This window comes from Dendrobates tinctorius, unplaced genomic scaffold (genome assembly GCF_039654945.1).
Source record: "Dendrobates tinctorius isolate UK_male_01 unplaced genomic scaffold, ASM3965494v1 ptg000395l, whole genome shotgun sequence".
Taxonomy (NCBI): domain Eukaryota; kingdom Metazoa; phylum Chordata; class Amphibia; order Anura; family Dendrobatidae; genus Dendrobates; species Dendrobates tinctorius.
The window spans coordinates 1,111,200-1,183,288 of NW_027362061.1; the positions used below are offsets into that span (position 1 = coordinate 1,111,200).

Consider the following 72,089-nt stretch of genomic DNA (forward strand, 5'->3'; position numbering starts at 1 on the left):
CCACCAGAGAATTCACACAGGGGACAAGCCTTTTTCATGTTCAGAATGTGGGAAATATTTTAACAATAAATCAGTTTGTGTTAAGCACCAGAGAACTCACACATGGGAGAAACCTTTTTCCTGTTCAGAATGTGGGAAATGTTTTATCAATAAATCAGAATGTGTTAGTCACCAGAGAATCCACACAGGGGAGAAGCCTTTTTCCTGTTCAGAATGTGGAAAATGTTTTGCACATATGGGTCGCCCTCCCAGGGCTGTGGGGTACTCGGTACCGGGCCGGTATCAGGGGGACGTGTCACAGCAGCGGTGACCCAGACCGTGGACCTGGGCGCCCAAGCAATGGCGGAAGATGTTGTGAATGGTGGAATGTAGTTAGATGAATAGTTCGTGACGCCACCTGTGGTGTTCGGCAAGGGAGGTGTTAAGCCGATGCTGCAGACAGATCCTCTGAGACAGATGGTGTGGTGCAGCAGTGATGGTATAGTCCTCCACAGGCAGGGCTGTTGTCCCAGGGCAGTGTAGATGTGGAGACACTTAGATGGTGTAGTGTTTGGCGCAGGGGATGTAGCAGTGCCAGGCGGACGGACGCAGGAAGGAATGGAGGACACCAGGGCATGTAGTTCCAAAGCTTTACTCACAGTCTGTAGTGCCCGCTTCTGTGCTGTGTCCTCCGGGTCAGGGACTCAGTCAACCTCCAGGCAAGATGGAAAGCTCCCTTCCACACTCTGCCAACTTATGTGCCTTTTCTGAACGTCTCCTCTATAGCGCCTTTAAGTGTGAAGATCTCCTTGTACTGAGTTACACTGGAGTTCCTCCTGACAGATGTTCCCAAGAACTCTACTTGTACGGCAGACAGCTGTAGCCTGCTTTGGGGACTCTCTACTCCTGAGTCCCGGCTCTCTATCCGTGTTGCTGTTGTGCCCCCAAGTCTTAGATGGGAGTGCATTTACAGCCCACTACTCCACCGGTGTCTGCTGCAGAACCATTAGCATTCATACAACCTCGGGGACCGGGCCCCGGCCTTGCGCTTAGAACGTCTAGGCAGGGTCCTTCCTCTAACCCACGTCTTCTGTGTTCCCTTTTACTCCTACGTTCCGTACTTGTCTTTCCCTTCTATGGAAGCTCAGGCTTCGGTTCAATGTCCGGTTCAATGTCCTTCTTCTTTCCTTTCCTTTCCCGTGCCAGCTGGCTCAGGTCACTGAGGCAGCTGCAGCACTCCTTCCTCCATCCCTTCTTCCAGGGATCCCCACTCCTCTACGAGTGGCCTCTCAACCTCCTGTCAGACTGAACCCCGACTGAACCTCAATCCTGGAACTGTTCCGTTCTTTTATATCTAGTCTAAATTCCACCCACCTCCCAGCACATCTAGTGTTCCAAGCAGGGAACCACCAAAGGTGCTCTGCTACTCTCTAAGCAAAGAGCCGCAATGTGGTTATGCTGAACTACTCTATTGTGTGGGATGTGAGTGTTGGAGCGTGGTCAGGAGCTCCCAACTTACCAGGATGGTGGGGCACCACAGCTTAGGAGAACGTGCAGTACCTCTGTGGCGACTGAGCCTCAGGGGCACCACACATAAATCACAGTTTGTTATCCACCAAAGAACCCACACAGGAGAGAAGCCTTTTTCATGTTCAGAATGTGGGAAATGTTTTAACAATAAATCAGTTTGTGTTAAGCACCAGAGAATCCACACAGGGGAGAAATCTTTTTCCTGCTCATAATGTGGGAAATGTTTTAACAATAAATCAGATTGTGTTAAGCACCAGAGAATCCACACAGGGGAGAAACCTTTTTCCTGTTCAGAATGTGGGAAATGTTTTAACAATAAATCAGATTGTGTTAAGCACCAGAGAATCCACACAGGAGAGAAGCCTTTTTCATGTTTAGAATGTGGGAAATGTTTTAGAAGGAAATCAAATTGTGTTCAACACCAGAGAACTCACACAGGGGAGAAGCCTTTTTCCTGTTAATGTGGGAAATATTTTAACCAGAAAGCGCTTCTTGATCTCCATCAGAGCTGTCACACACTTTTTCATTTTCTTAAAGTGGGACATTTTTTACTTGGAAATCAACTGTTAATAAACATCAGAGATGTCACATAGGGGAGAAGCCTTTTATATGTTCATAATGTTGGAATAGTTTTAACCAAAATTGAACCTTCTTAAATGGGTTGTCTCTTGTCATTCCTCATGTTTGCTGACGAAAGGATAAAACTAAACCTTATTAATTGCAAATGTAAATCTATACCCATAATTCACCCCCTGAAGGTTAGTCAACAAGTGACTAATAGAAAAAAACATATACCCCACGTCTCAGTATATAGGGTGAGGTGACGTATACACATTCACTCTCCAAGCCTCTCATTTCTACGGGTTTCATCGTTCTCACCAAAGACGACTCATCAAGAGACTATTTAATATTGGCATATACTCAAGTGACACTAAACAAAAAAAAACTAAAATCATGTATTGTTATCAGAAACAGTCAGAAAACTAGCCACATATTGGCAGATCCCAGACCTCAAACTATATGCTTCTGAAGTTTATAAGCCACTCCAGTGTCAGGAATAGATAGTATGAATTTGAATTTACCAAATGGCTGCAATGAAACAATTTAAAAATTTTAAAGGGGTCTGAATACTTTCCATACCCGCTGTATCAGTAAAAATAACTCATCCTTATAAGGTAAAGTATAAAAGAATTGCGCCATTTTCCGATACCCGTCGCGTCTCCATTTTTCAGGATCTTGGGTTGGGTGAAGGCTTATTTTTGTGTGCCGAGCTGACGTTTTTAATGGAGACCATTTTGGTACAGATACGATCTTTTGGCCATCCGTTATTGTATTTTAATGCAATGTTGCGGCGACCAAAAAAAGTAAATTCTGGTGTTTTGACATTTTTTCTCGTTACGCCATTTAGCGATCGGGTTAATTATTTTTTATATTGATTGGGCATTTCTGAATGCGTCTATAATAAATATGTGTATGTTTGTTTTTTTATTGTTTTATTGTGAAAGGGGGGTGATTAGAACTTTTATTTTTTTTAATATTTTTAAAAACTTTTTTTTTTTTTACTTTTGGCATTGTGAAAACATACAGCATTGTATCTTAATTAACCAGATGACTATTTTTTAGAAAATGAAGAATAATAGAATGTTATCTGTATGTTGGCTTTAAATTTAAGTCTTGATTTCTAGTTGGTCAATAACACAGACTTTTGTTTGTGTAAGCCGGTAATAGTGACTTTTATTGCGTGCTTATCCTTGATCACTGGTGATGTTTGCTGATATGCTAATTATGCCTTGTGTTACTGAGCCAGTTTGTTGAATTCTAAAGCCCCTGTCACACTTAGTGACGCACCAGCAATCCCGACAATGATATGACCTTGTCAGGATCGCTGTTGTGTCGCTACATGATCGCTGGTGAACTGCCAAACACCAAACAGGCAGATCTCACCAGCGATCAGGACCAGTGACGATGCGGGTAACAAGCGCGCGCGTCACTTAGTTACCCGCTGTCTACCTTGGATACCAGCTCCAGCTCACTGATCGATGGTCTCCCGCTGCCACACACAGCGATGCATGCTGGCCAGCCGGAGACCAACGATCAAAAAAAGTCCAGGGCATTCAAGCATGATCAGCGATACCCGGCGGGGGGGGGCGGTCGCTGATACATGTCACACACAGCGAGATCGCTGATGAGATTGTTGTTGCGTCACAAAACTTGTGACTCAACAGCGATCTCACTAGCGATCTCACTGTGTGTGACGGGGGCTTACAGCAGAAAGGGATAAACTATGCAAATAGTTTAAATAATCAATAATGCTATAATAATCTCATCTCCATTCTTACCATTTATGTAAATACTGAATGAGAGACACTTGTTAAGTCTAAAAATAGGTTAAATGCCTCTGTATAAAGAGACTGTGTGACGGACTCAGCTCCTTCTGAGCCCATTTTTTGAGTGGACCCTCTGGGTCATGGCACCCACCCACCAAGGACGAGCTTACCTTGTGAGAATCCACCCCCTATACAGGGAGTGTCAGGGGCAAGACCAAGGGGGTGAGCCACCACGACTGCTGGAACCAGACGGCCGGCTCAGGGGACACTAAGTGCAAGTGTCTGACTACAAAGATGAGCAGGAAGCAAGACAAGACAAGATGTAGGTGCAAGGTATCTTCATTAGGATAACTCAGGATCACATACAGTGCAAAAACGTGAGAAAGCAAACACGGAAAGGTGCGTGCGTGGGCACGCCAAGGTCCATAGCATGGTACGTGCCAGGTGGCATGCCTAGGCATAGGTAACGGCACGATGGCATCGGACTCCGGACTGCTGGCAACGATCGACATCATCAAGGCATCAGGCTGCGGACATCAGCTCCGGACGTCAGGCCGCAGTCATCCAGCTCATGATCTCTGGCAGCGATCGGCAGGTTCCCGGCATCTGGCAGGCAAACCAGGTTTCAGGCAAGGAGGCACGACAGATATCCAGGCATGATGCGTGTTAGGGAACACGCCGAGGTCTGAGGCTAGATGCGTGTGTAGGGGACACGCCAGGGTTCAAGGCTAGGTGCGTGTGTAGGGGACACGCCAGGGTTCAAGACTAGGTGCGTGTGTAGGGGACACGCCAGGGTTCACAAAACCAGACAGGGTGCGTGTGTGGAGACACGCCAAGGCACGAGACAGAGTGCGTGTGTAGAGACACGCCAAGGCACAAGGTACGAGACAGAGTGCGTGTGTAGAGACACGCCAAGGCACGAGGTACAAGACAGAGTCCTGAGCATGCAAAGGGGCACGCCAGGGTCCAGGCTAGGCAGAGGCCTGCGCGTGCAGAGAGGCACGCCAGGGACAGGGTTCAAGGACCAGGTTAGGACCTGTGCGTGCAAGAGGGCACGACAGGGTACATGGCCAAACCTGTGCGTACTATTATAGAAGCACGGGGAGGTATGCCATGGGCAGGCGAGAGCCTGCGCGTGCTTTAGAGAGCACGCAGAGCACAGTGCGGAAACAGCGTGAAGTGCAAGGGAGCACAGAGGGCACGGCTGGGGCACTGGCTAGCTGATCGGGCTGCGGCACTGACAGACGGGCAAGACTCCAGCGAACCCGGCTGAGGCATGGCAGGTGACACAGCTGTCACTGACCGACAAGCACGGCTGAGGCACAAGCAGGCGGGCACGGCTAGGGCGGGCACGGCTGAGGCACAAACAGGAGGCTAGGAAGGCCAGGTGCATGCAAAGAGCATACGAAGAAAAAGAGCAAGGGAAGACAAGACGAGAAACAAGGCAGGGCTTAGGCAGAGTACAGAACCAGGAATGGAAGCAGATCAGAGCAAGAACAGAGCTAGCAGCGGAGCGTAAGCCGAAGCCCAGAGCCGGGCCAAGGGAGAACCTTGGGACTAGCCTACAAATGTGCAAGAGAGCATAATAGGAAAGAGTCTAGCAGCGGAGTGTAGGCGAAGCCCAGAGCCGGGCCAAGGGAGAACCTTGGGACTAGACATGGAAAAGAGAGGAGGAAGGGTGCGTGTGCCAGGGAGCACAACAGAGCACCATAGGAGAGAGCGAGGCAGAGCAAGCAAAGACCATAGGGAGGAACAAGGCAGAGCAAGGCAAGGTACAAAAGAAGGCATAGCGAAAACAAGCAAGGCAGAGAAACAGAAGGACTACAAGTCCAAGCAGGACAAAGATGAACATGGCACAACAGACAAACATAAGACAAAGCACGGGACAAGAGATGGAGTACGAGCACAGAGCGTGTGCAGAGACGCAAGACAGGGCAGAGTGCAAGTGCACAGAATAGAGGGAGCGCCCCACAGACCAAGCAGCCATGCAGGGACACCACACAATACTCAGGCCCTGAGCATAGGAAGGGGCGGCCTGATATAGGGCATAGCACCTCCTCTTCCAGGTCAGGACCAGGGGAGCACTTCCGGGTTCAGATCCACGGATAACAGAGCACAGTCACATGATCAGAGTTCCAGACATGACAAGACGACTGCAGATCCAGTGCTGAAACCTAGACAGGTCACATGATCAGAGTTCCAGACATGACGAGATGATTGCCGAACCAGACAGTGCAGGATCCAGGCAGGAACACATGATCAGGAATCCTAGACAAGACGAGAAGATCACAGAAGGCAGAGCAGAAACGCAGGCATCCTGCAGCTCAGACATGAGGTGAGTGTGCACACTGCTCTAGTGAACATGCAGGACAGCAGACAAGATATGCACATGCACATCGCTCCAGGAGTTCTTAAGACAAAACAGACATGGCAGACATGACAAACATGGCGGACATGACAGACTGAGAGAGAGATACAACCAGAGAGATTCTGCCAAGACATCTATACATCCAAAGTAAAAGAGACAGGACAGCAGCCACAACATCATCACAAGGGACACGGATCTATCATTCTATAGGAAACAACCTAGGGGTTTTCAGCCTTGGTTGGAAGAATACAGATATGCTCCATTGACCATCGCTGAGCCATGGACATGTTTGGAGAAGTCAGGTTGGGATTACCTCCTCTCTGTGTGTGTGCCACAGGTGGAGTAGTCGACCCTGGAAGATGAAGCCAGGTTGTGATCCTCAGATCAACTGACCTTGTATGGACTGTCATCTTCCAACACTTGTCATTACCTCCTCTCTGTATGTGTTCCACAGCTGGGGTAGTGACCCTGGAAGGTCTGATGTCACAGCAGCTATTATCCCGGCGGGTCAGTAGAAGCGTGAGAGTTTGTATTGTGCCCCATCTTGTGTACTGTGCTGGGACTGTTCTATGTGTTATCTGCCTGGTTTGTAGTTCAATAAAGCATTGACCACACTGTTTAACCCTCACCCTGTGTTGTCTGAGTAGTGTTTTGAACATGTTAAAAGGAGAGGGGCAGTTTGGCTGGACGATCCCTGGTCCATGTGGTTTTGTCTAGCGGGCGGTGCTTATAGCATTCCGGCAGTGACAAACATAGAGGTCTGCTAGAGACCTCTGGTTGTCATGCCAACCCATCGGTGACCCATGATCATGTGATGGAGTCACCGATGGGCGGGATTTCCGGCAATCTTGCTGGAAGTGTGCATTAACTGCCGCTGTCAGAGGCTGTTAGGGGCAAATGGCAGCTGTTCAAAACAGCTGACGTGCTGGAAAATATGTGGGCTCACCGCCGTAGCCCACATCAAAGGGAGGAAGTACATTTACGCCCGATGTCGGAAAGGGGATTGTTTTTACAGAGACAGAATTAGTAATCAATCATGTATATGTACAAATAATTACAAAAATACAGCTTCTGATGTTAAATAGTATAGAGTTAAGACAAGTCCTGCGATAGCACTGCTCCTACTCCAACCTCAGAGGCATCAATCTCTACAACAAAGGGGCAGTCTAGATCAGGCTGAATCAATAGCGGGTTAGAAGCAAAACATTCTTTTAAAACAGAAAATGCCTGAAGTGCCTCAGGCTTCCAATTAACCACATCCGCCCCTTTCCGGGTCAAATCCGTGAGTTGTTTAGTGATCTCCGAAAAACCTTTAATAAATTTGTGATAATAGTTGGTGAACACTAAGAATCACTGCAGCACTTTAAGAGACGTGGGTTGTACCCATTCCTTAATGAGTTGGATCTTGGCAGGATCCATGCGAACCCTTTAGCTGAGACAATATACCCCAGGAACTGTACCTCCTCAGCCATAAAAACGCATTTCTCTAGTTTGGCGAATAGAGAATGTTCTCTAAGTCTCTGGAGAACAGAACAAACATGTTGGACGTGCATTATAAGGTCAGCAGAGTAGATCAGGATGTCATCCAAACAAATGACTACATATACTCCACAGATGTCTCTGAAGATATCGTTCACAAAATTCTGAAACACAGCAGGTGCGTTACTGAGCCCGAACGGCATTTTGTGGTACTCAAAGTGGCCAAGGGGTGTGTTAAATGCGGTCTTCCACTCATCTCCCTTTCTTATACGGACAAGATTATATGCTCCACGGAGGTCAAGCTTAGTAAACCAATGGGCTCCCAACAGCTGATTAAAAAGATCAGGGATGAGTGGAAGCGGATACTGTTTTTTTACAGTGATTGCGTTTAACTCACGGTAATCAATGCAAGGTCTGAGGCCACCATCTTTCTTTTCCACAAAAAAGAACCCAGCTCCAACAGGTGAGGTGGACGGTCTAATAAACCCCTTATGTAAACTGTCTGCTATGTAGTCTTTCATGGCCTGATGCTCTGGACCAGAGAGATTAAATATTCTCCCCTTTGGGAGACGAGAATCTGGTATCAAGTCTATGGGGCAATCATACTCTCTGTGAGGGGGTAATTTCTCTGATTCCACTATGGAAAAAACATCCCCATAATCTCTAAATGCATACGGTACAAAGAGAGGTTTGATTTCAACTTGGTTCACCGATAGCGATATACAGTTGTCCTGACAATGTGGGCTCCAGCGCACAATATCACCCAGGTGCCAGTCTATGACCGGATTATGTGTACGCAACCATGGCATACCCAAAATAACTGCGGTGATAAATTATCAATCACAAAAAATGACACATGTTCAGTATGTAGTGTCTCCACTGACATTGCAATTTCTGCAGCAACAAACTATACTCCACCCTGGACAATAGATGTGCCATTAATCGCAGTGGTTTTAATAGGGGCATTAAGCCTTAGCAGTGGTACACCAAGCTTCTTTGCCACCAAGAAATCCATGAAGTTTCCCTCAGAACCACTATCCACATAAGCCTCCAAACACAGAGACTTTTTAAGGTATGACAGAGAGATGGGTAAAAAAAACTTTAGCAGCATCTGCCAGCAGTACTTGGGCCCCTGGGCAGGCATGACCAGAGCTGCCCAGGGGCTGACGTCCCGGGAGTGAAGACTTCTGACATCCAGCGTTTTCCCTGAAGTCTCCAGACTGCAGCATGCTTGTGTAGGAGAATGGGAGTGTTCCTCCAGGCTGTGGAAAGAAGCAGGTAACAGGTGCTTTTACCCAAAAAATCAGCTCAGCCAGCGAGGCAGGAGAGGGAAAAAAAAAGTTCAGAGATAATGCTTTTATATATACGCTGGATATATAAAAACGATTTTGGGCCAGATATAATGTGACGACCGTCTGGTGCGAGTCTGGACTGCAATTGAGACAGCACCCCGAGCAACCCAGAGACCCTTTACCCCTATACAGGGATCTGGAATTACAGCAGAGCCCAGGAGGTAGCTGTCTGTATAAGAGCAGCAGACCAGAGCAGGACGGTCACCAGAAAGGGATAAATTAATGGAACCGAAGTAGTAGTCAGGAGTCCAGGTCTAAACCAGGCGGGCGGCAGAGGTACAAAATCAGCAGGCAGTATCAGAGTCAAAATCCAGGCCAAGGTCAGAGTCAGCAATAGCAAATAACACACTAGTACACTGGGGAAACCAAGACTATATCTGGTGGTCTGCAAGACAGGCCCCAAGGTATTTGAAGGATCAGGCTATCCCTCACAGGCTCACAGTCTCATGACGTCACTTGGACCGCCCCCAGGACCAGGCCAGATGGTGATGCACAAACCCCTTCATGACTGACAGGAGCGGAGCCTGTGCCCACCAGATGCCTGCGCAGGAGCCCCTTCTCTGTCACCACCACCCACGGGCGAACCACGGCGCCTCCTAGTGGTCGAGGCAGGAACAGCCATCCCCGAGTCTGACGGCGACATGACAGTCCGGCGCCTCCCTGTGGCCGAGACCGGAACAGCAGTCCTCGAGTTTGACGGCGACGTGACAGTCCGGTGCCACCCAGTGGCCGAAGCAGGAACAGCAGTCCCTGTGTCTGATGCCGACGTGACAGTCCGGCGCCTCCCAGTGGCCGAGGCAGGAACAGCAGTCCCTGTGTCTGACGGCGATGTGACACAGCCATTGGATTCCTCCAATTCTCTTTCGGAATCCCTTAAAATCTGCCTTTCTGAAATCTAACCTTGACATCTGAGACTTCACAGGTCTTCCTCCTCTAGTTATCCAAAATTCTAATATAGCGTGGTCGCTACCTCCTAGGGTCCCAGCCACTTTTACCTCCTCAACCATTTCCTCCCTGTTTATGAGGATTAGATCCAAGGTAGCAGTTCCCCTTGTTTTCTCCCCTACCTTTTGGAAGATAAAGTTGTCATCAAGAGAGGATAAGAATTTCCTTGACCTGTTAGTTTTGCCTGAGAGAGATTCCCAACAAATGTCTGGATAGTTGAAATCTCCCATGACAACTATGTCATATTTTTTGGAGAACTTGACCATTTGATGCATAAAGAGTTCATCCATATCTTCAGCTTGCACAGGTGGCCTGTAGCAAATGCCTACAATGGTGTCCTTTCCATTGTTCTGTCCTTGTATTCTTACCCAAACAATTTCCACAGAACTCCCAGTCTCTGAAGCTTGGATCTCTGTGCAGATATACGCGTTTCTAACATACAATGCGACACCTCCTCCTCAAGTGTGTTTCTAACAAATAAGTTATATCCTTCTAGCCATGTATTCCTTTCCATATGTCTTGGAGATCGCAGTCATACAGCTGAAGAGTTGTGGACAGTTCTCCAGGCTCAGTTTGATCAATGGCTGTCTCCGCTGAACCTGCATGCAGGGAAGGCCAAGTCCGATAACAGTGCAAACCTGGTGGCGGCCCTACGGCAAGGCAAGCTCACACACGTGCCTTTCATGGCTCATGTCCTCATCCGGGTGGTACAGTGTTTTCTCAGCCACTATTTTGTCCTGGGTGAGCTGCTCCAGAAAGCACGTAAGCTGTGTGCTCATTTCTGCCATTCGCATCCCTCTCCTCATCGACTTGCATTGATACACGGTGGAATTCCACTCTGCACATGTTGCAGTGACTGTGGCAGCAGCAACAAGCCCTGACGCAGTATGTCATGTCGTATAGCCTGGGCCAACGCAGTACGCATGTCACATTTACAGGGTGCACACAGATTAAGGACCTCTGCACCCTTCTGCACTGTTTTGAAATATCTACTGAGATGGTTATCACTGATGGTGCCATCATCAGCATCACTTTTCCGGTCATCTATATGCTGGAGAAGACTTTGAATAGCCTGCGGGAAGAGATGGTGGTCCTAGAAGAAGAGGAGGAAAGGAGGAAGCAGAGGATGTAGAAGGGATGTAGAAGGGATAATATTGTCTCTAAGTTCAAGACTGTCGCCACACAGGTGGGTGTCAAGGGAGGGTGGATTACTGTGATCGAGGGGGGGTGGTGATAGACAAGCTGCTATCTAAAGTACAAGATCTGAGGAACAAATGGAAGAGAAAGAAGTGATGGGCGAGCAACTGTCAGATGAAGAGGATAATACTCCCCTCTCTGTTATTTGTGGTTGGCGGGATGGGATGGAGGAAACGAGCCTCATTGTTACCCAGCCACCAACACAGCATGGGCTTGGACCTCATGGTAGAGCCCGACATATGAGCGCCTTCTTGCTGCACTATCTGCAACATGATCCCCGTATAGTCATGATTAGGAATAACGCTGACTACTGGGTTGCCACTTTATTAGATCCACGTTATAAAACCAAATTTTGCCAGATGATTCCCACCCTAGAAAGGGAACTGTGAATGCTGGAGTATTGAAACACGCTTTTATACAACCTTACGAGAGCTTTTCCCCAAGACATCACTGAAGCACATCGTTCGCATCGCAGCTGTAGACTTCCAACCTCCGGACCATCAATTCTTCAACGCCAAAACATTAGCAGCAGCAGCAGTGGTGGAAGTAGAAGAAGCAATTTCTCTGAGTCCTTAGACCCTTTTTTAGGCCAACGCATGACGTGAGTTACTTGCATACGTATTTTGGCCAAAATATTTACTAAGACCTCTCATATTTTTATATGTGTTTTTTGCATTTTATTTTTCAGGGTGCAGTTGGGCCCATTCGGTCTTGTAAACTGTGGTGTCTGTTCACATGGGATGCATTTGGATAGCACTGGGCAGCCTGCCTGATCTAATAGTATGGGTGTAACTAATAGGCTGTTGGCCTGGATGCTGTGCATTCCCATTGTGTGAACAGCGGAGCATACAAGTCTTCATTGTGCATTAATATACCAAGCAACCGCCCCTCCATACACTGGTAGGTTGTGAGCGGTTGTCTCATCTGTATTCTTGCACCTGTGTTGCCGCCATCCTAACTATATGGGCCCACTCACCCTGATAGTGCGTTTGTTTGGAGGTCTGGGCAGGTAAGCATCTCTGCCTTTTTGCTGTGTTTTTGAACATTTGACATTTGCCTGAATGTTTACATCTACACTTGATTTACGCAAATTATATTTTCTTGTCTTAACTCTATACTATTTAACATTAGAATCTGTGTATTTTTGTAATTATTTGTATGTACACATGATTGATTACCACTTCTGTCTCTGTAAAAACAATCCCCTTTAACCCCTTTCTGACATTGGGTGTAACTGTATGAGGATGTCGGACTCCCTCCTTTTGATGTGGGCCCCGGCGCTGAGCCTACATCTTTTCTGGCACATGATGGGCCAGAAATCCCGCACATCAGTGACCCTGTCACGTGATCGCGGGTCACCGATGGGCTTGCATGACAACCAGAGGTCTCCAGAAGACCTCTATGGTTGTCACTGCTGGATCCTATAAGCGCTGTCCAGTGGTCAGCGCTCATAGCAAGTGAGCAACTCTGCTACACGCAGGTGATCTGATCATTGCCTGTATGTAGCAGAGCCGATCGGATTATAGCAGCTTCTAGCCTCCCATTGAGACTATTGAAGCATGCCTGTGAAGACATGGGGTGGTCAGCCGGCACCCCGATCCGCTGGCTGAAACCACATGGATGAGGGATCATCCCACTGAATGCTCGCTCTCCCTTTAACATGGGCATAACACTACTCAGACAACACACAGTGAGGGTAAAACAGTGTGGGCAATGCTTTATTGAACCACAAAATAGGCAGATAACACATAGAACAGTCCCGGCAAAACACCCAACAGAGTGCACATTACAGAGTCTCACCCTTCCGCTGATTCGCTCACAGGATCGCTAACCCACCTGTGGCACGCACAGAGAGGAGGTAACGACAAGTGTAGGAAGATGACAATCCATTCAGTCCATACAAGGTAAAAGGCCAGTTGATTCGAGGATCACAACCTGGCTTCTCCAAACGTATCCATGGTTCAGTGATGGTCAATGGAGCAGATCTGTATTCCTCCAACTGAGGCTGAAAACCCCTAGGTTGTTTCCTATAGAATAATAGATCCATGTCCCTCGTGATGTAAAAACTATATGAAGTATATAGTTTGAAGTCTGGGATCTGCCAATATGTGACTAGTTTTCTGTTTCGGATAACATGATACATGATTTTAGTTTGTTTTTTGTCTAGTCTCGCTTGAATATACACTCACTGGCCACTTTATTAGGTACACCATGCTAGTAAGGGGTTGGACCCCCTTTTGCCTTCAGAACTGCCTCAATTCTTCGTGGCAGAGATTCAACAAGGTGCTGGAAGCATTCCTCAGAGATTTTGGACCATATTGACATGATGGCATCACACAGTTGGCGCAGATTTGTCGGCTGCACATCCCTGATGCGAATCTCCCGTTCCACCACATCCCAAAGATGCTCTATTGGATTGAGATCTGGTGACTGAGGAGGCCATTTGAGTACAGTAAACTCATTGTCATGTTCAAGAAACCAATCTGAGATGATTCGAGCTTTATGACATGGCGCATTATCCTGCTGAAAGTAGCCATCAGATGTTGGGTACATTGTGGTCATAAAGGGATGGACATGGTCAGCAACAATACTCAGGTAGGCTGTGGCGTTGCAACGATGCTCAATTGGTACCAAGGGGCCCAAAGAGTGCCCAGAAAAAATTCCCCACACCATGACACCACCACCACCAGCCTGAACCGTTGATACAAGGCAGGATGGATCCATGCTTTCATGTTGTTTACGCCAAATTCTGACCCTACCATCCGAATGTCGCAGCAGAAATCGAGACTCATCAGACCAGGCAACGTTTTTCCAATCTTCTACTGTCCAATTTCGATGAGCTTGTGCAAATTGTAGCCTCAGTTTCCTGTTCTTAGCTGAGAGGAGTGGTACCCAGTGTGGTCTTCTGCTGCTGTAGCCCATCTGCCTCAAAGTTCGACGCACTGTGCGTTCAGAGATGCTCTTCTGCCTACCTTGGTTGTAACGGGTGGCAATTTGAGTCACTGTTGCCTTTCTATCAGCTTGAACCAGTCTGCCCATTCTCCTCTGACCTCTGGCATCAACATGGCATTTCCGGCCACAGAACTGCCGCTCACTGGATTTTTTTTCTTTTTCGGACCATTCTCTGTAAACACTAGAGATGGTTGTGCGTGAAAATCCCAGTAGATCAGCAGTTTCTGAAATTCTCAGACCAGCCCTTCTGGCACCAACAATCATGCCACGTTCAAAGGCACTCAAATCACCTTTCTTCCCCATACTGATGCTCGGTTTGAACTGCAGGAGATTGTCTTGACCATGTCTACATGCCTAAATGCACTGAGTTGCCGCCATGTGATTGGCTGATTAGAAATTAAGTCTTAACACACAGTTGGACAGGTGTACCTAATAAAGTGGCCAGTGAGTGTAGATCAATATTAAATAGTCTCCTGATGAGTCGCCTTTGGTGAGGACGATGAAACCCTTAGAAATGAGAGGCTTGGAGAGTGTGCATACATCATCTCACCCTATATACTGAGATGTGGGGTATATGTTTTTTCTATTAGTCACCTACTGACTAACCTTCAGGGGGTGAATTATGGGTATAGTTTTATATTTGGAATTAATAAAGTTTAGTTTTATCCTTTTGTCAGCAAACATGAGGAATGAAAAGAGACAACCCATTTAAGAAGATTTAATTTTGGTTAAAACTATTCCAACATTATGAACATAAAAAAGGCTTCTCCCCTATGTGATGTCTATGATGTTTATTAACAGCTGATTTCCAAGTAAAATATTTCCCACATTAAGAAAATGAAAAAGACTTCTCCCCTGTGTAACTGCTCTGATGTCTAACAAGAAGCGCTTTCCGGTTAAAATATTTCCCACATTCTGAACAGGAAAAAGGCTTCTCCCCTGTGTGAGTTCCCTGGTGAGGTGGCTCAGTGGATAGCACTGCAGCCTTGCAGTGCTGTAGTCCTGGGTTCAACTCCCACCAAGGACAACATCTGCAAGGAGTTTGTATGTTCTCCCCGTGTTTGCGTGGGTTTCCTCATACATTCCAAAGACATACTGATAGGGAATTTACATTGTTATCCCCATTGGGGACAGCGATGATAATGTGTGCAAACTGTAAAGTGCTGCGGAATATGTTAGAGCTATATAAAAAGAAAGATTAGTAGTAGTAAGATTCCATTTCTAGTTAAAACATTTCCCATATTATGTACAGGAAAAAGGCTTCCCCCCTGTGTGGGATCTCAGATGGTGATCAAGATTTATTTTCCATTTAACATGAAAGAGGCTTCTCCCCGTGTGAGTTATTTGGTGTGGAACAAGACTCCCTTTCTGGTTAAAACATTTCCCACATTCTGAACATGAAAAAGGCTTCTCCCCTGGTGAATTCTCTGGTGCTTAACACAATTTGATTTGTTGTTAAAACATTTCCCACATTCTGAACAGGAAAAAGGCTTCTGCCCTGTGTGAGTTATTTGGTGGATAACACAATCTGATTTCAGTGCAAAACATTTCCCACATTCTGAACATGAAAAAGGCTTCTCCCCTGTGTGAGTTCTCTGGTGAGTAACACAATGTGATTTCTGTGTAAAACATTTCCCACATTCTGAACAGGAAAAAGGCTTCTCCCCTGTGTGAGTTCTATGGTGATTAACCAAATCTGATTTCTGTTTAAAACATTTCCCACATTCTGAACAGGAAAAAGGCTTCTCCCCCACATTTCTCGTTAAAACATTTCCCACATTCTGAACATGAAAAACGCTTCTCCCCTGTGTGAGTTCTCTGGTGCCTAACAAGAAACGATTTCCGTTTAAAACATTTCCCACATTCTGAACAGGAAAAAGGCTTCTCCCCTGTGTGAGTTCTCTGGTGAGTAACACAATGTGATTTCTGTGTAAAACATTTCCCACATTCTGAACAGGAAAAAGGCTTCTCCCCTGTGTGAGTTCTATGGTGATTAACCAAATCTGATTTCTGTTTAAAACAATTCCCACATTCTGAACAGGAAAAAGGCTTCTCCCCTGTGTTTGTTCTCTGGTGCCTAACAAGAAACGATTTCCGTTTAAAACATTTCCCACATTCTGAACAGGAAAAAGGCTTCTCCCCTGTGTGAGTTCTCTGGTGAGTAACACAATGTGATTTCTGTGTAAAACATTTCCCACATTCTGAACAGGAAAAAGGCTTCTCCCCTGTGTGAGTTCTATGGTGATTAACCAAATCTGATTTCTGTTTAAAACAATTCCCACATTCTGAACAGGAAAAAGGCTTCCCCCCTGTGTGGGATCTCAGATGGTGATCAAGATTTATTTTCCATTTAACATGAAAGAGGCTTCTCCCCGTGTGAGTTATTTGGTGTGGAACAAGACTCCCTTTCTGGTTAAAACATTTCCCACATTCTGAACATGAAAAAGGCTTCTCCCCTGGTGAATTCTCTGGTGCTTAACACAATTTGATTTGTTGTTAAAACATTTCCCACATTCTGAACAGGAAAAAGGCTTCTGCCCTGTGTGAGTTATTTGGTGGATAACACAATCTGATTTCAGTGCAAAACATTTCCCACATTCTGAACATGAAAAAGGCTTCTCCCCTGTGTGAGTTCTCTGGTGAGTAACACAATGTGATTTCTGTGTAAAACATTTCCCACATTCTGAACAGGAAAAAGGCTTCTCCCCTGTGTGAGTTCTATGGTGATTAACCAAATCTGATTTCTGTTTAAAACATTTCCCACATTCTGAACAGGAAAAAGGCTTCTCCCCTGTGTGAGTTCTCTGGTGAGTAACAAAATGTGATTTCTCATTAAAACATTTCCCACATTCTGAACATGAAAAACGCTTCTCCCCTGTGTGAGTTCTCTGGTGCCTAACAAGAAATGATTTCCGTTTAAAACATTTCCCACATTCTGAACAGGAAAAAGGCTTCTCCCCTGTGTGAGTTCTCTGGTGAGTAACACAATGTGATTTCTGTGTAAAGCATTTCCCACATTCTGAACAGGAAAAAGGCTTCTCCCCTGTGTGAGTTCTATGGTGATTAACCAAATCTGATTTCTGTTTAAAACAATTCCCACATTCTGAACAGGAAAAAGGCTTCTCCCCTGTGTGAGTTCTCTGGTGTGTAACAAAATGAGATTTCTTGTTAAAACATTTCCTACATTCTGAACATGAGAATGACTTCTTTGCTTTAGGAGCAGTTTGTTTTTTATTGCCTCTTTTGTGACTTTGATTTCCCTTAGTAGTCAGTAATGAATCAGAAGATGGGACCTGTTTCATAGGATCAGATGACAGATCTTTGCTGTGAATGGATGATGATATATCTGGAGTAACAGCAATCACTTCAGTTGTATCTTGTAGGATCTCAAGATCATCAGATTTAAAAATTGAAGATGTCAGCTGTCCCTCTGATCTCCTGGTACGGTCATCTGCTAAGATAAAAAAAATTATTATTTATTAATAAAATATCCTTGAGTTTTAAAACTAATTTTAATTAGTGGCGCGTTTTTACCTTACTGAAAACCGCAGCAAAAATTAGGGTCTATACCAACAAGACCAAAATTGGAATAATGGGAAATAATTATAATTTTGCGCTGGTTCCAGATATGCTCTAAGCGACTTGTCTCTATAATATGTTCAAATATTATTAAAACAATGTAAGCAAGAGGGGTTAAATTACCTTATTTCCACAGTATAGGGTGTCGATCGTATAGAGGCGCTGCAATACTCAAATTTTTGAGTGGAAAATATCCATAAACGAGATATGGCACACGATCTAGAAAAGCGGTGCCTTGAAAAATGTATATATGATTGAGTATGATTGCAGCACTATCCTAGCAATATATCGTAGCAATATAAGCAGGGACTGATTTAGGTCATTAGGAGCAGTAGAGGTAAATTACCTTGTTTCCACAATGTGGATCACTAATCATATGAAGATGCTGCAGTGCTCATGTCCTTAAATAGAAATATAAAATATATCACAGGATAAAGGAGGGAACTACTATCATAAAAGCATATAATTAGGCACAATTGCAGCACTGTTCCGATGAAATATCTAAAGACTGAGTGGTATATTCCATTGCAACCTGTGAGCGTTGAGGATGGAATTACCTTAATGCCACAGTTTAGATGCTGTCCATATACCGATGCTGCAGCGCTCGAGTCCTTAAATCATGAATATCCTAGATAAACTGATGCACAGGCTAAAGGGAAAAAAAAGCCGGTGCTGTGAGCCAAATGTCAGTATAGTTGCAGCGCTGTCCCGGCCGGTGACAGACGCTGGGGATTGGCGTCCTGTGGTGCTGTAGAAGGCGCGTATGCACGCGTGTGTTCAGCCACAGGACCTGCAGGACCTGCGTGACGTCTTCAGTCACGTGACTCTTTTGCAATCATGTGATGCACACTCTTCCACAACGATGTGCGTTTAGGATCATTTCCTACGCGTTTGGTAAACATTACCGCTTTCCTTCATCAGGGGTGGTCCTAATATCATGGAGGAGTGTTTATATAGCAGTGATGATTTATTCAAATGCAAATAACTCAATTTAATTATTTAATCCCCTGGGTTTTAATGTATCTAACTCGAAGATCCACCTACTCTCTGCTTGTGACATTTTTTTAATAAAATCTCCATTTCACCAGTGTTGTTTAATTACTTGGATCCCTATTACATCTATTCCACTTTTGGAGCCTTCATGTACTTTAGCAAAATGTTTTCAGAGAGGGTGATCATCATATTTTTTCTTGATGTAAAGAAATCTTTAATTTGGTAACATTTATCCCCTTTCTTTATCTCCGTCGGTAAAACTTTAGAATTGAAGAAAAAAACGGAGATAAAGAAAGGGGATGAATGTTACCAAATTAAAGATTTCATTACATGCTCATCAAAGGGGGCCTGTATTCTATTAGATGTCCTTGAAACAAATTTTATGTGGGCAGAAGAAAGAGACCCATGAACGTGAGAATTAATGAGCACCTGCGTAACATCAAGAAATATGATGATCCACAAACGGAATATTGGTTCTATTGCTACGATATATTGCTAGGATAGTGCTGCAGTCATACTCATACATACAGTTATGGCCAAAAGTATTGACACCCCTGCAATTCTGTCAGATAATACTCAGTTTCTTCCTGAAAATTATTGCAAACACAAATTCTTTGGTATTATTATCTTCATTTAATTTGTCTTAAATGAAAAAAACACAAAAGAGAATGAAGCAAAAAGCAAAAGATTGATCATTTCACACAAAACTCCAAAAATGGGCCAGACAAAAGTATTGGCACCCTCAGCCTAATACTTGGTTGCACAACCTGCAGCCAAATTTCTGCGACCAACCGCTTCCGGTAACCATCAATGAGTTTCTTACAATGCTCTGCTGGAATTTTAGACCATTCTTCTTTAGCAAACTGCTCCAGGTCCCTGATATTTGAAGGGTGCCTTCTCCAAACTGCCATTTTGAGATCTCTCCACAGGTGTTCTATGGGATTCAGGTCTGGACTCATTGCTGGCCACCTTAGAAGTCTCCAGTGCTTTTTCTCAAACCATTTTCTAGTGCTTTTTGAAGTGTGTTTTGCGTCATTGTCCTGCTGGAAGACCGATGACCTCTGAGTGAGACCCAGCTTTCTCACACTGGGCCCTACATTATGCTGCAAAATTTGTTGGTAGTCTTCAGACTTCATATGCCATGCACACGGTCAAGCAGTCCAGTGCCAGAGGCAGCATAGCAACCCCAAAACATCAGGGAACCTTCGCCATGTTTGACTGTAGGGACCGTGTTCTTTTCTTTGAATGCCTCTTTTTTTCTCCTGTAAACTCTATGTTGATGCCTTTGCCCAAAAAGCTCTACTTTTGTCTTATCTGACCAAAGAACATTATTCCAAAACGTTTTAGGCTTTTTCAGGTAAGTTTTGGCAAACTCCAGCCTGGCTTTTTTATGTCTCGGGGTAAGAAGTGGGGTCTTCCTGGGTCTCCTACCATACAGTCCCTTTTCATTCAGACGCCAACGGATAGTACAGGTTGACACTGTTGTACCCTCGGACTGCAGGGCAGCTTGAACTTGTTTGGATGTTAGTTGAGGTTCTTTATCCAACATCCGCACAATCTTGCTTTGAAATCTCTTGTCAATTTTTCTTTTCCGTCCACATCTAGGGAGGTTAGCCACAGTGCCATGGGCTTTAAACTTCTTGATGACACTGCTCATGGTAGACACAGGAACATTCAGGTCTTTGGAGATGGACTTGTAGCCTTGAGATTGCTCATGCTTCCTCACAATTTGGTTTCTCAAGTCCTCAGACAGTTCTTTGGTCTTCTTTCTTTTCTCCATGCTCAATGTGGTACACACAAGGTCACAGGACAGAGGTTGAGTCAACTTTAATCCATGTCACCTGGCTGCAAGTGTGATTTAGTTATTGCCAACACCTGTTAGGTGCCACAGGTAAGTTACAGGTGCTGTTAATTACACAAATTAGAGAAGCATCACATGATTTTTCGAACAGTGCCAATACTTTTGTCCACCCTCTTTTTTATGCTTGGTGTGGAATTATATCCAATTTGGCTTTAGGACAATTCTTTTTGAGTTTTTTCATTTAAGACAAATTAAATGAAGATAATAATACCAAAGAATTTGCATTTGCAATCATTTTCAGGAAGAAACTGAGTATTATCTGACAGAATTGCAGGGGTGTCAATACTTTTGGCCATAACTGTATAGACATTTTTCAAGGCACCGCTTTTCTAGATCGTGTGCCATATCTCGTCTATGGATATTTTCCACTCAAGAATTTGAGTATTGCAGCACCTCTATACGATCGACACCCTACAATGTGGGAAGAAGGTAATTTAACCCCTCTTGCTTATATTGTTAATATTACTTGATCATATTATAGAGACAAGACGCTTAGAGCATATCTGCAACCAGCGCAAAATTATAATTATTTCCCAGCCTTGAGTTTTATATTTTTGAACATTTCTACTTAAACTGTCCATAAAAATGGCAAGCTATGTAAAAATCTTTAATTATTTACCAAGACAATGACAGTTCACAGTCTAATAGAAAACCTTGTTGGATGAACCAGTAGTGTGCGGTGTTCAACTGTTTGTTCATTCTGCCTCCCAAATATCGAATATAAAGAAACCAATCAATGTTATGTAGGCGAAAATAATACCAATTCTCATCTCACAAAAAACATGTCCCCACTCAGGTCCATCATCTGTCAATGGAGAAACAGAGGGAGAAGAAGATTCATCCGATAAGATCTCAGGATTCTAGGAAGCCAACAGCATCATTACCCTCTGCTTTCTCTTACAGGCCCAGCATAATACCTTTCTTCAAGTGATTTTCTATATTCTCAGCACATTCCACGTACGCTGTCATTTGGCTTTATAGTTACAGATCTGGGCAGGTAACGGTCAGCATCTTCTAATACCAAGTGGAACCTCCACGTTGTAAGTTCAATAGAAAAGGGCTTTCAATGCCCAAAGTAAGCTAGTAACATAGTTTTGAAGGCTGAAGGAAGACCTTATGTCCATCTAGTTCAGCCTATTTTTAGTGCAGCTGTTCTGCATTGTTGATCCTGGGGAAGGCAAAAACCCCACAGAGTAGAAGCCAATTTTCTCCATAGGGAAAAAAATTCCTTCCCCTAAGCTGGGTCAACCATCTACCTATAATATTCTGTTATTCGTAACCTTCTATACTGTTACTCACAAGAAAAGCATCCATTCCTTTCTTACATTCATTCAGTGAGTTGGCCATCACCACTTCCTCAGGAAGAGAATTCCAGAGCCTCACTGCTCTTACCGTGAAGAACCCTCTTCTGTGCTGGTGCAGAAATTGTCTTTCCTCCAAACGAACAGAATGCCCCCTTGCTCTTGTCACAGTCCTTGGTACAAACAGTTCATTGGAGAGATCTCTGTATTGCCCTCTGATATACTTGTACATATGTATTAGGTCTCGCCTAAGTCTTCTCTTTTCTAGAGTAAATATGTGGCGCCCCTGAGGGTTCAGTCGCCACAGAGGTACTGCACCTCCTCCTGAGGTGTGGTACCCCACCATCCAGGTAAGGTGGAGACACCTGACCACACTCCAACACCTGCATCCCACACAACATAGTAGTGTAGCAAAGCACCTTTGGTGGCTCCCTGCTTGGAACACGAAGAGTGCTGGGAGGTGGGTGGAGTTTAGTCTGCACCAAAGAGCGGGGAAGATAGGATTCAGGAGCAGTTGGTGAGAGGAGATCCCCTGAGTGGCATGGATTGAAGGAAGTGCTGCAGCAGACCTCAGTGACCTGGGTCTGCTGGCACAGGAAAGAGATATTCAGAAAGCCTAATTCTCCATAAGAAAGATTGTTTTGTATGGAGCGTAAGGAGAAGAGAACTAAGGACTAGGGTTAGAGCAGAGCCCTTCCTCAAGTTCTAAGCGCAAGGCCGGGGTAAGGTCCCCGAGGTTGTATGAATACTAATGGTCCTGCAGCAGACACCGGAGGAATAGAAGTTGTCACCACTTTATTCCCACACAAGACTTGGGGGCACAACAGCAACTTGAGTGAGCTGGGACTTAGTAGCAAGGAGTCCCCGAAGCAGGCTACAGCTGTCTGCCGTACAAGTTGAGTTCAAAGAACATCTAAAAGGAGGAACTCCAGTGTAACTCAGTACTGTGAGTACTTCAAATAGGTGCTAGAAGGGAGACGTTCAGGAAAGGCATATGTTGGCGGAGTGTTGGAACGGAGTGCTTCATCTTGCCTGGAAGTTGGCTGAGCTCCTGACCTGGAGGAAACGGCACGGATGCGGGCACCTGTACGCACAACAGACTGTGAGTAAAGCTTTGGAACTACATGCTCTGGTGTCCTCCGCTTATTCCTGCGCCAACACACTCAGCACTGCTACATCTCTGTGCTTAACACAGCACCATCTACGTCTCTTCCCTATCTCTTCATCTACTGTGCCCTGGGACTACAGCCCTACCTCTGGAGGGCCACAACATCATTGCTGCACCACACCATCTGTCCCAGAGGATCTGTCTGCAGCGTCGGCTTAACATCTCCATTGCTGAGCACCACAGGTGGCGTCACGAATCATCCACTCATAAACTTTAAACATTATCCGAACGCACTTGCAATCTTCCTTTTACAATGGACGCCCAGGGCCATGGACCGGGTCACAGCTGCCGTGACAACTCCCATTGAGATCAACGGGCCCGGTACCGAGTACCCTACGGCCCTGCCCTGCCAACAACAGGGGGCGATCCAAACAGACCTAATTTTGATAACCTTTCTGGGTATTGTAATGAACCAACTCCATTTATCATTTTAGTAGCCCGCCTTTGAACCCTTTCAAGTTCAGTAATGTCTTTCTTGAGCACCGGCATCCAAAATTGCACACAATACTCCAAGTGTGGTCTGACGAGTGATTTGTACAGAGGGAGAATTACGTTTTCATCTCGTGTCCCCAGACCTCTTCTTTTTTTTTTTTAATCAGATAGTTTTTATTAAAAGTTTTAGAAATGACAGGCATGTACAACTTACAACATGTTGTCAAACATTCCCTTCCCCCATAACACCCCCCTCCCTTTGTCCGATGGCATATATACTGGTGCATAGCGAATAAACCCAATTCCATCATACAACAATATCATAGGAGAGATGACGATTAGCAACCGACAGGAGACCACCTCCAGGGCCCACCCATTAATCTAGGAGATTTGAGGCAGCCAGGCCGGGAACCTTCAACCATCCCTCTCAAATTTTCCCAAAAATATGCGGCACACCCCTCCTGAGGTACACAAATTTTTCCCTATATAATATTTGGTTCAACCTATTAATGTATTCTTTTCTTGAGGGGATTTTGGCAGAAATCCAGTGATAAGCTATCAGCTTTCGGGCCACAAATAGCATTCTGGCCACAGCAATTTTAAGGTATTGATCCCCTCCCACCTCATCAACATAGCCCAAAACACAAACCGTGGGGTCCCTGGGAATATCCTGTCCCGTGACCAAGTGTATAAGGCTAAGGACCACGATCCAGAATATTTGCAGGCAAGAGCATGTCCACATCGTATGTAAAATGTCCGCATTATCCATCGTGCACCTGGGGCACCTCGAATCCAACCATAACCCTCTACTGAACAACCATTCGGGAGACCTGTATGTCCTATAGAGGATATATAGCTGAGACAGGCGGCCAGGCTCATTAAGAGATAATCTGGGAATCATCTCTAGAATCGAGTCCCACTGTTCCGCTGATATCGTACCCAGCTGTTGTTCCCACTTTGTCAGTGCACCAATAGGATGCCTTGACAGGACCTGTCCAAGTAAGCCACCATACACCATCGAAATCAGTCCCCTGGTGGACCCCTGCATACCAAGCCTATGGACAATGACGTCACGGTGTACGGTTAGGTCAACTTTTTTGCTCTGCACCATATATGCGTGACGCAGCTGCAAATATTGATAAAACATAGAGCGTTGGAGGGGAAATTCCCGTCCCAATTGCTCAAAAGTTTTAAAGACCCCTCCCTCCACCAGCTGCGACACCCACCATATGCCAATCCGCCTCCAGTGAGCAAAGCCTCTGAGCGTTTTCATGCATGGCAAATGCTGATTGTCCCATATGGGGGAGTACTTTGTAAGACCGCGTATTCCTCTCAGCTGCCTCAGCTTATCCCATACCCTAACCATTAGAAGCACCGTAGGGAACCTGAGTGCAAGGGATCGAAATCTACCCGACTCCAGACTCGACACCAGTGATCCCCGCCCCACTAGAAATTGAAGGATCTTCTGACCTCCCACCAGATCCACCAACTCGCCCTCCATTCCTCCCGCTACATGCTGGCATTGGGAAGACAGAAAATAAAGCCATGGGTTGGGCAACGCAAGTCCCCCTCTTCTTTAGGTTTTTGCAAGTGTTCAAGTTTAATTCTCGCGCCTTGTTTCAGCCAGATGAGCTCTCTAAAAATCATATTAATTTTATGAAACCTGTTCTGGGGAAGCCAGACAGGGGAGTTATGAAGGACATATAATAGTTGCGGCATAACTACCATCTTCAACAGATTCACTCTTCCCACAACAGAGAGGTGTAACTTTGCCCAGGCCTTAACCTTCTGTTTGATCCTGTCCAACAGCGGAACAAGATTTAGGCTCTCATAGTCTGTCAGCTTATTGGATATTCTTATGCCCAAATATTGGAGGGACGTTGCAACCGGCACACCTACCACACTTCAGGAGCATGAGTCCAGTGGGAGGAGCGCAGACTTCTCCCAGTTAATAACCAGACCCGAGACCTCCCCAAACGCCCCAAGAAGTGTCATCGTGTTTTGTAATGATCTGTCCGCGTCCGCTAAAAATAACAACAGGTCATCCGCATATAATGCTACCTTCTCCTCATGCTCCCCATACCGGAATCCCTCTATGCCAGCATCCGATCTTATCCTCGAGGCCAATGGCTCCACCGCGAGAGCAAACAGCAGCGGGGATAAAGGGCATCCCTGCCTTGTTCCTCTATGAAGTGAAAAAGGGTCAGACAACTGACCATTAGCCCTCAGCCGTGCACTCGGCTCCGAGTACAAGAGCTTGACCCAGCCAATAAAGCCCGGGCCAAAGCCCATACAGTGAAGCGTCGCCCATAAATAGTCCCACTCCACACTATCAAATGCCTTAGCGGCGTCTAGGGACAGAACCACCCTCTTCCCGGCATTATCAGCCCTCACCTGCATATTCAGGTATAATCTCCTAATATTCATAGCCGTCGATTTGTTGGGCATAAACCCCGTCTGATCGGGGTGTATCAACACAGCTACTACTTTTGAGAGTCGAATGGCCAGGACCTTCGCTAAAAGTTTAATGTCTAGCGTCAAGAGGGAGATGGGCCTATACGACGCGGGCAGAGTTGGATCCTTATCCTTCTTCAACAGCACGGCAATGACAGCTTCTCGCATAGACGGTGGGAGAACACCCCGTTCCAAACTATCATTAAACACTGTCAATAGAGCAGGGAGCAACACCGTTCTATACCGTTTGTACACCTCAGCTGGCAACCCATCTACCCCAGGTGCCTTACCATTGGACATGGTTCCCAGAGCCTCCTCCAACTCGTCCAGACTTAGAGGTCTATCTAGAAAGTGTCTGTCCTCAGGAGTCAGCCTTGGGAGATTGGCAGCCTCCAAAAAGGCAACAACATCCTCTGTCGGGGCTCTAGCATGTGAGGAATATAAGTCAGCATAAAAAGTCTCCAGAATTTTTAAAATCCCCGGTGCGTCAGTGAGTAGTCGCCCATTCACATCCTGAAGACCCGCTATAGTCGCAGACCCTCTCTGTGCCGATGTCACGACAGAAAGCAAATGCCCCACACTTTCCGCACTCTCAAAATATTGAGTAGACTGAAACAGCCGTTTTTGCGCCGCCGCCTCTAATGTCTGTTTGGTCACCTTTGACTGCGCCTCCCCCAACCGCTTCTGAGTGGCAGGTGTGCTCTGTGTTGCAAGGGCCCTTTCCGCATCTTCCAGTTCCTTGAATACAAGTTGTGATTTTGCCCTGGAGGCGGTCTTTATTTTAGAAATCTCTCGTATGTACATTCCCCTTAAGTACGCCTTTAAGGCCTCCCAGACGATCCCACTAGAAGTCGAGCCTCTATTAAAACTAAGATATTCCTGCAACTCAGGGATAAAGCCGTTATTCTTATCGATTAGCTGTAGCCAAAACGGGTTGAGGCGCCAGAGAGGTCTATCACTCCTCCTGTTCCCGACCCCCAAGCATGACTGAAACAGGCGAATGATCAGATACCGTTCGCGCCAGATATTTAACCTCTAAAGTTTTTCCCAGCATAAGATCATCACCCAGGGCCAGATCGATGCGAGACAGGGAGGAGTGAGTAGAGGAGAAGCACAAGAATTGACGGACACCAGGGTTACGGGATCTCCACAAGTCGGTCAAAGCTATCTCCCGCACGAGCACCCCAAATGGCGTAAGATTACCTCCCAGCCTCAAAGGTTCATGGCTACCCCTGTCCCAGTGTGAATCCAGAATATTATTAAAATCTCCCACCACCATATGCGGAACCCCCGGAAAATCTCTCAGAATGGCAAGAACTTCATAGATAACTCTACTGCTATATGGCGGAGGTATAAATATATAGATATCAACACCAGTGAGGTAGAAAAGATTGTACAAGATAGAAGAACAAATTGCCCCTCTGTGTCCACCACCACCCGGTGACACTTAAATTGAGTCCTGGAGTGAATCAATATACTAACCCCCCTAGAGTATTGGGAATGAGTAGAGTGAAAGCCCGCCTGTACCCATCTCTTATCCAGGATTCCCAGCGTCTCCTGTGTGAGATGCGTCTCCTGCAAACAAACAACCACCGGCTTCTGGTCCGTTATGAAGGAGAATATGGCCTGTCGTTTTACCGGCGACTTTAACCCCCTGATATTCCAACTAAGTATCTTAAAGTCAGCCATTATCGTACCATAGCATATTGCCTACCATCTCCCCCCCGGCCGTACCATAGCCAATATTGAAATGTACAAGTATGCCAAAGGACATTTTGAACCTAATCCCTCCCCCCTCCCCCCAAAGAACACCCTCCAACAATTCCTTGGGCTGAACCAAGGGTGCAACAAGTAAGGGTGCTGTCGAACCCTTCCACCCCATTCAGCAGGCGCTTCAGTTCCTTTTCACTACCCGCATTTGACAGGATATAACCCCACAGTACTTTGCATTTTTCCTTATCCGTATTCAGACCAAGGCCCCATAAGGACCACAAATTCTTAAAAAACAGCATATAACAGAGTAATATAAGAATAAACAAAAATATAACTTCTTAGGCAGTCCATTGCCTCAGGACCGCAGACTTCAACCGCAAGGCTCCATAATAACTGAGCGAGCCAAGATACCATCAGCCACATTCCTGCTCCTTCCCCTCCTTCCTCAACTGTCACTCGTTAAGGTCCAACCAGTCCACGGCTTCCCTGGGGTCCAGAAAAAAGTGGGTTTTATTCCAGGCCTCAACACGCAGTTTAGCCGGGAAAAACATGGAGTACTTGACGCCACAGGCTCTCAGACGCTTCTTGATGTCTGTGAACTTCGCTCTCATCTTCTGAACTTCCGGCGAAAAGTCCGGGTAAAAGGAGACTCTGGATCCTTCTATTGTAAGGTCAGGGTGTTCTCTTGAGTATCTAAGGATAACGTCTCTATCTCTATAATGGAGGATTTTAGCCAGCACAGGTCTTGGTGGATGACCGGGGGGGGCCCGAGTCGGGACTCTGTGTGCTCTTTCCACTGCATATAGGTGTGTTAGATTGTCCTCACCTACTTTTTCCTTAAGCCATGTTTCAATGAAGGCAGTAGGATTCTTTCCCTCACAGCGCTCTGGCATGCCCACAATACGAACATTATTCCTTCTGGATCTATTTTCAAGGTTGTCAGTTTTAGCCCAGACAGCTGCCATGTCCTTCTTGAGCTCTGTACAATGCTGTCCTGAGTCAGAGGCCGAATTCTCCACAGCACCCATACGTTTTTCCAGCTGGCTTGTTCTGTCTCTAACACTGTGCAGTTCATGTCGCACAGTCTGCATGGACTCCTGCAGAAAGCCCAGTTGTGTCAGGACATGTGAGATCACAGTCCCACAGTGCACCACTGCCAGAATTACATCTTTGTTGGTGGGCTCGTCTGGAACTTGTAGTTGCAAGGCTGTGAGGTGCTGTTTATTTCTTTCCACCAGATCACTCCAGCTAGGCTCAGCTCCCTTCCCCCCCTGCACTCTGGCATGGGTAGCCTCCTCCTCCTCCCCCATTCCCGGGCTCATGTCCTCTGCCACAGTCTCCTGGTCCATATCAGAATCCTGGAGAGACTCCTGCTCTGCCTCGGCCGTGCGGGCAAAGCGCTGCAGCCTGGCCGCCACTGCCCTGTTCCTAGCTGCGCTGTCTTCTGCGGCCTCCTCTAAGGCACGCGCTGCGGCAGCGGCGCCATCTTGGCTCCCCGCTCCGGCCTCTCCTGCCACCCTTCTCTGACCTCTTTTCCCCATATCCTGGGGTGAAGCAGCGATCTCCGGTGCCCCGCGGTGTCTACCATCTCCGGTGCAGCCTCCAGGGGTTATACTAGCCGTGCTGTGGGGACAGAACGGCTGAATTAAGCAGGTATATGCGGGAGCTCAGCGGGCACACGTCTTCCTCACATGCCGCTCAGGCCACGCCCCCCCCAGACCTCTTCTAATGCATCCCATGACCCTATTTTTTCCATGTCTGATTTCCCCAGCAGTTTCCCATTTAGTAAGTAATTGTAGCATCTGTTTCTCCTTCCCATGTGCATAACCTTACACTTATCTGTGTTAAACCTCATTTGCCATTTTTCAGCCCGATTCTCCAATTTACTCAAATCTGTCTGTAGTTGCAAACTGTCCTCCTTTGTGTTAACTACCTTACATAGTTTTGCATCATCTGCAAATACTGATATTTTACTGTGTAAGCCATCCACTAGATCATTAATAAATATATTAAATAGTAGGGGGCCCAATACAGACCCCTGTGGTACCCCACTAGTGACCCTGGCCCAATCTGAGTGTGCCCCATTAATAACCACTCTTTGTTTTCTATCACTAAGCCAGCAACCTACCCATCTACACACATTTTCCCCTAGCCCAAGATTTCTCATCTTACTTACCAATCTTTTATGTGGGACAGTGTCAAATGCTTTAGAGAAGTCAAGATAAATGACATCCAATGATTCTGCTTGGTCCATTTGAGAGCTTACATCCTCATAGAAGCTGATCAGGTTAGTCTGACAGGAGCGATCCTTCATAAATCCATGTTGATATGGAGTTAAACATTTATTAACATTGAGATATTCCATAATGGTATCCCTTAGAAACCCTTCAAAAATTTTACCCACAACAGATGTTAAGCTTACCGGCCTATAGTTTTCAGGTTCCCTTTTACACCCCTTTTTGAATATTGGTACCACATTTGCTTGCCGCCAATCAAAAGGAACAGACCCTGTTTCTATAGAGTCTTTAAATATAAGGAATAGAGGCCTGTCTATCACATTACTTAGCTCCCTTAATCCCCGAGGGTGAATGCCATCAGGGCCTGGTGATTTGACAATTTTAATCTTACTAAGGCGGTTCTGCACTTCTTCCTGGGTTAGGCAGGTAATACTTAATGGGGAGTTTACATGATCACTCTGCATTTCCTCTGGCAAATCCTTTTCCTGTGTGAACACTGTTGAGAAAAAAGTATTTAAAACATTTGCTTTTCCCATACCGCTCTCTATGATTTCACCCTCATTGTTCTTTAAAGGGCCGACACCATCAATTTTAATCATTTTACTGTCTATATAATTAAAGAATAGTTTGGGGTTTGTTTTACTTTCCTTAGCAATGAGTCTCTCAGTTTCCACTTTTGCTAAATGTATTTGTTTTTTACACATTTTATTTTTTTCTCTATAACTTTTTAATGCTTCTTCATGGCCTTCTTGTTTTAGCTTCCTAAATGCCTTGTTCTTGTTATTTATTGCCCTTTTTACATCCTTATTTAGCCACATTGGTGTTCTCCTGTTCCTAGCCCTTTTATTTCTGTACGGTATGGCTAGCTCGCAGTGGGTGTGTAAAACTGATTTAAATATTTCCCATTTATTTTCTGTGCTCCTATTTTTGAGGACATTGTCCCAATCAATTCGGCGAAGGTCCTATCTAAGCTCATCAAACTTTGCTTTCCTGAAATCCAGCGTTTTTGTAACCCCCTTCCAGGGCACCTTACTGAAGGACAAGTGGAATTGTATTATATTGTGCTCACTGTTCCCTAGGTGCCCATTGTGATGTACAATGTCTACAAGATATGATGTTTTCGGTTGGAACTTTCCAGAAAAATCCGGCATTCTATGACATTGAAAACTGCCAGCCTGGCAGTGGGGCTGCAGCCCCCTCTCTTCCCCTTCTGAGTTACATGGTACACTGTAGTAGTTTCCCTTCCCCCCAAGTGCTATAAACCAGGACACTTCCTGTCACACCATTTGGCTTCTCTCAGCCTCAACTGAAAGAAAAAAAAAAAGTTCGGGAAAAGGGTCTTTGTCTGAAATCAAGGTTAGAAGTAAACCTTTAAGAGCCTGCCCTGCGAAAACCGTACAAAGTAGAGATATGAAAATCATCTTTTGGTAATCTGAGCGGTCCCAGCTCCGCTACAGTGTCACTTCCGCAGTTCTAACATGTCCAGACCCTGAGATATGATTTGCTCCCAAATGGACGGTCATATCGCATAGATGTTTGATGTTTTCTTGATGGGCTCATTATGCTGGGAAACATGATACCACTGATGAGTCCATACCAGCTTCTCCCATAAAGTTATAGCTAATCTAAGTTTTGTAGCCAAATTATAACTTGGATGAGAGAGGTGGGATTAACCCAGAATGCACCTCTCCGTGATGTCACATCGCAGAGTCTATAAGGCATTCCCTTGGCAAAACCAGCAGAGGAGGGCTCCAATCCTCGTGCTGACAAGAACTCCAGATGAGTGGAGATGTGTGGCTCCGCCTTCTTTCTCCGCCGCATGGTTTTGCCTAAAGAGCCATGAACAACCGTGAGTGTACTTTCTATGTTCATCCATCTTTTATTTTATATTTGTAACTGTACATAATTAATGTCTCAACTTTATAGCAACTTATCTGTAATCACTGTCCTCTTTCGGAAAATAAATGATTTGATATTTAGTCTGCCTCCATGCTCTAAGAATCGAACTATACGCCTTTGATAGATAATCGCTACTAATTCAAGGGGTTTGCCACGGACCCTCTTAATTTAACACTGTGAATTAAGTAACTGTGTCTGGTGGCAGCACGTTGTGTATGGCTATTGCGGCTTGCTGGCAGTACAGAAGGGTCTTATATTGCTGAATGAGGGGCTGCTGCCACAGCATTGATAATTCCCTTACTGCAGAAGCCTAATTGCCGGTTCACAACAGGCAGCCCGTCCGGCAACCAATTATCCTAGGTGCAGTTCCCTGACTGACCTGAGGGTAAGGGGGGCGCCGGAGAGCTGCGAGTTCCGAAGTGGAACTGAGGAAGTGGGATGTACACCCAAAATACTCCCCTGCGGCAAATTGTAGAGAGAGATTAGCTTGCTGGATATTTTTGGTCACATGGTGCCAGTGGTGGGATAACTAAGATAAGCCCCCACTGTGCCTGTGATAGCCGTGTGCCGGCAGTGTGTCTCGACCCTCCGTCCGCTGATACACCCGTGTCAGTGGTGGGACTGTGACATAGTGGTGACACAGGGTCCGCTGTCCGTCGCGTTTTGGTGGCAGCGGGACCCCCGTCAGTCGCCGTATCGGACGAGCAGCGGTGGGCTGTTTGTCACATATTGGTGGCAGCGGTGGGATAACTACCGCTGTTCATCACATATTGGTGGCAGAGCGGTGGGATAATCCTAGAGCATTAGTGATTTGGTTTGAGCAATCATTCCTCTCACTAAAAACCTACACGGTTCCTGCGGGAATCCTGCATCATAGGTTTTGGAGAACAGACTCAGTGGTTACTAGTCCTGAGACATTAGTGTGTACTTGCAAGTATCCCCTCCCGTTTCTTTGTTTTTCTTTTCTATCTTTTATTTGGCAACCATGGCGCAGGGACCTGATGATCAAAGACCAGTTCCTGCATCTCTGCCCAACGGTGGGCTGTTCGTCACATATTGGTGGCAGCGGTGGGATAACTACCGCTGTTCATCACATCCATCGACTCGTACTTCTGTTATTCTATCTGGCCTGTTGCTTAAAATTAAGTCCAGAAGGGCCGTCCCTCTAGTTGGGCCCTGCACAAGTGGTGACAGATAATTATCCTTGGACACTGACAGAAATTGGTTTCCTTTCTGAGATACGCAGGTTTCAGTTTCCCAGTTTATTTCATTTGAACAGTTTTGGATGGCGGAGAATTTTGTGGTCTAGAGGCAAAATGGTGATCATGGTAATACGGCCGGACTACACCACCGATAAAGCAGCCACAGCCGGTGACTGAGAGGAATCTGTGACTTCTCTGCATTCAGTGGTTACTACTCACCTGGGTAGTCATATGTGGGAATTTCCTCTTTACACCACTCATCATCTCTCACATAGGTCTCTGTAGTATTAATATGGGTCAGATCTTCACCCTGAAACAAATATTGTAAAAGTCACCAACAGATGGAGAAGTCCCATCTATGATCAGCTCTAATCCTGCCATCTCCACCGTTCTCATTACACAAGTATAAAACATATAATACTGGTGGATAAAACAAGACTGAGCACAAGACCTTCACAGCCGTCTACACATCATAGGGGAGATCTCCTGACACCTTCTCTCCATCTACCTGATGTTCCTGAGGAGCACTGGGATCTTCTTGCTTACAGTCCTGTGGAAAAAGAGGACGGGGACATCTCTCTGGTGTTGTCCTCTTACTGGATAGATCTGGAGGAAACACATACAGGGACTGAATTCATTCTCTACATACAGATAATTATAGGCCATGTGTATTTAGTCCTGTCTATTACCTGGAGATGTGAGGGGCTGGCGAACCTCCATTATGACATTCTTGTACAGATCTCTGTGTCCTTCTAAATACTCCCACTCCTCCAAGGAGAAATAGACAGCGACATCCTGACACCTTATAGGAACCTGACACATACAATGATACCGTCATCCCCCCGATCCCTTCATAGTGTTACTGTGTAATGTCCCAGCATTCCCAGCAGTGTCACCTCTCCAGTCAGCAGCTCAATCATCTTGTAGAGGAGTTCTAGGATCTTCTGGTCATTGATGTCCTCATGGGTCAGGGGGTGAGATGGAGGCCCCGTGATTGGGCTCAGTGGTCGTCCCCATCCCTCAGACACAGGGTCCTGACAGCGATCACTAGAGGTCTTCCTCACCACTGTGTAATCCTGGTTATGGAGAGACACATTAATAAATCTCACTACAGACATTCCCAGAGTCCTCACCTCTCCAGTTCTGTCCATCTGTTATTCCCATAGATAAGAATGATGTAATGTGACGTCATCAGAATCTCTCACCTCTCCAGTGAGACGGAAGAGGATCTCTAGGGTGAGGTGTAACATCCTCTCCATCATCTTGTCTCTGTCCATATCCATCCTTTATGGGTAAATCAGGAAAACTCTCTTTTGTAGAAGATCTTCACTGAGAGGATCCAATATTGTAGAGACCTGAATGAGAAGATGATCCGATGTAACACCATAAGAATCCTGTGTAATAATACAATTACTGGAGATAATAAGGGAAACATATGAGGAGATTTATTATTTTACAGGGTTTAGTTTTCTTCCCTGACATCTACTAATAAAACCTATATATTTAGGCCACAGACAACAAGCAGTTTCCTCCTCGGAGTCGGCAGCTGAACACGTTCCTCATAGACTCATCTTCCATAACGCTAATTCTCGTCTCATTACCGACACTGGAATCGGCATCAGCAATACTGCAGGAGAGATTCATTACACGCGACATGAGAAATAACTCCTTCATGATGAGGACGACATCTTCATCTTCTACTGCGGCTCTAGAGACAGATGTGGCCAGAGTCGGTCACTGCCTCCATCCCCGCCGGCCGTCTATATGAAGGTTTCCCGTCTTCCCCGCACTGGAATCTTCTATCACGTTAGATCTTAGCTCTGAGTCACACACAGAAGTTTGAGGCTTTTAGAGAAGATTTTTAGTTTCCACAATCAGCGCGGACAGAAATGATCTGATCCCAAAGTCTCCATGTACAGTGATTTATGGGGTTTATTTCTGGCCTTAGGCTTTCCCACATTACAGGAAAAACTCCAGAAAAAGCCGATATTAACACCTTTCCTACATTAGACGTACTATTCCGTCCATGTGACCTGGGACCTAAGTCCCAAGGACGGAATAGTACGTCTAGCACGATCAGCTGCGCTCACGGGGGGAATGCAGCTGATCGTGGCCGGGTGTCAGCTGATTATCACAGCTGACACCCGACACTATGTGTCAGGGGCGGTCACGGACCGCCCCCGACACGTTAACTCCTGGCACACTGCGATCAAACACGATCGCAGTGTACCGGGGGTTTAGGGAAGCATCGGCAAGGAGGCTCCCTCCGTGCTTCCCTGAGACCCCCACAGCAGCGCGATGTGCAGCACTGCTGCGGGGGTCTCCTTCCCTGCAGGTCCCCGAATCCAAATTGGTGGCGGGGACCTTCGGGGGCCTGCAGGGAGGCGGCTTCCTCATGGCTGCAAAGCGCCAGCATGAGGAAGCCTGCAGCACTGCCTGTGACAGATCGCTGATCTTTCACAGCGATCTGTGATGTGATAGATCTGCGATCTGTCACATGACAGTTATGTCCTCCCTGGGACAATGTAATAAAGTTTTAAAAAAAAGTGTAAAAATAATTTATAAAAAAAAAAAAAAAAAAAAAAAATCGCTAAATAAATTTAAAAAATATATATATATATTCCCTAATAAATTCATTTTTTTAAAAAAATAAATAAATAAAAGTACACATATTTGGTATCGCTGCATCCGTAACGATCCGCCCTATAAAACTGTCCCACTAATTAACCCCTTTATTGAACCTCTTAAAAAATAAAAAACGAAGCAAAAAATAATGCTTTATCATCATACTGCCGAACAAAAAGTGAAATAACGCGCGATCAAAAAGACGGATATAAATAACCATGGTACCGCTGAAAACGTCATCTTGTCCCGCAAAAAACGAGCCACCATACAGCGTCATCAGCGAAAAAATAAAAAAGTTATAGCTCACAGAATAATTATTTTTTATATAAAATTGTTTTCAGTGCATAAAAGCGCCAAAACATAAAAAAAGACATAAATGAGGTATCACTGTAACCGTACTGACACGAAGAATAAAACTGCTTTATCAATTTTACCGCACGCAGAACAGTGTAAACGCACCCCCCAAAAGAAATTCATGAAACGCTGGTTTTTGTTCATTCTGCGTCCCACAAATCGGAATAAAAAGCGATCAAAAAATGTCACAAGCCCGAAAATGGTACCAATAAAAACGTCAACTCGTCTCGCAAAAAATAAGATCTCACATGACTCTGTGGGTCAAAATATGGAAAAATTATAGCTCTCAATATGTGGTGATGCAAAAACTATTTTTACAATAAAAAGCATCTTTTAGCATGCGACAGTCGCCAAACATAAAAACCGCCATAAATAGTAAATCAAACCCCCCGTTATCACCCCCTTAGTTAGGGAAAAATAATAAAATAAAAAATAAAAATATTTCCATTTTCCCATTAGGGCTAGGGTTAGAGTTAGAAATGGGGGGGTTTCCACTGTTTTGGCACATCAGGGGCTTTCCAAACGCGACATGGCGTCCGATCTCAATTCCAGCCAAAAAGGTCAAATGGCGCTGCTTCCCTTCCGAGCTCTGCCATGCGCCCAAATAGTGGTTTACCCCCACGTATTGTACTCAAGACGAATTGCACAATAACTATTGGGGTCCTGTTGCTCTTGGGAAAATAACAATTGGGGGTAAAAAGATCATTTTTGTCGAAAAAAAAACAGGATTTTTGGGTTGCTTACCGTAAAATCTGTTTCTTGGAGCCTTCATTGGGGGACACAGAGACCATGGGTGTATGCTGCTGCCACTAGGAGGCTGACACTATGCAAAAAAAGGTTAGCTCCTCCTCCGCAGTGTACACCCCACCGACCGGCAGGGAATTTCCTCAGTTAGTGAGAAAGCAGTAGGAGAAGTAACAGAACAGATTGAGAACAGAACAAACAACTCAACTGTAACCAATCAACCAAAGTAAGAACAGGAGTTGTAGAACATGGGAGGGTGCTGTGTCCCCCAATAAAGGCTCCGAGAAACAGATTTTACGGTAAGCAACCCAAAAATCCTGTTTTCTCGTTCGCCTTATTGGGGGACACAGAGACCATGGGACGTCCCAAAGCAGTCCCTGGGGTGGGAAACAAACTTCCATCAGGCCAGTGGACTCACCACCGCTGCCTGCAGAATCCTCCTACCTAGGCTGGCATCCACCGAAGCGTAGGTGTGGACCTTGTAGAATTTCACAAACGTGTGAACCGATGACCAGGTTGCAGCTTTGCAAAGCTGCAGCGTGGAGGCTCTGTGTCGTACCGCCCAGGAAGCACCAACTGCCCGGGTAGAGTGCGCTCTGATCCCCGGAGGGGCCACTCGATGCTTAACCCGGTAGGCCTCCAAAATTGCCGATCTGATCCAGCGAGCAATAGTAGCCTTGGAGGCCGGGTGACCTTTCTGCGCCCCATCTGGAATGATGAAAAGAGAGTCTGTCTTCCGCAAGGAAGTCGTCCTAGACAGATACTCATCGCCCTGACCAGATCCAGCTTGTTCAGGGACCGCTCCCGAGGGTGAGTAGGACTTGGACAGAAGGACGGCAGAACAATATCCTCATTGAGGTGAAAGGAGGACACCACCTTCGGAAGAAAAGAGGGCGGAGGCCGTAGAACTACCTTGTCCTGGTGAAGTACCAAGAAAGGAGAGCGGCAAGAAAGAGCCACTAATTCCGACACGCGCCGGATGGAAGTGATGGCCACCCGGAAAGCTACCTTCCAAGAAAAGAGAGAAAGGGAAACATCCCTGAGAGGTTCAAAAGGAGAACCTTGCAGAACCTCAAGAACCAAATTAAGATCCCATGGATCCACGGGCGCTTGGTACGGAGGAGCCGTGTGAGCCACGCCCTGAAGAAAGGTTTTGACCTGAGGGCGGGAGGCCAACGTCTTCTGAAATAAAATGGACAGCGCCGAAACTTGACCCTTCAAGGAACTGAGAGCAAGCCCCGCATCCAGCCCTGCCTGAAGAAACGCCAGAACGGAAGGGAGCGAAAAGCACATGGGCGCGATGTTATTGGCCTCACACCAAGTGAAATAGGCCTCCCAAGTACGGTAGTAAATCTTGGAAGACGATGGCTTCCTGGCTCGGATCATGGTATGAATTACTCGACCGGAGAATCCTGCTCGTTTCAAAACCTCGGTCTCAACAGCCACGCCGTTAAATTGAGCGGCCGAGAATTGGGGTGGCAAAACGGGCCTTGAGACAGCAGATCTGCCCTGTCTGGAAGCTTCCAATGGGCGTCCGCGAGAGGGTTGACAATGTCCGCGAACCAAGACCTTCTGGGCCAATTCGGGGCGATGAGAATGACTGGAATTCCTTCTGCTTTGATCTTCTTCAACAGCTTGGGAAATAGGGGCAGGGGAGGGAACAGGTAGGGGAGCTCGAACTGCGACCAAGGAATGGCCAGAGCGTCGGCGCCCACTGCGAGAGGATCTCGAGCCCTGGATACAAACTGTGGGACTTTCCTGTTGAGGTGAGAGGCTAGCAGATCTACATCCGGGGTCCCCCAACGACGGCAAAGCTGAAGAAACACCTCCGGATGTAGGGACCACTCTCCTGCCGCGAGACCCTCGCGGCTGAGAAAATCGGCGGCCCAGTTGTCCACGTCGGGAATGTGTACCGCGGAGATTGTCGGTACCGAAATCTCTGCCCACTGAAGGATCTTGGACACTTCTGCCAGGGCTGAGGCACTCCGTGTTCCTCCTTGGCGGTTGACATATGCCACCGCTGTGGCATTGTCTGTCTGAATGCGGATAGGCAGGCCCCTGAGGAGCCTCTCCCAGTGGACGAGAGCCAGATAAATTGCTTGTATCTCTGGGACGTTGATCGGCAGGGCTGATTCCTGAGTCGACCAACGACCCTGAACAGTGTGATTGCGGAACACTGCCCCCCATCTGAGGAGGCTGGCATCCGTTGTTACAATCTGCCAGTGAATGGGAAGAAAAGACCGCCCCAAGAGGATGAGAGATGACGTCAACCACCAGTTGAGAGACCGCTTGATCCGGCATGAAAGACGAACAGGGTGATCCAGGGACAGAGCAGACCTGTTCCTCCTTGACAGAATGGCGTGTTGGAGAGGTCTGGCATGAAATTGGGCAAAGGGAACTGCCTCTATCGCCGCCACCATCTTTCCCAGGACCCTCATGGTTGTTCGGAGGGACGGATATCGTGTGGTCTGCAGCGATCGTACATCCTGCTGCAGGGAGAGAATCTTCTCTCGTGGGAGAAAGACCCTTGACCGACGAGTGTCGAACAGTAGGCCCAGAAACACAAGGCGTTGAGAAGGAACCAGACAGGACTTTTTCCTGTTGACGATCCACCCGAAATTGGAAAGAGTGTCTTGGACGATCTTCAAACTTAGGCGCGCCTGGTGAAAAGAGGGAGCTTTGATCAGAATATCGTCGAGGTACGGAAAAAGAACGAGACCTCTGATCCTCAACAAGGCCATCAATGCAGCCATGATCTTCGTGAAGACTCTGGGAGCGGTGGCGAGACCGAAGGGCAGCGCAACGAACTGGTAATGTTCCTGGCGAACCGCAAAACGCAGGAACTTCTGATGTCCGGAGAATATGGAAACATGTAGATAGGCATCTTGGATGTCTATTGAACACATGAATTCCTGCTCCTCCATGGAAGCGATTACCGAACGAACCGACTCCATCCAGAAGCGGCGAAGACGGACTCTCTTGTTGAGCCGCTTGAGATCCAAGATGGGTCGAACCGTCCCGTCTTTTTTCGGCACCACGAATAGGTTTGAATAAAACCCTGTGAACCGCTCCGATTCGGGAACGGGCACAATCACCCCGGAACTGAGGAGAGAGGCGATGGCCGTAAAGAACCCCGGGATCAAGGCTGGATCTTTTGGAGGACGGGATTTGAAAACACGATCCCGTGGAAGAGAGACGAACTCTATCTTGTATCCTGACGATACGACCTCCCTGACCGAGGTGTCCTCTACTGAGGCCAGCCAGACGTCCTTGAAGAACAAGAGTCGACCTCCCAATTGGAAGGGACCCTTGGGAGTCAGAGGATAGTCATGCTGAAGTGGACCGTCCAGATCTGGATCTGGATGGTCTGCCCTGTGAAGAGTGGGATCGCCAGGAGGGAGTGGGTCTGAATGAAACTTTCTTCCTATCTTGGCGTGCCTGCGGCCTTTGTTGGTTGGAGGATGTCTCCGCCGTATTGAAAAGGCGGAAAGCCCGAAAGGGTCGAAACTGACGCCTTAGTGGAGGTCTGCGAGGCTTGGACTGAGGGAGGAGGGAACTCGTGCCTCCGGTGGCGTCCTTAATAATCTGGTCCAATTGGGATCCAAAGAGGCGTACTCCCTGAAAAGGCAGATTAGTAAGAGACTTTTTAGATGACAAGTCCGCCTGCCAAGCTTTGAGCCAAATTGTACGTCGGATTGCCACGACGTTGCTTGACGCCTGAACTGTGCAGGATGCGGCATCCAAAGAAGCAGAAAGCAGATAATCCCCCGCATGGGAAATCTGATTGGCGGGATCGGCCAATCGATCTGGTTGTGCTTTCTCTAGGATGCCCTGACGAAGATCCTCTGCCCAAGTAGCTATGGCCTTTGCTGCCCAAGATGAAGCAAAGATTGGGCATACCGCCGTCGAAGCCGCTTCGAAGGCAGACTTCGCCAGGGATTCTATAATTCTATCATTAGAATCCTTTAAAGACGCCACACCTGAAAGCGGGAGAACCGTGCTATTAGACAGTCTGGACACGGGCGGGTCCACCGAGGGAGAGGCAGACCAGTTATCCATGAGCTCTTTAGCAAACGGGTACAGTACGCCGAGACGCTTTCCTCTTTGAAAGCGTCTGGTCGGATCTTCCCTTTCTCTTGTAAAAATCTTTCCAAACTCGGAATGAAAAGGAAATACCCTGGAGGGTGTTTCCTCCCGTCTGAACGAAACCTCCTGATCTGAAGATTTCGCAGGGGAGTCAGAGATTTTGAAGGTGTGGTTAATTGCCGCGATGAGGTTCTGTACTGTAACTTTCATGTCCGCGTCCTAGCCAGATTCCAGCTCTACAATCCCTTCAGAAGACATATCCGAGAACGCTTCACCTGACTCGGGTGAGGAGGCACGGGAGGGCGACTGCTGTGAAGGACTAGGTGCAGATGATGGGCCAGGAGAGGATTCCGGCCGGAGATCCTGCCTGGGCCTTTTGCGGCTTCTGCTAGCTGGCTCAGATGAAGCGTCTTGTGACCTGCTGGACCCTGCAAAAGTGTCCAGGGGCAACTTGTCAAGAACGGCCACTAGGGACTGAGACCCTGGTGAGGTCGGCCACAGATTGTGAAAGAGATGAGGCCCAGCCAGGAATGGGTGGTTCGCTTTCCCGTGGCGCAATAGGTGGTTCCTGGACGGGGTCATGCTGAACGGGATTGCTGCAGTCCAGGCAGATGGGAGTAGGCTGACCTGAGGGAAGTTTGCGATTGCAAGAGGAGCATGCGAAGAACTGGACTAGGGTGCCCGTGGGGACTGGCGGACGGCCACGATCAGGCTTAGAAGTAGACATGGTGAAGGAAGAGAAGATGAAAACCTGCGGAACTGCCAGAAGGTTGGGGGACAGAAAGGCAGAGTAGGGTGTCAGTCTGCAGATGCAGAAGTACTCACGGTCTGGTGACCCCGAAAGAGATGAATTAGGCTTCTGCAACTGGCCAGGGACCGACAGGAAGCGCTGGTCTCTGCTTTGGTCTCCGGCTGTCAGGCTGCAAAGATGGCGACAGCCCGACATGAGGAAGTAAAAGCGCGGTTTCTGTGCAAGAAGAAGGGCGGAGCTAGTCGCCTCCACCAGAGGGAAAACCCGCCCCCCCTTCCCAGGCACAAGCCTGAAGAGGTGGTGGGAGGGCTTAGGAAGGCAACGGCCTAGGAGAGCGGATGGGGGCGTGGCAGCGACGGGAGCGAAGGCCCAAATTGAAGCCGGAGGCTAAATTAGAGACGGCGGCCGCCTGTCAGCACGGGGCGGCGCGGAAGAACTGCGGCGCAGCCGCGCCCGCCCCTAAGAAGAATACCGCCCTAGCCCTGCTCCCAGACGCCACCCTACGCAAAAATACCGGCGGTGGGGTGAAGAAAGCCGGCACCGCAGCTGGGGCCAAAAGGGATGCGGCGACTGGGAAGCGCCGGCCGCTGATAACCTGCGGCGCTACTTTGGCGTCCTTGTGGAGACTCTGGGAGTGGTGGTGTCTTCTTCCGGTCCAATAAAGGTACCTTCCATATCCCACGCTGTCTGTCCATTCCGTCTTTGCGCCTTGTCCAACCGACAGGCTCTGGTGGGCGAGTGGGTGGGAGGCAGGGGGCAAGGACCATCCGTCTTCGCTGGCACGTCCTGTGCTGAGCCCGTGGTCCGCCCGGAGAACTATGAGGATACGGGGTGACAGTACACGCCGTACTCATAGTCTCTTGTGGGAGTACAGTTGTGACCGTTTACACTGTATTCCACCTAAGACCTGAAACAACGCACATCGAGGTAGATATGGGTCCAATGAAGGACCCGTGTCCACCTCCTACTGACACTAAGCTAAACTGAGGAAATTCCTGCCGGTCGGTGGGGTGTACACTGCGGAGGAGGAGCTAACCTTTTTTTGCATAGTGTCAGCCTCCTAGTGGCAGCAGCATACACCCATGGTCTCTGTGTCCCCCAATAAGGCGAACGAGAAAAATGATTTTTTAATTGTACGGCTGTACTTTATAAACATCTGTGAAGCCCTTGGGGGTTCAAAGTGCTCACCACATATCTAGATAAGTTCCTTGGGGGGTCTAGTTTCCAAAATGGGGTCACTTGTGGGAGGTTTCCACTGTTTAGGTACATCAGGGGCTCTCCAAACGTGACATGGCGTCCGATCTGAATTCCAGCCAATTTTGCATTGAAAAAGTCAAACGGCGGTCCTTCCTTTCTGAGGTCTGCCATGCGCCGAAACAGTGGTTCCCCCCCACATATCAGGTATCAGTGTGCTCAGGACAAATTGCACAATAACTTTTGCAGTCCAATTTCTCCTGTTACCATTGGTAAAATAAAAAAATTGGACCTGAAGTAGTTTTTTTGTGAAAAAAAGTTAAATGTTCATTTTTTTTAAATATTCAATAAATTCCTGTGAAGCATCTGAAGGGTTAATAAACATCTTGAATGTGGTTTTGAGCACCTTGAGGGGTGCAGTTTTTAGAATGGTGTCACTTTTGGGTATTTTCTATCATATAGACCCATCAAAGTGACTTCAAATGTGATGTGGCCCGTAAAAATAAAATGGTGTTGTAAAAATGAGAAATGGCTGGTCAGCTTTTAACCCTTATAACTTCCTAACAAAAAAAAATTTTGATTCCCAAATAGTGCTGATGTAAAGTAAACATGTGGGAAATGTTACTCATTAAGTATTTTGTGTGCCGTATTTCTGTGATTTAAGGGCATAAAAATTCAAAGTTGGAAAATTGCGAAATTTTCAAAATTTTCGCCAAATTTCCATTTTTTTCACAAATAAACACAAGTTATATGAATGAAATTTTACCACAAACATGAATTACAATATGTCACGAGAAAACAGTGTCAGAATCACCGGGATCCATGGAAGCGTTCCAGAGTTATTACCTCATAAAGGGACAGTGGTCAGAATTGTAAAAATTAGCCCGGTCATGAATGTGCAAACCACCCTTGGGGGTTAAGGGGTTAAAAAGTTTCTAAAGAAAAATTGTCTCCAACAATTCTTGTAAGAAGAAAAAAATAAGCAAAAAGCAGAAGACACATTTTATAATTGTTAACATGTTAAACATTTATTAAAAAGAAATGAATCTTTTTGGGCCCCAGAACATAGATGTACACCGCAGGGACGGCACAGATGAGGCTTCAACAAAAACCCTGAAAAGCAAACATGGCATCTAAGAAGGTGTGACTGAGTTTGGCTGAATGACCCCCGCCTCCAAGTACTCGATAGTATGGGGCGGCCTAGTTACTCCGATACTTACATGCCTAATAATGGGGTCTGGGCTGCAATGTATGAAGGTCTATTAGGCCGGGCCAGAGGCAGCGTCCAATAAGTTACCTTATAACGCCCCATACACATTAGGCTAAAGTTCCATGAAAGCACTGATTTCGGGGGGTTTGGCCGACCATATAATGTATTTGGGGGCCTCCCGACAGATGATGTCAGGGCAGAGAAGGATCTGGCATCCTGAATTTCAGAGGATAATCCGTTTGTTCTTCCTGTAGATAATCCTCCTCTAGAGGAGTCTGGAGGCGACTCTCTCATACAGACCACAGGAAAGCTGGAATATTTGTGTGTATGGGGGAGTCGGGAGAGATCGCCGTCTGCCAAATGACCGTTCAGCCAACTCTGATCTCATGTGTATGGGGCCGTTAGTATTACACTGACAGGCAGTGATGATACACGGCACTACAGTAGTACAGGGCATCACCGGAGCCATCAGAGGCTTGTATGTTGTATGATCGCACTGATCAGAGGGGTTTAAAAAAGGTTTAAAGTGGAAAAAAATCACAGTTTCAGCAACAAGAAATATCCATCACTATATGGAAAGCAGAGTCACTGCACAATGTTAGTTACGTCACGTCCATAACTACTTTATTATACTCTATTATCCTGTACACTGTGGAGTAGATAGAAATCACAGATCCCACAGCAATAGCTGGAATTGGACCCTCCAACGCAAAGAAAAAAAATCTCTCTATCTACACTCACTGGCCACTTTATTAGGTACACCTGTCCAACTGTGTGTTAAGACTTAATTTCTAATCAGCCAATCACATGGCGGCAACTCAGTGCATTTAGGCATGTAGACATGGTCAAGACAATCTCCTGCAGTTCAAACCGAGCATCAGTATGGGGAAGAAAGGTGATTTGAGTGCCTTTGAACGTGGCATGATTGTTGGTGCCAGAAGGGCTGGTCTGAGAATTTCAGAAACTGCTGATCTACTGGGATTTTCACGCACAACCATCTCTAGGGTTTACAGAGAATGGTCCGAAAAAGAAAAAAAATCCAGTGAGCGGCAGTTCTGTGGCCGGAAATGCCATGTTGATGCCAGAGGTCAGAGGAGAATGGGCAGACTGGTTCGAGCTGATAGAAAGGCAACAGTGACTCAAATTGCCACCCGTTACAACCAAGGTAGGCAGAAGAGCATCTCTGAACGCACAGTGCGTCGAACTTTGAGGCAGATGGGCTACAGCAGCAGAAGACCACACTGGGTACCACTCCTCTCAGCTAAGAACAGGAAACTGAGGCTACAATTTGCACAAGCTCATCGAAATTGGACAGTAGAAGATTGGAAAAACGTTGTCTGGTCTGATGAGTCTCGATTTCTGCTGCGACATTCGGATGGTAGGGTCAGAATTTGGCGTAAACAACATGAAAGCATGGATCCATCCTGCCTTGTATCAACGGTTCAGGCTGGTGGTGGTGGTGTCATGGTGTGGGGAATTTTTTCTGGGCACTCTTTGGGCCCCTTGGTACCAATTGAGCATCGTTGCAACGCCACAGCCTACCTGAGTATTGTTGCTGACCATGTCCATCCCTTTATGACCACAATGTATCCAACATCTGATGGCTACTTTCAGCAGGATAATGCGCCATGTCATAAAGCTCGAATCATCTCAGATTGGTTTCTTGAACATGACAATGAGTTTACTGTACTCAAATGGCCTCCTCAGTCACCAGATCTCAATCCAATAGAGCATCTTTGGGATGTGGTGGAACGGGAGATTCGCATCAGGGATGTGCAGCCGACAAATCTGCGCCAACTGTGTGATGCCATCATGTCAATATGGTCCAAAATCTCTGAGGAATGCTTCCAGCACCTTGTTGAATCTCTGCCACGAAGAATTGAGGCAGTTCTGAAGGCAAAAGGGGGTCCAACCCCTTACTAGCATGGTGTACCTAATAAAGTGGCCAGTGAGTGTATATACACTGCTCAAAAAAATAAAGGGAACACTTAAACAACAGAATATAACTCCAAGTAAATCAAACTTCTGTGAAATCAAACTGTCCACTTAGGAAGCAACACTGATTGACAATCAATTTCACATGCTGTTGTGGAAATGGAATAGACAACAGATGGAAATTATTGGCAATTATCAAGACACCCTCAATAAAGGAGTGGTTCAGCAGGTGGGGACCACAGACCACATCTCAGTACCAATGCTTCTGGCTGATGTTTTGGTCACTTTTGAATGTTGGTTGTGCTTTCACAGTTGTGGTAGCATGAGACGGACTCTACAACCCACACAAGTGGCTCAGGTAGTGCAGCTCATCCAGGATGGCACATCAATGTGAGCTGTGGCAAGAAGGTTTACTGTGTCTGTCAGCGTAGTGTCCAGAGGCTGGAGGTGCTACCAGGATACAGGCCAGTACACCAGGAGATGTGGAGGGGGCCGTATGAGGGCAACAACCCAGCAGCAGGACCGCTACCTCCACCTTTGTTCAAGGAGGAACAGGAGGAGCACTGCCAGAGCCCTGCAAAATGATCTTCAGCAGGCCACAAATGTGCATGTCTGCACAAACGGTTAGAAACTGACTCCATGAGGATGGTCTGAGGGCCCGACGTTCACAGATGGGGGTTGTGCTCACAGCCCAACACCGTACAGGACACTTGGCATTTGCCACAGAACACCAGGATTGGCAAATTCATCACTGGCGCCCTGTGCTCTTCACAGATGGAAGCAGGTTCACACTGAGCACATGTGACAGCCGTGACAGAGTCTGGAGACGCCGTGGAGAGCGATCTGCTGCCTGCAACATCCTTCAGCATGACCGGTTTGGCAGTGGTCAGTAATGGTGTGGGGTGGCATTTCTTTGGAGGCCACACGATGTTGAGCTGTGAGCACAACCCCCATGGAGACACAATTGTGCCTTTACCTGGAGATAAATTCCCAGTGGGGGGCAATTTCCAAAATGCAATAACTTAAGTGGGGAATTCAGCTCTTTTCACACTTAAGGGATCTGTATATGGAGTCTACAGACTACAGTGGGGAAATAAGGATTTGTTACGCAGACAATTTTGGGGCAAAAGTCACATTTTCATAAGGAAAAAAGTAAAATTGTCATTTTTTCCTTCCACATTGCTTAAATTCCTGTCACACTATCCGAATTCAGATATTATCCTGTCAGAAAGGAGAATACAGGGAGCGAAAGGGTTAATAGGACTCACAGGAGGAAGCGGCTGAGAAAGCAGAAGATCCAGGAGTGTCTGCCACATATATGGCTGCTCTGTGCACAGGACCTGTGATGAGGTCACAGGAGGGGAGGAGTCAGGGGTCACATGATCAGGGCCCTCAGTGTGTCCAGGACTCAGTGTGCTGGAGCGCTCCCGATAATCAGCTGCATGTGTCGCGCTGTGTGATAGTCACAGCACCTGCATGGAGGGCGACACATGCAGCTGATTATCGGGAGCGCTCCAGGGATCCGGGGTCCCGATGCAGCTATTCGGTAAGTGATATTAGCCAATAACAACTTCTCCGACGATATTCGCTCATCTCTAGTAATAACAGCTCAAAGACATTCACCGAACTTTTCATTACGTTTAATAGTAAGACCCTATTAAATATTGAGCACCAGCGGGACGAAGCATTGACAGCGGCATGTAAAAGTGTGGGCGCCCCGGGTCAAAATGACCGTTATTGTGAGCAGCAGTAAGACGAAGATGAAATGATCTCTAAAAGGCCGAACCTCTAAGATGACACATGGCCTTTGTATTTTAGGCAAAAATAATAATAAAAAAAAAAATATATATATATATATATATATATATATATATGGACTTTTTAAAATTTCATAATTGCAAAAAGGAAAAAGGGGCGAAGCAAAACTTTGGGCACCCTTGGAGATTGGGGAATGAGATAATTTTGATCAAAGTTTCACACCTTAATTAGCTTGTTAGGGTTATGGTGAGATCACATGGTGACCAGGAGCTACAGTCTGAGGAAAGGGCTAAAAAGCCTTCACTAGACCCCTGTACAGCTGTATAATGAGGCCCAGGCTTTATAGTGAAGGGACAGGAGTGAGGGCCTGTTCCCAGGAGCTACAGTCTGAGGAAAGGGCTAAAAAGCCTTCACTACACCCCTGTACAGCTGTATAATGAGGCCCAGGCTTTATAGTGAAGGGACAGGAGTGAGGGCCTGTTCCCAGGAGCTACAGTCTGAGGAAAGGACTAAAAAGCCTTCACTAGACCCCTGTACAGCTGTATAATGAGGCCAGGCTTTATAGTGAAGGGACAGGAGTGAGGGCCTGTTCCCAGGAGCTACAGTCTGAAGAAAGGACTAAAAAGCCTTCACTAGACCCCTGTACAGCTGTATAATGAGGCCAGGCTTTATAGTGAAGGGACGGGAGTGAGGGCCTGTTCCCAGGAGCTACAGTCTGAGGAAAGGGCTAAAAAGCCTTCACTAGACCCCTGTACAGCTGTATAATGAGGCCCAGGCTTTATAGTGAAGGGTCAGGAGTGAGGGCCTGTTCCCAGGAGCTACAGTCTGAGGAAAGGGCTAAAAAGCCTTCACTTGACCCCTGTACAGCTGTATAATGAGGCCCAGGCTTTATAGTGAAGGGACAGGAGTGAGGGCCTGATCCCAGGAGCTACAGTCTGAGGAAAGGGCTAAAAAGCCTTCACTAGAGCCCTGTACAGCTGTATAATGAGGCTCAGGCTTTATAGTGAAGGGACAGGAGTGAGGGCCTGATCCCAGGAGCTTCAGTCTGAGGAAAGGGCTATAAAGCCCTCACTAGACCCCTGTACAGCTGTATAATGAGGCCCAGGCTTTATAGTGAAGGAACAGGAGTGAGGGCCTGTTCCCAGGAGCTACAGTCTGAGGAAAGGGCTAAAAAGCCTTCACTAGACCCCTGTACAGCTGTATAATGAGGCCCAGGCTTTATAGTGAAGGGACAGGAGTGAGGGCCTGTTCCCAGGAGCTACAGTCTGAGGAAAGGACTAAAAAGCCTTCACTAGACCCTTGTACTTCTGTATAATGAGGCCAGGCTTTATAGTGAAGGGACAGGAGTGAGGGCCTGTTCCCAGGAGCTACAGTCTGAGGAAAGGACTAAAAAGCCTTCACTAGACCCCTGTACAGCTGTATAATGAGGCCAGGCTTTATAGTGAAGGGACAGGAATGAGGGCCTGTTCCCAGGAGCTACAGTCTGAGGAAAGGGCTAAAAAGCCTTCACTAGACCCCTGTACAGCTGTATAATGAGGCCCAGGCTTTATAGTGAAGGGTCAGGAGTGAGGGCCTGTGCCCAGGAGCTACAGTCTGAGGAAAGGGCTAAAAAGCCTTCACTAGACCCCTGTACAGCTGTATAATGAGGCCCAGGCTTTATAGTGAAGGGACAGGAGTGAGGGCCTGATCCCAGGAGCTACAGTCTGAGGAAAGGGCTAAAAAGCCTTCACTAGAGCCCTGTACAGCTGTATAATGAGGCTCGGGCTTTATAGTGAAGGGACAGGAGTGAGGGCCTGATCCCAGGAGCTTCAGTCTGAGGAAAGGGCTAAAAAGCCCTCACTAGACCCCTGTACAGCTGTATAATGAGGCCCAGGCTTTTTAGTGAAGGGACAGGAGTGAGGGCCTGATCCCAGGAGCTACAGTCTGAGGAAAGGAGTAAAGAGCCTTCACTAGACCCCTGTACAGCTGTATAATGAGGCCCAGGCTTTATAGTGATGGGACAGGAGTGAGGGCCTGTTCCCAGGAGCTACAATCTGAGGAAAGGGCTAAAAAGCCTTCACTAGTCCCCTGTACAGCTGAATAATGAGGCTCAGGCTTTATAGTGAAGGGACAGGAGTGAGGGCCTGATCCCAGGAGCTTCAGTCTGAGGAAAGGGCTAAAAAGCCTTCACTAGACCCCTGTACAGCTGTATAATGAGGCCCAGGCTTTATAGTGAAGGGACATGAGTGAGGGCCTGTTCCCAGGAGCTACAGTCTGAGGAAAGGGCTAAAAAGCCTTCACTAGACCCCTGTACAGCTGTATAATGAGGCCCAGGCTTTATAGTGAAGGGACAGGAGTGAGGGACTGATCCCAGGAGCTACAGTCTGAGGAAAGGAGTAAAGAGCCTTCACTAGACCCCTGTACAGCTGTATAATGAGGCCCAGGCTTTATAGTGAAGGGTCAGGAGTGAGGGCCTGATCCCAGGAGCTTCAGTCTGAGGAAAGGGCTAAAAAGCCTTCACTAGACCCCTGTACAGCTGTATAATGAGGCCCAGGCTTTATAGTGAAGGGACAGGAGTGAGGGCCTGTTCCCAGGAGCTACAGTCTGAGGAAAGTGCTAAAAAGCCTTCACTAGACCACTGTACAGCTGTATAATGAGGCACATTCTTTAAAGTGAAGTGACAGGAGTGAGGGCCTGTTCCCAGGAGTTACAGACTGAGGAAAGGGCTAAAAAGCCTTCACTAGACCCCTGTACAGCTGTGTAATGAGGCCCAGGCTTTATAGTGAAGGGACAGGAGTGAGGGCCTGTGCCCAGGAGCTACAGTCTGAGGGAAGGGCTAAAAAGCCTTCACTAGACCCCTGTACAGCTGTATAACGAGGCCAAGGCTTTATAGTGAAGAGACAGGAGTGAGGGCCTGTTCCCCGGAACTACAGTCTGAGGAAAGTACTAAAAAGCCTTCACTAGACCCCTGTACAGCTGTATAATGAGGCCAGGCTTTATAGTGAAGGGACAGGAGTGAGGGCCTGTTCCCAGGAGCTACAGTCTGAGGAAAGGGCTAAAAAGCCTTCATTAGACCCCTGTACAGCTGTATAATGAGGCCCAGGCTTTATAGTGAAGGGTCAGGAGTGAGAGCCTGTTCCCAGGAGCTACAGTCTGAGGAAAGGGCTAAAAAGCCTTCACTAGACCCCTGTACAGCTGTATAATGAGGCCCAGGCTTTATAGTGAAGGGACAGGAGTGAGGACCTGTGCCCAGGAGCTACAGTCTGAGGAAAGGGCTAAAAAGCCTTCACTAGACCCCTGTACAGCTGTATAATGAGGCCCAGGCTTTATAGTGAAGGGACAGGAGTGAGGGCCTGTGCCCAGGAGCTACAGTCTGAGTAAAGGGCTAAAAAGCCTTCACTAGTCCCCTGTACAGCTGTATAATTAGACTCAGGCTTTATAGTGAAGGGACAGGAGTGAGGGCCTGTTCCCAGGAGCTACAGTCTGAGGAAAGGGCTAAAAAGCCTTCACTAGACCCCTGTACAGCTGTATAATGAGGCCCAGGCTTTATAGAGAAGGGACAGGAGTGAGGGCCTGTGCCCAGGAGCTACAGTCTGAGGAAAGGGCTAAAAAGCCTTCACTAGACCCCTGTACAGCTGTATAATGAGGCCCAGGCTTTATAGTGAAGGGTCAGGAGTGAGGGCCTGTGCCCAGGAGCTACAGTCTGAGGAAAGGGCTAAAAAGCCTTCACTAGACCCCTGTACAGCTGTATAATGAGGCCCAGGCTTTATAGTGAAGGGACAGGAGTGAGGGCCTGATCCCAGGAGCTACAGTCTGAGGAAAGGGCTAAAAAGCCTTCACTAGAGCCCTGTACAGCTGTATAATGAGGCCCAGGCTTTATAGTGAAGGGACAGGAGTGAGGGCCTGATCCCAGGAGCTTCAGTCTGAGGAAAGGGCTAAAAAGCCCTCACTAGACCCCTGTACAGCTGTATAATGAGGCCCAGGCTTTTTAGTGAAGGGACAGGAGTGAGGGCCTGATCCCAGGAGCTACAGTCTGAGGAAAGGAGTAAAGAGCCTTCACTAGACCCCTGTACAGCTGTATAATGAGGCCCAGGCTTTATAGTGAAGGGACAGGAGTGAGGGCCTGTTCCCAGGAGCTACAATCTGAGGAAAGGGCTAAAATGCCTTCACTAGTCCCCTGTACAGCTGTATAATGAGGCTCAGGCTTTATAGTGAAGGGACAGGAGTGAGGGCCTGATCCCAGGAGCTTCAGTCTGAGGAAAGGGCTAAAAAGCCTTCACTAGACCCCTGTACAGCTGTATAATGAGGCCCAGGCTTTATAGTGAAGGGACAGGAGTGAGGGCCTGTTCCCAGGAGCTACAGTCTGAGGAAAGGAGTAAAGAGCCTTCACTAGACACCTGTACAGCTGTATAATGAGGCCCAGGCTTTATAGTGAAGGGTCAGGAGTGAGGGCCTGATCCCAGGAGCTTCAGTCTGAGGAAAGGGCTAAAAAGCCTTCACTAGACCCCTGTACAGCTGTATAATGAGGCCCAGGCTTTATAGTGAAGGGACAGGAGTGAGGGCCTGTTCCCAGGAGCTACAGTCTGAGGAAAGTGCTAAAAAGCCTTCACTAGACCACTGTACAGCTGTATAATGAGGCACAGGCTTTAAAGTGAAGTGACAGGAGTGAGGGCCTGTTCCCAGGAGCTACAGACTGAGGAAAGGGATAAAAAGCCTTCACTAGACCCCTGTACAGCTGTGTAATGAGGCCCAGGCTTTATAGTGAAGGGACAGGAGTGAGGGCCTGTTCCCAGGAGCTACAGTCTGAGGGAAGGGCTAAAAAGCCTTCACTAGACCCCTGTACAACTGTATAACGAGGCCAAGGCTTTATAGTGAAGAGACAGGAGTGAGGGCCTGTTCCCCGGAACTACAGTCTGAGGAAAGTACTAAAAAGCCTTTACTAGACCCCTGTACAGCTGTATAATGAGGCCAGGCTTTATAGTGAAGGGACAGGAGTGAGGGCCTGTTCCCAGGAGCTACAGTCTGAGGAAAGGGCTAAAAAGCCTTCATTAGACCCCTGTACAGCTGTATAATGAGGCCCAGGCTTTATAGTGAAGGGTCAGGTGTGAGAGCCTGTTCCCAGGAGCTACAGTCTGAGGAAAGGGCTAAAAAGCCTTCACTAGACCCCTGTACAGCTGTATAATGAGGCCCAGGCTTTATAGTGAAGGGACAGGAGTGAGGACCTGTGCCCAGGAGCTACAGTCTGAGGAAAGGGCTAAAAAGCCTTCACTAGACCCCTGTACAGCTGTATAATGAGGCCCAGGCTTTATAGTGAAGGGACAGGAGAGAGGGCCTGTGCCCAGGAGCTACAGTCTGAGGAAAGGGCTAAAAAGCCTTCACTAGTCCCCTGTACAGCTGTATAATTAGACTCAGGCTTTTGGTGAAGGGACAGGAGTGAGGGCCTGTTCCCAGGAGCTACAGTCTGAGGAAAGGGCTAAAAAGCCTTCACTAGACCCCTGTACAGCTGTATAATGAGGCCCAGGCTTTATAGTGAAGGGACAGGAGTGAGGGCCTGATCCCAGGAGCTACAGTCTGAGGAAAGGGATAAAAAGCCTTCTCTAGACCCCTGTACAGCTGTATAATGAGGCCCAGGCTTTGTAGTGAAGGGACAGGAGGGCCTGTTCCCAGGAGCTACAGTCTGAGGAAAGGGCTAAAAAGCCTTCACTAGTCCCCTGTACAGCTGTATAATGAGGCTCAGGCTTTATAGTGAAGGGACAGGAGTGAGGGCCTGATCCCAGGAGCTTCAGTCTGAGGAAAGGGCTAAAAAGCCTTCACTAGACCCCTGTACAGCTGTATAATGAGGCCCAGGCTTTATAGTGAAGGGACAGGAGTGAGGGCCTGTTCCCAGGAGCGACAGTCTGAGGAAAGGGCTAAAAAGCCTTCACTAGACCCCTGTACAGCTGTATAACGAGGCCAAGGCTTTATAGTGAAGAGACAGGAGTGAGGGCCTGTTCCCCGGAACTACAGTCTGAGGAAAGGACTAAAAAGCCTTCACTAGACCCATGTACAGCTGTATAATGAGGCCAGGCTTTATAGTGAAGGGACAGGAGTGAGGGCCTGTTCCCAGGAGATACAGTCTGAGGAAAGGGCTAAAAAGCCTTCACTACACCCCTGTACAGCTGTATAATGAGGCCCAGGCTTTATAATGAAGGGACAGGAGTGAGGACATGTGCCCAGGAGCTACAGTCTGAGGAAAGGGCTAAAAAGCCTTCACTTGATCCCTGTACAGCTGTATAATGAGGCCCAGGCTTTATAGTGAAGGGACAGGAGTGAGGACCTGTGCCCAGGAGCTACAGTCTGAGGAAAGGGCTAAAAAGCCTTCACTAGTCCCCTGTACAGCTGTATAATGAGACTCAGGCTTTATAGTGAAGGGACAGGAGTGAGGGCCTGTTCCCAGGAGATACAGTCTGAGGAAAGGGCTAAAAAGCCTTCACTAGACCCCTGTACAGCTGTATAATGAGGCCCAGGCTTTATAGTGAAGGGACAGGAGTGAGGGCCTGTTCCCAGGAGCTACAGTCTGAGGAAAGGGCTAAAAAGCCTTCACTAGACCCCTGTACAGCTGTATAATGAGACTCAGGCTTTAAAGTGAAGGGACAGGAGTGAGGACCTGTGCCCAGGAGCTACAGTCTGAGGAAAGGGCTAAAAAGCCTTCACTAGTCCCCTGTACAGCTGTATAATGAGACTCAGGCTTTATAGTGAAGGGACAGGAGTGAGGGTCTGTTCCCAGGAGCTACAGTCTGAGGAAAGGGCTAAAAAGCCTTCACTAGACCCCTGTACAGCTGTATAATGAGGCCCAGGCTTTATAGTGAAGGGACAGGAGTGAGGGCCTGATCCCAGGAGCTACAGTCTGAGGAAAGGGCTAAAAAGCCTTCACTAGACCCCTGTACAGCTGTATAATGAGGCCCAGGCTTTATAGTGAAGGGACAGGAGGGAGAAAAGTGGGGAAAGGAGCCAGAAGAGCCGGACTGCCCATCACTAACCTGCAGAGCTGCACTCCACATATATGGCTGCTCTGTGCACAGGACCTGTGATGAGGTCACAGGAGGGGAGGAGTCAGGGGTCACATGATCTCCGGAGTGAAGACGCTCCATGGAGCCTTCTCCTCAGTCAGTGACATTCCCGCCATTTTTCGCCCCTCACTACTGGCACAATTACCCCGCGCCGCCTTCTCTACACAGTGTTATGTGTGGAATGTAACGTGTGATTTCTCTGGAGGGAAATAGACCCCACACAGGAGGGAATTCTCACCGGTTACCGGCCGTCTACTATATGGCGGCATATGATTGTGCTATCGACTCCACACCAGGAGCTAAAATGCCCAAATCTCTAATGTAACCGCTATAAGAGAAGATATAACAAATTTCTCCTAAACTCACACAGCGGAGGAGGCCTCACTTGGAGCAATGTGACTCGCGCACAGAAAATCTATTCCCGGTTCTGTGATAAGTTATCGGCCGACAGGAAGAAGAAAGGTCTGAATTACAGCCCAGACTGGAGGAGAAACTGCAGGAGTTAGAATTGGCCAATCAGCGCTCTTCACCCCTATACTTATCTACACAAATACAAGATATGAAATGACAATTAGACGCCATTCTCACCACCAGAACGGAGAGGCGCTAACTTGGAGTAAAGCCGCGTTTTATCACCATGCCAATAAGCCTAATAAGATGCCGCTCGTAAGCTCAGAATGAGAGAGTCACTGCATATAATCTCCTCTATAAAAGACCCTAAGGGTCAGATCTCAGCCCACCCCGATGTCATGTATAGCACTTATAATGAATACTCCCAGAGTTTGTATTCGCCCCCACAATCACCCCCCCACTACTGGAGTCATTCCTTCACACACTACATCTACCTAACCTGACTGAGTCCGCGGCACAACAACTCCATTTACACATCTCTGAGGAGGAAATAGTTTCACCAATCAAAAAACTAAAAAGAGGAAAGGCCCCGGGACCGGATGGTCTTACAGCAATATATTATAAAAAATGCAGCGATGTGCTGACACCACATATAAAAACCTCTGTAATTCACTACTAAATGGCTCACAGCTGCCCCCTGAGCTCTACGTGGCGCATGTAACCGTAATCCCTAATCCTAAGAAAGATCATCTCACAACAAATTATAGACCTATATCCCTCTTATACATTGACTTCAAAATCTTTACATCCATTGTGACTAACAGGATCAATAAAATCCTCCCTCACCTCATCCATCGGGATCAGGTTGGTTTTATACCAGCGCGACAGGCCCCAGATAATATTAGGAGAGCGTTAAATATTATTCATACAACTAACCTACAGCGAAAGCGACTTCTCCTGCTTGCATTAGATATTGAGACGGCTTTCGATTCGGTGTCCTGGACATATCTCTTTACGGTTCTATCGGAAGTCGGATTCTCCCCTAAACTTATAAAGTGCCTCCAATTATTATATGATAGCCCTATCGCTTATGTAAAACTCCCGTCACCACACCCCCCTCCAATTAATATTCAGAGGGTACCAGGCAGGGCTGTCCTCTATCTCCGGATCTTTTTGCACTTGTAATGGAACCCATTGTGGAAGCAATAAGGAGAAATCAGAATATCCTGGGCCCTGAGAATATGGGAGACCAATATAAAGTCAGTCTCTTTGCGGATGATCTCCTGCTAACATTAATAAGTCCCCACACTACACTCCCTCACTTGTTTTCCCTCCTTCACGAATTTGAGAAGATCTCAGGGTTAAAGATTAACATTGATAAATCCGAAGCATTATTTGTAAATTTTCCTAAGAGCAAACTAATATAGCCTCCCATTTTGGGTTTATAGACAAAGAACATTATCGAACATATCTGCGTATCAACTTAACAGCCAACAGGTCACCTCTGTTTAGGTGGAATTACACTCCACTGATCCAAAACTTCCAGAGGGACCTGGATAGATGGGCTTCCTCAAAGTTATCCTGGCTCAGCAGAACACAGGCATTAAAAATGGTGTCACTGCCTCGCTTCTTATATCTATTTAGGTCCCTCCCAATTATGGTGCCAGCCAGAACGTTCACTCATTCACACTCTACGATGTCTAAGTTTCTTTGGCTCGGAAAACAACCCAGAATTGTGCAAAAACTTATGTTCCGTCACAGAAAAGAAGGGGGTTTATCCCTCCCTAATTTTACACTTTATTACAAGTCGGCACAGATTGCTCCATTAATAAGTGCGTGTTCATATCCCAATAGTCCGAGATGGGTTATTCTGGAATCATTTCTCTCTAAACCATTCTAAACCATTATCAGGCCTAATGTGGATCACAGACCGACTTCCACGGGGGTTAATGAATGTGGCTCCTTTTACAGTCCACTAGTTGCTTCTTTGGAGGAAAGTCCAGTTTAAATATAACTTACAATCAAGCCCTTCTCCCCTGACAGCTATATTACACAACCCCATGTTCCCGCCAGGCCTTGAGCCACAAATGTTTTCTTGGTGGAAGCTGAAAGGTAAATGTGGCGCCCGCAGGAGTATGGTCGCCACAGTGGCATTACCTTCTTCCTAGGGAGTGTGATGTCATGCTTGGAAGCAATGAATGGTCTCTCTGGCAGTTAATCACTACATGCAACACAGTTCCCACTCCAGGCCAGCAGAGCGAGCTCTGAACCAAAACTAAGGGGAAGAGCTACTCTCTGGGGGCCAGGAAGGAGATGAGGAGTTCGTGTGAGGAGGGCAACGAGTGTAGGTGTGAGGAGAGGAGCTGGGAGATTGAGCAAGGAGCTGAGGCTCATCGCCAGCTACAGCGCATGATCTGGAGCCCGGTCTCCAATGCTGTATGGATACTGACGTTCCTGCAGCAGAAACCAGAGGAATAGGAAGCTGTAAATGCTCTGTTCCCCTATAAGACTCGGAGGCACAACAGCAACGTGTGAGCCAGGAGAGATAGAAGGCTACAGCTGTCTGCCATACGAGGGAGTTCTAAGAGAGAACAAGGAGGAACTTCAGTGTAACACAGTACTGCATATTCCTCAAATAAGCGCTAGGAAGGAGACTACACAACCCATCTGCATAGAGAGGTTCCTAAATTGCTTCCAGGCTAACCAGCTCCTGTTCCATCTGTACTCTGGATTGCATTTGCCAAGCAAAGTAAAGGTAAAAGAAACTGCACCCTGTTGTGTCCTTGCCTTCTTCCCACAACCTCTTCAGCACTGCTACATCTCTGTGCCTAACACTGCACCCTCTTCATCAACACCTATTCTCACTGCCCTGGGACTACAGCTCTACCTGTGGGGAGCTATCACATCTTGCTGCCATATACCATCTGTCCCAGAGGATGTCTGCAGCTTCGGCTTACCATCTTCATTGCTGAGCACCACAGGTGGCGTCACGTATCATTCACTCATAAACTTTATTCATCCACTCTTAAACCCCTTATACATGGGCGCCCAGGGCCACGGACCGGGTCACCGTGCTGTGACACTTCCCTCTCAGATACTGGCCCGGTACCGAGTACCCCACCGCCCTGGTGGGCGACCCATATTCATATACTTAAACATTTGTTACCCATTTAAGATCTTACTTGACAGACAGGAATTTGTTCAAAAATTTGACCCTCCAGTTAGGGAGGTAATGCGATTGAACCAGATCTCCCACTTTGCAAAGCAGATCCTCCCGAGCGGCACTACACTCAGGGCAACGAGTTTTGAAAATAAATGTCTAAATGACCCTTTGGGCAGGGGAACGATCTCATTGATCTACTATGCTATAAATTCTCCACAAGATGATGAAAAATTGAAGTATATGTTACAATGGGAGGAGGATCTGAGGTTTTAACAGTCAATTGATGAATGGTATTGTAGCTGTGACACCCTATCAAAAGGTAATCACCAAACTTCCCTTATGGAGACCTCCTTAAAACTATTGCACAGAGTCTATTATGTACCGGAAAAAATTCACAGCATTTTTCCTAATGTCTCGGGAGACTGTTTTAGGGGCTGTGGATTTTCTGGTGACATGAGACATATTTGGTGGTCTTGTACGGTGGTTTCTGAGCTTTGGGAGAAGGTGAAGCGTCTGATAGCACAGATGTATGGTGGACCGGTTCTTCTGGAACCTTCTACCCTTTTACTGTGAGCCAGGCCTTCCTGGCTTCCAAAAAGCTTTCAGAAGCTAGTAAACTACTTATGTATGGCCACTAAAATCCACATTGCGGCAAAGTGGAAGTCGCCCTCACTGCCAATATCTATGGTAAAAGAGAAGATGAACATTATGTTATACGAAAGAATAGAAGCAACTAGAACCGACAGGTGGGATTCTTTCTTCAGGGTTTGGCATCCCTGGATGGAGCTTCACTCAGATATTCGACTGGATCAGGCACCGAGGCTCTCTCCGTAGCCAATTGAGAACTGGTCACAGCCTGGGACGGGATTCATATATGATCCTACAATAGTGAGTTGTATAACCGCTTTAAACACCCTGGATTGGTTATTGATGATAACATTATAGATTATTGGATATCATATAATTAAATCCTTTGTGCCTTTCCCTACCCCGTCTATGTCCTGTCTCTCCTTAATTATTTGAAGTTTATTGAATGTATGTTAAATTGTTAGTTTACGCATTAACCTGTTTGTGATGCCATTCACATTTTGGACGCATGAAATATGATATTAGAAACAATAGGTAATATGGCCATTTCCTTGCATGCGTCCTGCATTTTGCCAAAGGAAAGGAAGTTGCCTAATAATTAAGCACACCTTATATAGGTTGTTGGTGTCATTAGACCACACCCCTCATTACAGAGATGCAAATCACCTGATTTACATAATTGGCAGTTGACCTTCAAGCCTACACAGCTTGGAGTAGGACAACATGTATAAAAAGGATGATGTGATCAAAATACCCATTTGCCTAATAATTCTGCACGCAGTGTACATCACCTCACCCTATATACTGAACTTTGGGGTACATGTTTTTTCTATTAGTCACCTACTGACTCACCTTAAGGGGGTGAATTATGGGTATAGTTTTACATTTGGAATTAATAAAGTTTAGTTTTATCCTTTTGTCAGCAAACATGAGGAATGACAAGAGACAACCAATTTAAGAAGATTCTATTTTGGTTAAAACTATTCCAACATTATGAACATAAAAAAGGCTTCTCCCCTCTGTGACGTCTCTGATGTTTATTAACAGTTGATTTCCAAGTAAAATATTTCCCACATTAAGAAAATGAAAATGGCTTCTCCTCTGTGTGACTGCTCTGATGGCGTTCAAGAAGCGCTTTCTGGTTAAAATATTTCCCACATTCTGAACAGGAAAAAGGCTTCTCCCCTGTGTGAATTCTCTGGTGTTTAACCAAATTTGATTTCTGGATAAAACATTTCCCACATTCTGAACAGGAAAAAGGCTTCTCCCCTGTGTGAGTTCTCTGATGCTTAACAAAATGTGATTTCTGGTTAAAACATTTCCCACAATCTGAACAGAAATAAGGCTTCTCCCCTGTGTGAGTTCTCTGGTGGATAACAAAATGTATTTTCTGGTTAAAACATTTCCCACATTCTGAACAGGAAAAAGGCTTCTCCCCTGTGTGAATTCTCTGGTGTTTAACAAAATATGATTTCTGGTTAAAACATTTCCCACATTCTGAACAGGAAAAAGGCTTCTCCCCAGTGTGAGTTCTATGGTGATCAACCAAATTTGATTTCTGGTTAAAACATTTCCCACAATCTGAACAGGAAAAAGGCTTCTCCCCAGTGTGAGTTCTATGGTGATCAACCAAACTTGATTTCTGGTTAAAACATTTCCCACATTCTGAACAGGAAAAAGGCTTTTCCCCTGTGTGAATTCTATGGTGATTAACCAAATGTGATTTATCTGCAAAACAATTCCCACATTCTGAGCAGGAAAAAGGCTTCTCTCCTGTGTGAATTCTCTGGTGTTTAACCAAATTTGATTTCCGGTTAAAACATTTCCCACATTCTGAACAGGAAAAAGGCTTCTCCCCTGTGTGAGTTCTATGGTGATTAACCAAATCTGATTTCTGGTTAAAACATTTCCCACAGTCTGAACAGGAAAAAGGTTTCTCCCCTGTGTGAGTTCTCTGGTGTGTAACAAAATGAGATTTCTTGTTAAAACATTTCCCACAATCTGAACAAGAAAATGACTTTTTTGCTTTAGGAGCAGTTTGTTTTTTAATGCCTCTTTTGTGACTTTGGTTTCCCTTAGTAGTCAGTAATGAATCAGAAGATGGGATCTGTTTCATAGGATCAGATGACAGATCTTTGCTGTGAATGGATGATGATATATCTGGAGTAATAGCAATCACTTCAGTTGTATCTTGTAGGATCTCAAGATCATCAGATTTAAAAATTGAAGATGTCAGCGGTCCTTCTGATCTCCTGGTACAGTCATCTGCTAAGACAAAAAACAATTTTCTTTAATAAAATATCATTGAGTTTTATATTTTTGAACATTTCTACTTAAATAAGTTGTCCACTACTGTAACTTTTTTTTCATAAATCTTGCTATTATGTGCCAGTAAAAACATCCACTATGTTTATTTTAGCAATATTACCTTTTATCATGCTCTAGCAGCACATTTTCAGTGCTGGCTCCAGCTCTCATCGGGTTAATCGACAACTTCCTTTCTCCCAACTTACTGTGCTCTAATACTACAAGTTCCATGATGCATTGCACTGGCCTGTAAGCCAGCACCTAGCACACCCACTCCAAAACACACCCAAACCCCTCCCTCCCCTCTCTTCAATCTGAAGCATCTTATTGTAAGGGTCTGTGCACACGTTGCGGATCCTACTGCGGATCCGCAGCGGATTTGGCCCTGCGGATCCGCAGCAGATTCTCCTGCATTGTACAGTACCATTATAGTCAATGTAAACCAAAAACCGCTGTGCACATGGTGCAGAAAATCAGCAGCATAAACGCTGAGGGTTCATTTCTGTAGCATGTCAATTCTTTGTGCGGATTCCGCAGCGTTTTACATCTACTCCATTATAAGAATCCACAGGTGTCAAAACGCAGGTGAAAGTCGCACAAAATCCGCAGGTAAAACGCCGGTCATTGTACCTGCGGATATAGCAAAATCTGCACGGAAAAATCCTCAGCACAATCCGCCACGTGTTCACATAAAACACATTGCAAGCATCATGAGCGCACACACACAGGAGCGTGCACAGACACAGACGTTCTTAATAATAAGTCCCCGTGTACACACCGTTATAGTGCTGAGAGCTATAAGGTTGTGTGCACACCGGGCGGATTCCTGGGCGCATTATTCCAGACAGAATCCGCAGCTGTTGGTAGAAAATGCAGGTGCGTTATTGATGCGTTTTTGATGCATTTTTTATGCGGTTTTTGCTTGTGAATTGTATGCGTTTTTGTAACCTAAATAAAGATATGTTATTTAACAAAAAAAGATTTGTGATGTAATTTCTGTCTGACCTCCTCTTTTACACTTGTCCAACCCACACTCCATTACACACAGATAGATAGAAAGATAGATAGATATGGGATAGATAGATAGATATGGGATAGATAGATATGAGATAGATCTATCTATCCATAGATATTTCCATAGATATTTCCAGATATTTCTATAGATATTTCCATATCCATGTTTATTAATGAACAATGTTTCATTTTAGAAAGTAAAAAAAAAAATTGCGTGGGCTCCCGCGCAATTTTCTGCACCAGAGGAAAGCCGACTGCCGGGGGCCAATATTTTTTGCCTGGGAATGGGACAATACCCATGGCCCTTTCCCAGGCTATGAATATCAATCCGCAGCTGTCTTCATAGCCTTTACTGGCTATTAAAATAGGGGACCCCCCAAAAAATGACGTGGGGGTCCCCCTAAATTTTATGCTGCGGGCTGATATTCATAGCCTAGGAAGGGGCCATGGATATTGGACCCCCCAGCTACAAATACCAGCCCACAGTCGCCCCAGAAATGGCGCATATATAAGATGCGCCAATTCTGGCACTTAGCCCCTCTCTTCCCACTCCCGTGTAGCGGTGGGATATGGGGTAATAAGGGGTAATAAGGGGTTAATGTCACCTTGCTATTGGAAAATGACATTAAGCCCGGTTAACAATGGAGTGGCGTCAGCCTCTCCATTATTAATCTTATAGTAATAAAGGGTTAAAAAAACCACACACATAAGAATAAAGTATTTTAATGAAATAAAACACAACATGGATATCATATTTTTATTTCATGCCCAGATCAAAGCGACACCCTCGGTCTCCTCTAATAAAAAGTAAAAAAATAAACAAACCGTATACTCCCTGTCCGGCACAGTCCAATTAATAACGAGTGTCCCACGACGATCTCCCCTATAGAACAGTGACATCAGGTGATGTGACCGCTCTATAGCACCTCCCAGTGGTGAACTGACAGGAGACAATGGCTCCTGCAGTGCATCACTGAGGTTACATGAGTTCAGGCTCTCACTTTCCACCAATGCTGCGAGAGAATTAGGGTTCGGGTTACGGGACCACTTTCCCGGCGGCGGAGGGATACACAGCGGAGGATTACCTCCGTCTATCATTTCATTGCTGGGGCCCCTGGAGAGCGGTCGCATCAGCTGATGCGGCTGCTCTACACGGGAGATCGTCGTGGGACCCTCGTTATTATCTGGACTACAGCGGAAAGGTGAGTATAGGTTGCTTTATTATTTTATTTTTATTACAGAAGATCGATGGCTTCGGGAACTAGGTGATTGGTAAGTATATACTCTATGTTATGTGTTGTATGTTATATATATATTCTATATGTTGTATGTTCAGTTTGTGGTTTTTTTTTTTTTTTCACTTTCAACACATTAGCTGGATGATGGGACTACTTCTGTCCCATCATTGGCTAATGTGTCACTCACTGACAGTGTAGCAAGCATCACCTGATGGGACTTGTAGTACCACTGGATGATGCTTGCCTGCATACACACACACACACCCCCCCGCACAGCCCCGGCACCGCCAGCACAGCACGCAGACTCCCCCGCACAGCCCTGGCAACACCCACACAGCCCGCCCACCCTCCCGCAAAGCCGGCAGACCCCCGCACGGCCCGTCCACCCCCTGCACAGCCAGCAGACAGCCTGCAGACCCCAGCACAGCCCGCCCACCACCCCCTGCACAGCAGCCCACAGACCCCCGCACGACCCTTCCACCCCCCGCAGAGCCGGCACCAGCAGACAGCCTGCATACCCCCACACAGCCCGCCCACCCCCCGCACAGCTGGCAGACAGGCCGCAGACCCCACACAGCCCCTTCACCTCCCGTACAGCCAGCAGACAGCCTGCAGACCCCTGCACGGCCTGTCCACCCCTCGCACAGCTGGCAGACAGCCTGTCCAACCCCTACACAGCCCCGTCACTCTTGATGGGTGAGGAGACAGACGCTGCAGAGTGACGGGGCTGTGATGTGTGGTGCAGCACCGCCCACACACTACTGTGACTCTTGATGAGTGACAGCAGTGTGTTGATACTGGGTCACGCCTGCTGATGATGTCACATCAATTTCCATAGTCAGGAAATTGACATGACATCAGCGGATGTTAGCAGCGGCTGTAGCCTGGCGGTCACATGACTTGGACTCAGCCGCCCGCATAGCGCCGCTCACAGGCAGAATTGGCAACGCAAGGTAATTACAAAAATCATTATGGGTCCCGGGGGGATACAATAGGGGGGGTTACTAAAAAGTAGTGGACAACCTCTTTAAATTGTCCATAAAAATGGCAAGCTATGCAAAAAACTTTAACCGTGTTGCATTTTGGTGCGCTCGGCGCACCGTCAAAAGGACGCATGCGCCGGTAAATACATACCTGCGCACGGCCTGCGTACCCAATGCTAAAGATAGGATACGCAGGTCGCATGCAGCGTCATGTGCCCATAGGCGGAGCTGACCGGAGGAGGGGCGGCCATGCGCATCCCTCCACAGCTCCAGGAAACGCTAGTGTGAAAGTAGCCTTACAAGTGCTGCTGCCAAGAGCTGTGTCAGTCAGCGATTTTGCTGTAACGTAAAAAAACAGATAAGGCAGGTTAGGGTTAGTGCTAGAGTTAGGGTTAGTGTTGGGACTAAAGTTAGGATTTATCCTAAAGTTAGGGATAGGGTAAAGAATTAGGCTTTTCTCAATTGCCTGCCCAATAATTTGGTCACGTCATGTCGTAGTTTTCTATTTACGAAAAAAAAAAAAAAATAACCCGTCAGTATTATAGTGCAGAGGAGGCTTATAAACTTTTATGTTCTGACAGTGAAGAAAGTGCAGTGTCAGATGGAGATGTGGATTTCGAGGGCTTTAGTAGCAGCGACAGTGATAGCTCAGAAATGAGCAGTGATTCTGGTCCATTCTCACACACAAGGACCAGTACAACAAGAAGGACAAATAGCGCTTCTGGAGAAATGTCTCCAACTCAGGGAACAATGCCCAGTACTAGCGCTGTCCCTAGTGCTCGTGAATTGGCGCACACCAATGTCCAAGGGGCTTTGCCTCTTGATGTAGCATTTCCCAGATGGGAGGCTTCGGATTCGGCTACTCCATTCATCCCTAATTTTAATGCCATTCCTGGTATAAATGTGGAGGTGGAAAATTTTGGACCAATTATTTTTTTAATTTGTTTATGACAGATAGCTTGCTAGAGCATATTGTCCTACAAATTTATATGCGTCCCAATTCATCAGCCAGAATCCACGATCCTATTATGCTAGGTCAAATTTATGGACACCAACTAGAAATTAAATTTTTTTTAGGACTTACATTCGCTATGTGTCTTGTTAAAAAAGCCCTGTTCAAGCCACCCCTATGTTTTTGCCGTTCTTCCTAGGACCCGTTATGAAATCCTCATGAGATTTTGGCATTTTAATGACAATAGTCAATGCCTGCCCAGAAATGCCCCAGAACATGACAGAATATACAAAATCAGACCCATCATCGAAGACTTGACAGAAAAGTTCTTAAAGCTCTACACCCCAACAGAAAACATTTCCATTGATGAGTCCCTTGTAAAATTCAAAGGAAGACTGCACCTCAAGCAATTTATTCCTTCTAAGAGGGCAAGGTTCGGAATAAAGCTCTATAAAATGTGCGAGAGTTCAACCGGATACACATCAGCTTTTCACATTTATGAGAGGAAAAACAGCCAACTAAACCCACCAGGATTCCCTACTTATCTGGGGACATCTGGAAAAATGGTTTTGAGCCTTTTTTTACAAAAAGGCTAAAATCTGTATGTTGACAACTACTACACCAGCATACCCCTATTTAAAAGTCTGGTTAAACATAACATAGGGGCTTGTGGGACCATTCGCAAAAACCATCAGGGGTTTCCACAATCATTGGTCAAAGAACATTTCCAAAAGTGGCAGTTAGGGTCTTTACACAATGGAGAGCTGCTTGTCCTTAAGTATAAGGATGAAAAAGATATTTTTATCCTGAGCTCGATCCACACAGATGCCACAAGGGCCACTGCAGACCAACAGGGATCCACTACTCCAAAACCTGTGTCTGTCAGTGACTACAACAAATATATGGGGTGTGGACCTTGCAGATCAGGTTCTACAGCCATACCAGGTATCAAGAAAATCATATCTCTGGTATAAAAAGTTAGTCATGTATTTGTTTCAGGTGGCCACATATAATTCTTTTGTGTTATACAAAAAAGCCAGAAATGCAGATACTTTCCTTCATTATCAGGAAAAGGTCACTGAAAATCTTGTTTTTGAAAATTTTGTCCCCGCCAATCCTTTAGAATCTGAAGATGTCAGAAGACTCACTGAGCGACATTTTATTGCACTCATTCCAGTAACTGAAACAAGAAAGAACCCCCAGAGAAGATGTCGTGTATGTTCCAAGAAAGGAACGAGCCATGATCCCCGCTATTATTACCCACAATGCCCATCACTGCCAGCCTTATGCCTCCATGACGGCTTTACAATCCTCCACACAGAACCACGTTTTTGAACTGTTTTGACATTCAAGCATTTGGATTATTTAGTGACAGACACATTTGAGTAGAGCTGACTTAACAATTTCCGGGGGTAGGTGGGGGGAGGTCTCCAGAGACACAAGCTGGGCACAATATATTGGGCACTACAATGACATTTTTGCTCTAAAACTTCCACTACGTGTTTCTGGAAATCATCCATGTAGTGAAAATGGTCACTATATCCATAGATGAATTCCCAGAGGGGTGTCATTTCCAAAATGGGGTCACTTCAGGGGGAATTCTGTTGTTTTGGCACTTAGCGGCTCTCCAAAGTGCCACAACAGCAGAATCCTCCCTGAAGTGACCCCATTTTGGAAATGACACCCCTCTGGGAATTGGAAATGGACACCCCTTGCAAATTCATCTATGTACACCCATAGATTTACCTATGATGACCATTTACCTATCTACCTATTTTCCAATGTAAAATCTGGGGTTAAAACAATATTTTAGTGGTAAAAATATAATTGTTTTCTCTTCACTGCCCAATGGTATAATTTTCTATGGAACAGCTGTGGGGTCAGTATGCTCACTGCACCACTAGAAGAATTCATTCAGGGAAGTATTTGGTAAAATGCAGTCACTTTTGGGGGCTTATGCTGTTCTGGCACCTCAGGGGCTCTGACAATGTGACATGTCACCCACAAACAATTCCAGCAAAATCTGCAATCCAATATGGCGCTCCTTCCCTTCCAAGCCCTGCCATGCGCCCAAACAGTGGTTTAACCCCACATATGGGGGTGTCAGCATACTCAGGACAAACCAAAATATATATCGAGGTAAAAAGATTTAGGAAAAATTTTATTTTTTTTATTTCCATGGCTCTACGCTATAAACTTCTATAAAGCACCTGTGGGTTCAACGTGCTCAATACACATCTGGATAAGTTCCCTAAAGGGTCTAGTTTCAAAATGGGGTCACTTGTTGGGGGTTTCCACTGTTTAGGCACATCAGGGGCTCTCCAAACACGACATGGCAACCGCTAATTATTCCAGCATATTTTACATTCAAAAAGTCAAATGACGCCGCCATCGCCGGTGACATTTTGCTGGATGTAATTTTTTTCCAAGCCTCACAATAGCCACAATATTATAGGCATTATCAACAATAATATCAATGCTATTATATGCATTATGTAATAATGGGGGCAGGTCAGTGAGGGATCAGCGACCTGTCATAAGCCGATACAGAGGAAAATGTAATCAGAGCACCACATAAAGCCCCGCCCACAGCCCTGCCCCAGAGCACGAGAATCTCATTACTGAAAACTACAAATACAGATTAAACAACAGTAAACCAGAGTTGAATTAATTTATGGTGGACCATTGGAGCTACTATGAATCCTGACCAGAAGATCAGAGAAAATAATAATAATAATAAATTTTATTTTTATAGCGCCGACATATTCCGCAGCACTTTACATTTCAGAGGGGACTTGTACAGACAATAGACATTACAGCATAACAATAATCACATACAGTAGATTATAACAAATACCAAGAGGAATGAGGGCCCTGCTCGCAAGCTTACAGTCTATGAGGAAAGAGGGAGACACGAAAGGTGGGTGGTAACAGTTGCCCTGATTGTATGGACCAGCCATAATGTTAAGTGTGTAACAGTACAGACACAGAGGGCTAATGGATGCATAAAGCATGCGGGAACATGATGCGGGGAACCTGGTTATGGTAAAACTTTTGGCTGTGCCACACAGGGATAGATTAGGTTAATGTGTTGAGGCGATAGGCCAGTCTGAATAAATGCGTTTTTAGGGCACGCTTAAAATTGTGGGGATTGGGGACTAATCGTATTGACCTGGGAAGTGCATTCCAAAGAATTGGCGCAGCACATGTAAAGTCTTGGAGACGGGAGTGGGAGGTTCTGATTATTGAGAATGCTAACCTCAGGTCAACAGCAGAATGGAGGGCGCGGGTAGGGTGGCAAACTGAAACAAGGGAGGAGATGTAGGGTGGTGCTGAGCCATGGAGGGCTTTGTGGGTGAGGGTAATAAGTTTGTACTGGATTCTGGAGTGGATGGGTAGCCAGTGTAATGACTGGCACAAGGTAGAGGCATCGGTGTAACGATTGGGGAGGAATATGATCCTGGCTGAAGCATTCAAGACAGATTGGAGAGGGGAGAGTTTGGTAAGAGGGAGACCGATTAGAAGAGAATTACAATAGTCCAGACGAGAATGAATAAGAGAAACAGTAAGAGTTTTTGCAAAAGTAAGAAAAGGTCGAATTCTAGAAATGTTTTTGAGGTGCAGATGACAAGAGCGAGCCAGTGATCGAATGTGGAGGGCAAAGGAAAGCTCAGAATCAAGTATGACCCCAAGACAGCGGGCATGTTGCTGGGGAGTAATAGCGGAGCCACACACAGAAATGGCAATGTCGGGTATAGGTACATTAGTAGAGGGAGGAAACACAAGGAGTTCAGTCTTTGACAGTTTCAGTTTCAGATATAGTGAGGACATGATATTGGACGCAGCGTTTAGACAATCGTCGGTGTTTTCTAGAAAGGCTGGCACGATGTCAGGAGAAGAAGCGTATAATTGGGTGTCATCAGCATAGAGATGGTACTGGAAACCAAATCTACTGATTGTTTGACCAATAGGGGCAGTGTACAAGGAGAAGAGGAGGCGGCCTAGAACCGATCCTTGAGGAACCCCAACAGTAAGGGGAAGGTGAGAGGAGGAGGAACCAGCAAAAGATACAGTAAAGGAGCGGTCAGAGAGATAGGAGGAGAACCAGGAGAGAACGGTGTCCTTGAGGCCAATGGAATGGAGCATAGTGAGGAGGAGCTGATGATCCACAGTGTCGAATGCTGCAGATAGATCCAAGAGAATTAGCATGGAGTAATGACCATTTGGTTTAGCTGTTAGTAGATCATTAGAGACTTTAGTGAGGGCAGTTTCAGTAGAGTGTAAGGAGCGTAAACCGGATTGGAGAGGGTCGAGAAGAGAGTTATCAAAGAGATAGCGGATAAGATGGGAGTGGACCAGGCGTTCCAGGAGTTTAGAGATGAAGGGAAGATTAGAGACAGGTCTATAGTTAGCGGCACAGTTTTGGTCGAGGGATGGTTTTTTAAGTAGTGGATGTATGATGGCATGCTTAAATGAGGAGGGAAAGATACCAGAAGAGAGAGAGGTTAAATATTTTAGTTAGGTGAGGGGTGACAGCAGGGGAAAAGGACTGGAGGAGATGTGACGGAAATGGGTCACTGATGCAAAAGGTTGGGCGAGAAGATTCAAGGAGCCTGCTTACTTCTTCTTCTGTTACTGGTTCAAAATCAGAGAGTGAGCTAGGTGCAGTGGGGGAGGGAGGACAGTGCATGGTATGAGGTGATTGGGAGATAATTTCCTGTCGAATCTGGTCAATTTTTTCTTTGAAGTAATTGGCCAGATCGTCAGCTCAGAGCTCCGTGGTTGGGGCCTGGACTCTTGGGTTGAGTAGAGAATGATAAGTGTCAAAGAGACGTTTCGGGTTATTGGACAGTGAGGTGATGAGGGTGTTGAAATAGGTTTGTTTGGAGAGGTGAAGGGCAGTGTTGTATGTTCTAAGCATAAACTTATAATGGATGAAATCTTCGTGTAGATTGGATTTTCTCCCCAGACGTTCGGCGCACCTGGAGCCGCTGCAGGAAACGTGTTTGCAGGGTGTGCCAGGGTTGTCGCCGTCTGCGTTGTGGTGTTCTATTTATAGGAGGTGCAAATTCATTCAGGGCACTTTGAAGTGTTTCATTGTAATGCTTCAATGCAGAATCAGGACAGGAGAGGGAGGAGATAGGGGCCAATGAAGACTGCAAGTTCTTCATAAGTTTCTGGGTGTTAATGGCCTGTATGTTTCTATAAGTCTGGACAGTGGGGGTGACCTGAGCAGCCTGGCAGTTCTTTATAGAGAAGATTGTGGTCAGAGAGCAGGAGAGGGGAGTTTGCGAAATCATCCACTGCACAAAGAAAATAAAATTGCTCCCCATTTCAGGAGAGATTGTGCAGTAATCTAAATTCCTTAGGATCAAAAACAATGTAATTGGTTGTAAGTTCTATAGAAAAGGGCTTTCACTGCCCAAAGTCATGTGAACAGTTTTGGGTGGAGGAGAATGTTGTGGTCTAGAGGCAAAATGGTGATCATGGTAAAACGGCCGGACTACACCACCGATAAAGCAGCCACAGCCAGTGACTGAGAGGAATCTGTGACGTCTCTGCATTCAGTGGTTACTACTCACCTGGGTAGTCATATGTGGGAATCTCCTCTTTACACCGCTCATCACCCCTCACATATGTCTCTGTAGTATTAATATGGGTCAGATCTTCACCCTGAAACAAATATTGTAAAAGTCACAGACAGATGGAGAAGTCCCATCTATGATCAGCTCTAATCCTGCCATCTCCACCGTTCTCATTACACAAGTATAAAACATATAATACTGGGGGATAAAACAAGACTGAGCACAAGACCTTCACAGCCGTCTACACATCATAGGGGAGTTCTCCTGACACCTTCTCTCCATCTACCTGATGATCCTGAGGAGCACTGGGATCTTCTTGGTTACAGTCCTGTGGAAGAAGAGGACGGGGACATCTCTCTGGTGTTGTCCTCTTACTGGATAGATCTGGAGGAAACACATACAGGGACTGAATTCATTCTCTACATACAGATAATTATAGGCCGTGTGTATTTAGTCCTGTCTATTACCTGGAGATGTGAGGGGCTGGGGAACCTCCATTATGACGCTCTTGTACAGATCTCTGTGTCCTTCTAAATACTCCCACTCCTCCATGGAGAAATAGACAGCGACATCCTGACACCTTATAGGAACCTGACACATACAATGATACCGTCATCCTCCTGATCCCTTCATAGTGTTACTGTATAATGTCCCAGCATTCCCAGCAGTGTCACCTCTCCAGTCAGCAGCTCAATCATCTTGTAGATGAGTTCTAAGATATTCTGGTCATTGATGTCCTCATGGATCAGGGGGTGAGGTGGAGGCCCCGTGATTGGGCTCAGGGGTCTTCCCCATCCCTCAGACACAGGGTCCTGACAGCGATCACTAGAGGTCTTCTTCACCACTGTGTAATCCTGGTTATGGAGAGACACATTAATAAATCTCACTCCAGACATTTCCAGAGTCCTCACCTCTCAAGTTCTGTCCATCTGTTATTCCCATAGATAAGAATGATGTAATGTGACGTCATCAGAATCTCTCACCTCTCCAGTGAGACGGAAGAGGATCTCTAGGGTGAGGTGCAATATCCTCTCCGCCATCTTGTCTCTGTCCATATCCATCCTTGATGGGTAAATCAGGAAAATTCTCTTCTGTAGAAGATCTTCACTGAGAGGATCCGATATTGTAGAGACCTGAATGAGAAGAAGATGATCCGATGTAACATCATAAGAATCCTGTGTAATAATACAATTACTGGAGATAATAAGGGAAACATATGAGGAGATTTATTATCTTACAGGGTTTAGTTTTCTCC

General features: G+C 46.5%; 1 protein-coding gene across 1 annotated transcript; it reads right to left on the minus strand.

Moving 5' to 3' along the window:
- Nucleotides 1–18,827: 18,827 nt before the first annotated feature.
- Nucleotides 18,828–40,987, minus strand: LOC141076213 (uncharacterized). The gene is made up of 6 exons (XM_073563569.1): nt 40,976–40,987; nt 33,865–34,044; nt 33,658–33,781; nt 33,477–33,574; nt 33,188–33,278; nt 18,828–18,961 (listed from the first exon to the last, which is right to left on the minus strand). Exons 1-6 carry the CDS (start codon nt 40,985–40,987, stop codon nt 18,828–18,830), a joined length of 639 nt encoding a protein of 212 aa, XP_073419670.1.
- Nucleotides 40,988–72,089: the final 31,102 nt, after the last annotated feature.

What these genes read in the sequence shown, in the direction of transcription:
- LOC141076213 (XM_073563569.1), bottom strand. An exon ending in TTGAGCTGCTGACTGGAGAG is followed by an intron (nt 33,782 to 33,864) that starts GTGACACTGCTG and finishes TGTATGTGTCAG; the next exon opens with GTTCCTATAAGGTGTCAGGA. An exon ending in CCAGCCCCTCACATCTCCAG is followed by an intron (nt 33,575 to 33,657) that starts GTAATAGACAGG and finishes TGTTTCCTCCAG; the next exon opens with ATCTATCCAGTAAGAGGACA.